We start from the raw sequence: 69,763 nt of genomic DNA, 5'->3' as shown, positions 1-69,763 counted from the left end.
ATTAAATTCATTAATTTTAATATTACCCTTTATATCTCTATAATTAATTTATGTCCCTTCTATTTTTAATATATTAAATGATAAATATTTTTAGAAGTTTATATTTTTATTTTAAAAAAATAAGATTGTTAAGTGTATTTAATAAGGTTTTTTTATAAGTAAAATTTTGTCTAAAAATATTTTATAATTTGAAACGGAAGAAGTAGATTCTAACTTGCAATGAGTGTAAAAGTTTTTAGAAGTCACGTTGTGATTAGAACATGAATAATGATAAAACTAACATCTGAAAATGATTGTAGAATAAGTGCAATTTAAATAAATGAATCTATAATATGATACATGAACAAATATTTACTACTTTCCTAACAAAACATCTCACTCTTTTCTATGCCATTAAAAATATCTTAGAGGACTAATTTTTGATAATGAACGCAGCACATTTCCACGTGGATTAGAATAATTTCTGCACCAATAAAAGCGGCGTCAATTCAAGATGGAAAGTTGGGCTGAAAATCTGAGCAAGATGAAGAGCTTTAAGCACTCCACACTAAACTGCGACCATAGCTCCATTCTATACAGACCTATACATACTATCACGGCTTGACGAAGTGACTAAAAAAATTCACAGGTGGAGAAGATGATTAAGAGCTGGTTCATTCTCCAGCTGGGCTAAAGAGTCAATATTGGGTTAGCGCTGGTCAAATTTCGAAAATTATTTAATTACACAATTACTATATTAGCTCACACATATAAGGAAAGGGGGTAAAACAGCCGATATGAGGACAAAGGGGGGAAAACAAAGTGACATATTCTATTTTAATTATTTATGTGCCTGTGAACCAAGTCGCACTATTATTAGTGTGCATGTGGGTAGAAAAGGAACACACACACACACACACACACACACACACACACACACACACACACACATATATATATATATTTAGCTCACTCGTTCAATTAATGATTTAAAATCTTCAATGACTATATTTTTGAGATTAATTAATATTTACATAATTAAAGAATATAGTTTTAAACAAATTGAATATGAAATAGTTAAAATATATGTTATTTTAAAAGTAAGGCATGCTATTGAAATAACTTGAACAGCATTTAAGATGTTCCCTCGGCTGATTTATCCAAAAGAAAAAGTAAGACATGCTATGTAAAATAATACATTTTGGCATTGGGTACGCATTTATTTACATAAACGACTAAAAAATAGATAAACAATGTGAGATTAGGCACAGTGGGACCGAGCTTGGACGCCTATATTAGTTAATTTAAAAAGGAAAAAAAAATGTGATGCCTTACCCTCCATCTGAATTAGGAAAAAAAGTGGAGAGAAAAGAAAATAAAAAAATAAAAAATTAAAAAATATTATTATTTTTTATGTTTGGATGAGTGTGGAAGAAAATAAAGAGAGAAAAAAATGAGTAAATATTACAATAACTATAATACTTTTATATTAAAATATATTATGTTTCATGTAATTTTTTTTACATGAATAAATTAAAGCAGAAATAAACTTAAAATAAACATAATCAAATTGATTTAAAATGAGATTAGTTGCTAAAAAATGCATTTTCATGTTATTATGTTATAAAATCTAATCATTTAGTAAAATATGTTATTTTTACATCTATTTATTTATATAACAGTAGAACCGCAAGTAACATTTAATGACAACATGTGTCCTTAATCATATTTTATTTTATTTATTTTTTAATTTTATAAAATATGAAAAACTATCTTACCTTCAAACATTATCCCATTATCTCAACTTTTTAAAAAATTAAAGCCGCAAACAACATTTGATGACGACACCTATCCCTGACTCTATTTTACTTTATTTATTTTTTAATTTTAAATTTTAAATTTTTAAAATAGATAAAATTATCTTATCTCCAAACATCTCTCCATTATCTCAATTTTTTATTTACATATTCATAATTTTAAAAATATAATTTTAAATAATATATAAAATTTAAAATTCTAATTTTAAAATTAATGAAAAAATTATTCCAACTTTCTATTAACTTATTTATTTACACTTTCAAGTTTTTAATTTAAAAAGAAATGATGTACTGCAAGCAGCATCTAATAGTGTCATTGATTCTAATTTTCTTTGTGTATTTTTCACTATCTCAACTTTTTATTAACTTACTCATAACTTCACATTTAATTTAAAAATAATAAATGAAGTTCATGCCTTCGATTGTATAAAAAATAAAATTTAAATTTTAATAATAAGTAAAATATTTTTATCCAATTTTTAAAAAATATTTTTTTGGAAAAGAAATCAAAAACTTTGGAAAAATGGAAAAATAAAATCCGACCCAAGAGTCTTTTGGTAACCCATCTCATGTCTTCACCCCACTATATTTTTTCCACTTTTTTTGCCTTACTATAATTCAAATTCAAAGTTAAACCTCGTAATTCCTAAAATCTTTTTTCCATTATAACTTTTGTACTCACATTTCTTCTTCCTTTTTTTTCAAAGTGCTTACTCACATTCACACAAATTCTTGCTAAATTATCATCTCATTAGTGTTTAATAAAGGACTTAGGGAGTTGTTCTTGATTGCTTCGACAGTGATGAGAAATAATTCAAATAAAAGTCTTACAATAAAAGTTCTAAATCTATTTAAACCTTGATAGTTAGCTCTATTCTTCTGTCTAGTAATATCTTATCTCTTATTTATTATAATTAAGCTATTTTGATTAAATACATTGTAATATTCTTTTCTTTTGTATATTTTTATAACTGAATTATTGTGATTGTTTTATTTTTAAAACAAGTGTGAGAAAATTAGGCGATGCCCCTTTTATTTTTATTATTGAATGTTATTTTATCACAAGTTTTTATTATATGTGTAGGTAAAAAGAATGTAATGCTTTGAAGAAAATATATTTTACATGCTTCAAATTGTATAGGTGTAATTTAATTTTGAATGACATTTGGCATATCTCATCATGATATGTGATTTTATATACACTAATTAATCGATTCTCATCCTCTTAATTGTCTGGTGTATTTCATAAGAAGCAAAGCCAATATTAAAATTAAAATAATAACTTTATAGAACATATAAAAATAATTGAATGTATTTTAATAAGTAAAAATTCAAGATTTTTAAATTATTTGTTGACGACCGTGATATTTTGTTTTTTATATTCATTCCTTTTTATATCAAGTTCTTTTTAAACAAATAAAATATACTAATCATTCACAAAATTTAGTAAAAAAATAAATATAAAATTAATTTTTGGTGTAAATTAATTTGAACAATTTTTAATTTTTTTAAAATAATACAAGATTAATTATTGGCTTATCATTTTTAAACTTATTTTAAAGAGTTCTTTAAATTTAATTGATCTTAATTGTATCATAATTATAATTACAAAAAGTATACTTAAAAATATTACGTGCATCACAAATTATTTTATTTAAAAGTTAATAAACAACATTATTGTGATATTTATAAATTTTAGTTTAGAATTAGCTTGTTCTTTGTAAATATTAACAGCTAGCACTAGAAAATTTATTTTCACCGAATAAAATCTTATATTATAAATAATTATTAAATATTATTATTTATTTAAATTTTTTATTTTTTTACATTTCGTGTATCGCACAGGCCACATACTAATTTAAAAAATAAAAAAAATGCATCAATCTCAAAATCATATTATATTGTAATTCTTCTTTTCACATCATATCGACCTCAATAAGACTTATAACTAATGTTATGAAAATCAGATTGGACTAGCCAATTCGAACGGTTAAATCAAGAATCAATCCAAAGTCCATTTCGGTTACAACATAAAACTGTTATATCTAAAAATAAGTTGAACTAGTTTTTAACTTGTCAAAACTAGTGAAAAAACTAATTGAATCGGTTATATTGTTTTTAAAATTTTCAATTCATATATGTACCTAGTAAGCATTAATAAATGAAGAAAAATAAAGAAATATGCATAGAAATATATATATATATATATACACTTTAAAGTTATAAATTATAAAGTGTGAAACAAGTGTGTGTGTGTGTGTGGGGAATAAAATGATGGAATATAGATCAATATTATCTTTTTTATTTCACATTATTTTGTTGGAAAAATATAATTATTTATTCTTATAGTTTTATTAGCTTTTGCTTTTAGTTACCGCAGTTTTTTCAGTGCATGTTTTTGCAAGATTATATGATATTTATTACTCAAATTCTTATAATTTCAGTGTTTTTAATCCATATAAAAATTGAAAACATTGAAAAAAAATTGTAAGGATTAAAAGCAAATTTTGATAAAACTATAGAGATCAATAATAATTTTTTTATATTTTTGTTTAAATTTAAAAATTCATAATTATTATTATATATGATGATTTCTTTTTATTTCAAGCATGTGTTATTTCAAATATATCAATTTATTAATGATCGGTTGAATCATGATTCATATCAAAATGACACGATCTGATTATTAAATCATGAACTAATATTTTAATCAATTTAATGATCAATTTAATTTTCTTAACATTGCTTATATCCTCTGTTCTTATTGTTTTTTTTTTTTTTAACTCACTTCAACCTTGAAGGAAAGTGTTCAACGATTGTGGGGAGGGTCTGATGCAATGATAGCGGAGAGGGTCTGAAGAGTGGAGAGGCCTAAAACAAAACCTCCCTACAAGGAGAAAAGTTGTGAGGACTTCTCCTCACCCCCACCCCCTAGAACGTTTTGTTCCTCGTTCAAGTAAAGAATTATTTTTATCTCAATATTTTTTTCTTTATTCAAATAAAGCATTAGTGCTATAAACTTTGGCATCAGAAAAAAGGAAATTAACATTAGGGTAAAAATATATTTTACTTTTTAACTATTCACTCTTAAACATATGATATTTTAAACTTTCATGCAGTATATTTTGCTGCGAATAATGTAATCATGTAGATTTTGAATTCGCCACCTTGGCATCACAAATGTGAAAATTGATAATAAAAAATAGTGTCTTATAATTAAAAAAAATACAATAATTTATTGGCTAATTCAGATTGTTCAATCAGATGAAGTATCTTTTCTTTTTTTTCTCTCTTCTTTTCCCCCATCTTCACCCTTCATTAATTTTATAATTAAAAAATTATTTAATAAGATAATATGAATGGTGAAGATTGAAAAAATGAAGTAAAAATGAGAGAGAGAGAGAGAAATGATGAGTGCCCTCTCCTGTTCAATCCCATTACAGCCATAGTAGAGATAGAGAGTATAATGACAATTGATGGTTATTTAGATTTCCACTCCCATAGAAAAACATGTTTGGTTAAGATTTAACACACGTAATAAGGACCATGATCACCCAAAAAAAAATGGCAATGATCAGTATTCACAGGGTTTGCTATGAATCTTCATCATCATATATTTTCACTTCTTTATTCCAAAAATACCCTCTTCTTTCTTTCGTACTCCCAATCGTCACCCCTCTTCCCCTTTTATCTTTCTCACTTAAACCTTCCAGATCACCCACCTGCGTCCGCGCCGATCGTGCTTCTTCCTTCCGAGCACGGCCCCCCGCAACTAATGTGCAAATCAATTATATTCTGATGTTCCCTCCGTTGTCACATAACTCATAGCTACGTTAATTTTTAACGCATCCACGATGGCTTTTGCTGGGGGCATATGCCTCTAAGTTTAAGTCATTATGGCAACAAGCTATACAAGTATCTAGTAGATTATTTATTGTTATCTACTAAAATATATATATATATATATATATTCCAGCAGTTTTTCAATCAGTTTAACATTCATTCGTTTTTGTAAAAGTGGAGCCTCTTTTCGCCGCATTAATTCACACAGCATCTTTTTACATGATTCAGATGGTTCATTCTTTCTACCCCACCCACGAAAGTTATACAAGACAAGTGAATTTTCCAAGTCGTGCTCCTAGGAATACGTGGAAAGAAAATGGAGCCTGGTCATATTGTAATCTGCTGGCAAGCTGGGTGGGAAGTTTGAAACTCCTTCGCCACGCGATGCGATCATAAATTTGCCCCCACCTCCGAACATGTTACATGCCTACACTGTCCAGAATCAAGATACTAATTAAAATATCAATCATTACTTCTATTGACAAAACAAAAAAAAAAAAAGAATTTATAAAAGCGACCAAGAATTCGATTGTAGTCGGATTGCATTTATTTGTCAATATAGGGTCACACTAACACCACACTAATGAAAAGCCACCCATTTCATAATATTGGTGTGTCACCGTTCTCATTGACATGAAATTAAGGGAAATTACACCAGCAGACAATATTGTCATCCCACAAGCAACTCCAACTCTCAGGAATTCCATTAATTCCACAAGTGATGGATCTTCTATGCCCCTGACTAAGGAAGGAATGCATATATATTCTGAAATGACTCGATTTCCTCAGTTTGGTCTAGTAGTGCTTTTCAAGTTTTCATTTTAAGGGTCATTGCTAAGCCAGTCAGGCCTCCATCTCTCCCTCTAAGAATATGTTCAAATGAGTTTGGCACTGGAGTATGTCATGCTGTGATGTAGCATCAACTGGAAACTGACAATGACACAACACTTTAGAATCGCGCATACAGGGAACCATGGCGTGAATAGACAGGAAGACAACGATAATCCATGCATGCCTGTATGAACTCAAGAGGTTGAGAAAACTTCACTGCCACAAAAATAATAATCATCATCATCATCATCTTCTTATAGTGACGTCATTGAAGTGATAATGACGATTGACGTTTAAACTTGTGAGTACGCTCAAAGAGCATAACCTGCAGAAACCTGCCTTCAAGGCTGGCTTGAGTAACTAAGATTTGATCTAAGGGGTGTGAGCAAATTGTACCAGCTCAGATCATCTGTCACACTACAAAGCCTACTAGATGTTAAAAAATGCAGTTAACTATTTATCAAATTTTATCCCCAGTATAGCCGTTATAGAGCATAAGGATTTCAAGCAACACACGGCTAAAGACACAAATCAGTTCTAAGAAATCCATCCTGGTTTTGGACACCAGAAAGAAGCCAATCAGTCACCACTTGCACAGCCCCTACAGCCACAATGAACACACTCACCAACCTTCTTCCTACTAGGTACTCGGCAAAAGCAAGTAGTGTGATCCCGTGGTTGCATGCACCTCAGGCAACAGACACTCATAACCAGGCCGCAATATTGACAACAATAAAAGTAACTTAAGATTTTAAATATAATTTCCAAACGCGATAAAAAAAAAAAGATTATTTATCAAAATGAATTCACCATTATCAATATATTTAGAGATTACATGTTTGAAAATAGTGTGAATGAGATAAAATAGATTATTTTATTATTTCTCTGTATGCTTTCATTAATCAATACCAGAAACAGAAATATGATAAAGCTACACTTATTTTCAGCAAAATCATTGTATCCTGAAAATCATGCCATGGGAAAATTTTTAACTACAAGATGTCCACGCTGTTGATCGTTAAGCATCACCTGAGCACATAGCTCGCGATTGTTGACTGAATACTATGGAGTTCCGTGTACAAATCCAATACAAACTTATTTGCAATAAATTTGTAGATAAGAAATGGCAATTATAAGGATTAAACTGAAAGAACACATATTATGAGAGGTACCTTCTTCCATTTTGCAGTTAGATTGCGGTCAGCATATCCTTGCTCTATACAGAATTCATACTATTCCTGAGAAATTTCCTTCCCACGGTAGAGGTCAAATAAGTAGCGGCTCTTCTGATGAGAAATCTTGAATATAAACCACAATGCCTCACATTTTCTTTTTCCGTCATTTGGATCATTCTCAGCTTTAAGAAAATTAAAGGGTATTATAAAATTGCTAGTTTCATGACATCCCGCAAGGAAGCTTATTAATATTTGTCAAGGCATGCAAAAATTATACGAGACTCACCTTCTCTCATCTTTGCTTGAAGTTCATTTCATTTTCTTATTGGTCAAATGAAAACATGAAATCAGAGGATTGATTGCCTTACTTTCCACCAGGCAATTAACAATGTAATATCAGTTAATAAGTAAACAATATAAATGTTAGAAAAGCGATCAACTTGATACTTCACATACAATTGTCATAGGGCAAAGACATAATATTTTACCAAAAAAATTATTCTTAACATCATTAGCTCATCGAAGAGGAATCATATTGCCTGCAATGATACAAGTTTGCTCAGTAACAGTATCAGCAAAGGAACTCTTAGAGAATTCTGGCGCAACTGATTAATTTCAGTTATCAACGAGAAAACAGTAACAGCAAAAATGAAATAAGGATTTTTTTCATAGGCCGGGCTAATAATTCCCTAGGCTCAAATGTCAGTATGTTACTATCAATAACTCCAAACTAATCTTATATTATCCCGATAAACAACATACGAATTAATAATTATCTTGCTCCTACCAATAAAATAATTAATATCTTAATCTTCCCAGCGGCACCAGTGCACTACCTTGTCGGCCACCTCATGCTAGACCAAGTTAACTCTCCTTGATGGTATCATCTGGGGATAAAATAGTGCAGTTCAGTACTGTTTCAGATGATGTCTGATTCTTGCTCCTTCCTCAGCAATAATTGCCATTTCCTTCATTCCCCCAATACAAAGAATGTGCCATACATTCCAAAGATTGGTTATAATTAAGACGTTAATCATGGAAACATAGTAGCCCAAGAATCAAGATAACTAACTTGATTTTGTGACAGCATATACTAGAGCTGTCAACTAAAAACACGTAGTCTAAGCGACCAGCGTCAAATTCGCTTGACGTCCGAATATGGGGAAAAATAAATGGAAAGAAATGCAAGCTTATGAAAGAATGAAAATAAATTATTGAATTATAACAACATAATGAATAGCCAAAATCTATAATCCAATCGACATTTTGCTTTGAAGAAATGAAGCTTAAATAACCATAGACGTCAAGAACAAACAAGTAGTTTGAGAATTTGAGGAGACAAGAGAAGCTTAAAAAGAGCCAATCAAAAAAAGAAGCCTTTCCCTCTCCTCATCGTGAGTAAGAGTCTCCTCAGTCATACCCGACATCCTTACTAGTGCCTTGTGCCTTTTTGCCACCTTGGTGTGGAGGTTGGGATTCCCTTTCCCTTTCCTCGCCATGAGCAAGAGTTTCTTCAGTCACACCCGACATCCTTGCCTATGAGTATCCACCCAAACCACGGCTCCCTCGAACCTTAGCTCTGATACCACGTTGTCATGGCCTTGGAACTCCCTTTCCTTGAACCGTGCCGGCCTTGACTTGATCCCTCTCTTGATCTTTGCTAAGTCAGCCGAACCCACAAGTAGGGAAAGAGAGACTAAGAGAGCTAGATGCACAAGTAAAGAGTAGAGAACTTGAGTGAATGAACTTGAGAGCTTTATTGCTTTGCTTGAATTGCTAAAAATGAGGGGTAAGGGGGTATTTATAGGCCTCCCCCTTTCTCTAAAAAATTTTCACCTCCTTAATGGACGGTTGGGATTGATTCTATCCTACGGTGTACATTCTTTCTCTAAAAATGTCTACAAGAAATATCTTGATATTTACAAGGAGAATTTTAAAATGTACAAGAGAAGGATATCCCTAGAATAATCTAGATACCTCAAGTGCTTTCTATACTATTCTAGAGATATCTAGATCTTTTGAGACCATACCAGCATGTTCTAGAAGACTCCAGTGCCTTCTTGATTGTCCTGGATCGTTCCGAAAGCTTCTAGAATATTTTAACCTCATGAGGGTTTTAACTTCGTCACAGCCCGTTGCAATTCAAAGCACAACATTCTATTCCAGGCTATTTTTGGGCTAGTGGATTTGAGTTATGGGCTTCGAGGCCTTAATTCTTTTTGGTAGCGAAATAAAAAACTTTTATTTTGTCTTTCATGCATTGCGAAACATGAAACTTTTAGACTGTATTTGGTTTAAAGGAAGACAAAAGAAGGAAAGGAGAGAAAAGATTTTCATATCACCTTGTCTGGTTTTATTAGAGGAGAGGAGAGGGAAGGGCAAATATTAACTAATTTATTATTATATCATTATATGTAAGTTTTATATTCTTTAATTATTTATTGTGAAAAATAATTTTAGACCTTAACCCAAATTGTATAGTTAAGATGATTTTACACCTTAATTATCATGTCAATTCTAAACAATTTTTTTTTATTTTAGAATTGAATTATTTTGTGTTAATTCTCAATTTAATTTTAATATTTTAATTTTTCATTAAAATAAGAAAAATGGCTTATTCTGATAATCAAACATCAATATATCATCAAAATAGAAAATTGAAAAGGAATCACCAACCATAGTACTTGAGGCTTTGAGGGACGTGGGAAATGATGGAATAGATAATTGGAAGCGGGTACAGGAAAGTTGAAGGTGCTCGTAGTGATTACTATCCAGTGCATAAAAAATAGAGTTGCAGATACAAAGAATGAGGAAGAAGAGGGCACACGACTGATGCAGATAGTGAGACGCGACTAGCTTGGATATATAGAAAGAAGGCTCAGACAAATGCAAAAAGAAAGGCAAATTAGTCATAAATTTTGGCTTCCCTAAAAAAAAAAACCCCTAATGGGAAGAACTCCCCTCCCCTTCAAAATTTTTTAACCAAACGAAGGAGGGACTCCTTCACTCCAAAACCTCCCAACCAAACATGCTCTTATCAAAGTAAAAGGCATCCGACCAATAAACTAATGGAGTATAGAGCTCCTTTGTATAAAATACTTTTGATAAAGATTTAACATATTAAAATATAAGAAACTTTAATAAAACTAATATTTCATTAATGATATTTTTTAAATATTACTCTTCTCATTATATTATCTCTTTTTAACATTTTTTATAAATGAAATATTAAATAAAGTGTAAGAGTTTATATTTTTGTTTTGAAAAATAAAATTGTAAAGTGTATTTAATAAGCTTTATTTATATATATAATTTTGTTTAAAAATATTTTATAATTTGAGGTGAATGTTGACTATGGTATCCTCTCCCCATATACTTTATATGGATATTGATGACATGGTATCCAATTGCTAAGCTGTTGGCGCACTCTTAATTGACCATTTTTATATGCAATCCATTTTATAAACTCGTGTGTCAACATCTGTTTTTTTTCTTTTTTTTTTTGCGAATAACACCTATCATTTTCAATTTAGATTTTTTAATACCTAAGTTGTGTACGATTAACACATCATTACATATAAATGAGTATGGATGATTACATGCTTTTTAAATGATGATATATTTTGGCAACTTAGATTTGTGCGTAAATGTATAGTAGCATTTGACCAACATATAGTGTGGACGGATCTTATGCTTTTGGCAAAAGCAATGAATCATAACTAAATTAATGAGAGCCACCTGCCTGCAATCCTGTACCTCCTTTTTTTTCCCCATGAATGCATCGCGTGTTTGTAGTCTTACATTTTAAAATATAATTACGTTAAAATCCCTGATAAAAGAATTAATTATTCCAAAATCCATTAATAATTGAATTAAAATTAATAGTGGTATGATAAAAAAGAGAATGATAGCATGTAATTCCTTATTTTTTAAGATCCCGTAAATAAATTCAAAAAGAGCTGCGACTTGTGTTTAGTAAACAAAATAAGAGAGAATGATAGTATGATAAAGGTAGGCGACTTTGAAACTTATGAATTTGGACTATTGGATTGGCGCAAATGAATTCACGCTTCCCCTTTTCCACCGCATTACTTGTTCTTCTTCAAATCAATTAAATATATGTTGTCAACTAAAAACGAAAGATCCTTCATTTCTTGTGTTATAAGCCAGCCTCATCCAAAATTTTCGTAGTTATTTTCTTTCTTTCTTTCTTTTTTTTTTTCTAGTTACCCAAGATGGAGGACAGCATGCAACCATGAGATTAATCTTTCAAAAATCTGAATACCATTTAATGAGTTTTTCTCTCTCAAGAGCACTACTATCTTCTTTGTAAAAGTGATACAAAGATGAAAAGAACCAAAATAACGAACAAAAAGAGCAAGTGAAGAAAGGGAGAAGTGACCCCTGCAAGCAAGCATCAAATCGATACAGAAAAAAGGAGACCGCAATTGGCACCCGCCGGTAGGCTAACATGGCTACCAGGAAGCAGGAACATCGGAATACCTTCGCGTGCGTTTGGATACGAATTTTAATCGATTTTTTGAATTAAAAATCAATTTTTCAATCACATTACCCAAATACTCAATTTTGAATAATTGATTTTTGGGCCAAAAATTGATTATTCCTGAAAGCTGAAAATCGACGCTTTTGCGAAAAAGCTTATCAAAAATGTTAAAAAAAATTACAAAGACAAGCTCAAAAAAAATTATAAAAAAAATATATAATTTAATAAAAATAAAATCAAACTCTCTTCTTTTTTTTTAATAAAATTTAAACTTTGTATCTTTAAAAAATTAATATTTTATATTTAAAAATTAAATTTTATAGTAATTTATATAGTTAAAAATTAATTCTGATTAAATTTAAAATTAATTTTAAAAAAACAGTATCCAAACACATTACGTTATAACATAATTAATTATGATTAAAATCTATTACTTAATCAATTATTTTCATAATCTATTATACCAACTGTCCAAACGGGCCCTTCTCCATTGTTCAGATTATGTGCAGAAGACACCTAAAAAATAATTTTATATTCATCATCGTTTAAATTTAAAAAAAATCAAAACTTAAAACAAAAACAAAAAAATTATATATATTCCTGACCTATTTCCTCTTCCATTAACCAGAAAATGTAATCCCCACCGCCCCCAGCGAACTCTTTTATGACTTCCATCTTATGAAAGAAGACACTCGATTGCGTATGCACATGATTAAGAATCTGGGTTAGAACGCTATGAGATAATGAGATGGATGTATGAATCCCAACGGAACCCGCTCTTTATTTCTGGACATGCATCAGGAAGAGAATCCAAACTATTTACGACTCTGTAACAAGTTGTGACTCAGAAATCTGAAGGTGATTACAAGATCCTCTTCCTAGTGGCAATGCTCATGAGTGCATGGGCTCCACTTCAAGAACCAGGGTACGTAGATGGGGACACTGGACGCTCTGTGCCAAAAATTTCGATAAATGTGAGCCATGCGAGCGTACCAAACGACACCGTCATTTCATTTATTTCCTCTCGTGGCCACATCGTCTTTTGTTCAACTTTGAACAAAACAAACAGAAAAGACAAAACACTTAGCCACGTACTCGAAGATATCTCATTTACCGTATTTGCCAGGCCAGCTAGTGTAGGCACTTGCGCCCGATAGCTAGTGTCGGCATCACGAGCTTCTTGTTTATTCTCTCTCAACTATTTCCCCCGTCAGAAGGCAAGTTACAAGACCTTGAACCTCTTCCCACTTTTTCAAGTCTTGATACGCCGAGTGTTTAAAAATAGTACTATACAAACTTGCCCGGCCAAACAGTACGAAATTTTTGGATCTTGGGAATTTTTGTTCCTTTAGATTCGCGAACATCAAGTTGTAGCCATATAACATGAACTTCCTTCGCCTTAAAAGGCATACTATGCCGTGATATAATCAAAACTAATATGCAACACAGGCTTACATATAAGTGACATCTCGATACATGGGGCCAAGAACAAGAGAAACCATATCAATAATGCCACGATCAGCGAAGAGTAGTTTCTTCAAAACAACTCAAATTCCACGTGTTCCCCTGTTGCTTTACACTCAAAATACTTGCCCTGTGAGGTAATGTCTGGAACTCCAAAATCACAAAACTCTGGAAGCTCTGGCGGGACAGAACATCGAATTAATGCCCAATTAAGGCCCTCAAAAAAGGGATGCTGTTTAATCTCAGCAGCTCCTTTTTCTGAACCCAAACGGTTTTCAGGTTCTTTAACCAGCAATCCTCTTATGAGATCCCTGGCTTGGAAACTAACAAATGGACCGTCAGGAAATCTGAGACTTTGCAACACCACATTAGCTAATGTTTCTTCATTATTAGAACCTTTAAAGGGTGTTCTACCATATAAAAGTTCATAAAGAAAAACTCCAAAGGTCCACCAATCAACTGCAGCTCCATGTCCCTCCCCTTTGATGATCTCAGGTGCCAAGTATTCATGGGTACCAACAAAAGAATTTGACCTTGCATCAGTAGGCTCGGCCACAAGCTGTGGCAATGATCTGATCTGGGCAGCAAGATCAGCTTTTAATTTCCTTGTTTTTGCAGCGGCAGGTAAGAATCTAGGGCTGAAGCATGAAACTTGACAGGATGGTTCAATGCAAAATGGCTCAATGCAACTAGATTGTGCACAAGGACCAGAAATCCTTGCTGGATCTGCATCTAAAGATGATTTCAGAAGCGTTGGGCAGACATCACACCTCAGTGACAGGTCAAAATCTGTAAGCATTATGTGTCCATCTTCTCGAACAAGAATGTTTTCAGGTTTCAAATCCCGGTAAACAATTCCAAGCATGTGCAAGTACTCTAATGCAAGAAGGACCTCAGCAACGTAAAACCTACACACATAAAAGTTGGATTATTAGTACAGAAGAACAGTTCAAATGATAATAAATTTTAGAACATTAGATTCCAATTATCGATTTCACATAAAGAATAAGGATCCAGGTCCATCTATAATAACAGAAAATGGCTGATCAGTAGAAGCAGATCTGTGCACGTACACCTATTCTTAGAAGATATCCAATTCAATATTTCAACGTTTAAACAACCCTTTTGTTTGACCATAGAAGCAGTGTTTGCAATCAAAGGAATAGGCCATAGTGGAATTAAATATTGCAGCATTTAAAATTAAGGGTGGAGTGGCAATGCGATGTTGGTGGGTTTTTAAGGAGGTTTGGCCACACAAGCCTGCAGGACAAGCATGGCCCTGATTTTTTTTTTTTTTTTTTGGCCTGGCCTCTTGGCCAATTGGTTGTGTGCAACCAAAGCATTGCCAAAGAAAAGATGCAAAAGCAGAAAAACAAAGAATGTTGCCAAACAATACATTAAGGAAACAGCTGTAACATGATATCTTAGAAAGTCAAGCAGCAACCAACGAGTTGCTGGGAGGATTTCATCATCTAACTTTTTCTCCCAATCAAATTTACTTAAGGAATAAAGTTTCTATTTAAAAAAAAAAAAGACTGGATGATTAACCAAGCAATGATAATTCCAATTAGATACAAACAAATTATAGACAATAATACATGACTTCAGCATCCATACAGCCACTCAACCAGGAATGAAGCATAAATTAGCTAAACTTATGCAACATTCAACAATTCACATTTGATATAGAACAGCAAAGACCTCGGTACTATACGGAAGATACAAGTCAAAACTCTATTTCCTGCAATGTACTAATGAATTATAGCCATAAAGATTGGCAAAAGCATATTTCTAAAGCTAAGGAATTTTTACCAGACTCGTTGTACTTCGTACCAAGAGTTTATTTAGGGTATCATATAACACCATTGGAGTTTAGCATGTGGGAGGTTGACACAAAATTTGATGGACCATAAAGAAAATGTTGATTCAGTCTTTAGTATCATACCTAGCTGCTGACTCAGTAAAACTTCTACCAGGCTGCTTCTGCCGTAGAACATGAAGATCTCCGCCTGGGCAATATTCCATGACCAGACATGACAAATTATCTGATGTGAATTGAGCATAGAGCGTGGGTAGAAAAGGATGATCAAGAATCCTTAATATGTCCCTTTCAGTTTGAGCCCTAGAAATCTTCTTCCTTCTTGCCAAAAATTCGTTGTCCATGACCTTGATAGCAAACAAGCAATTTGTGCCAATTAGTTCAGCAAGATATACAGTTCCAATGTCTCCACAACCAAGTTTCTTCAAAAGATTGAACTGCCTCAGGCCCAAGACTCCATGCTGCATATGAGCTTGACGAATGGCTGCCCACCTAACATCCTTTGACATGTGGGGCCTATTGCCACAACTAGCCCCGCTCACATTGCTTTCATCACTGGTACTTGTACCACTACTGTACTCTTGACTACTCTTTGAACTTTGTGAGAATTCAAGTTGCTCTTTCAATCTGGAATTCTTTTTCACTTTTGCTACAGTTTTGCTTCTATTACAGTTAGTGGATGTGGGAGCAGACTTTTTTGCACCATAATGCACATCAGTTGAACTTACTGCACCCCCAGGATTGGTGCAGTCTGATGCTACACTATCCTGGCTCTTTTCTTTACTTGTACTCTCTAAAGTGCACCGACATCTCTCACAGACCAGAGGAGTTGTTCCAGGAACAAATTTATTATTCATTTCATTTGATGTGGGGTCATTTAGAGCAGAACCAGAATCCTTCTTTGGCTTCTTCTTGTTCAAATTCTTGTTCCTTATGACTGATTTGACTGTACGTGGCGCATTGGGGGTTCCTCTTACTCTATTTCCACTTACTAAAGTAGATGTTGATGAGGAAGAAACAGCTTGCAGCCTCACTTTTCGCCCAACTTTTGAGGCAGATGCTTTATTTCCTAATTTTTTTGGTGCAGAATCACGCTCAGGCAAATCTACTTTACTTCCATCAGCATTAGAAAGAGATGAAGAATCTGCAGATGTTTGTTTTCCTGTTTGAACAGAACCTAATTGCTGAGATTGAAACCCACTTTTACTTGACGAACTTACCAAATCACTTTCCATTGATGAAGTCGCTGTATCATTTTCTTTAGTTGCAATTACAGTTTTTGGATAAGAATGAACACTAGCACAGGAAGATTTGACATTGGCAGCTTGATGAGACTGGCATGTTTTGTCCAATGAGGCAGCTTTGCTCTCTTCTGATGATACTGATATTTCAATTCCACTCCCTTTACTGTCAACAGAGGTTGACCCATGTTGAGTGCCTTCACCTACAACTGAATTGTACAAGGCCTTGATCTTCCCAACCTCAGATACCCTGGGAGAATTTGTTGACTTAGATAATCGCTTCATAGCAGCCATTTCTGATGCCTTAGATATGCATAGGTCTCTTAATGCCTGCTTCAAAGTTGCAGGCTCAGAAGTACCAACTCGAGGAGACCGAGAAACACCAACTGTTATTGGCTTTTTCAAGGTATTTTTCATCTTAGGGCTTGTACCATCTTGTAAAAGGCCTGAATCCCTCAATGAAGTCTTAAGGGTAACTGATTTGAAAAGCTTATTAATATCATTCTCCAGATTGTCCTTGTACCCCAATTGTAGCATTGGAAGCTTCTGATTTTTCTCGCCCATGCTAAATTCAGAATTTGTCCGATAAATCCTTGCAGATTTACCTGAATTTAGCTCTTCCTCTGCTTCAACTATTTCACAGGTGCCAGAGGATGAGCCCATTACAAGGTGAATTGTACAACTTGATTATGGTGTAGCACAGCGGATCAAGTAGGTTGACCTTCAATGTTCAATTCTATACTGATTGATTTTACATGCAATAAATCAGACACCATAAACTTATGGCAGATGAAAGAAAAAGCACTCAAACTTACAGAACCCAAACCATTCTTTGGTCACTTCAAATTTAAAGACCGAGCAGCATGCGCGCTCTTCATGCCTGTGGGACATTCAAACCCTGAAACAGGGGCCAAAATTTCAGTTCGTCTGAAAACCAAAAGAAAACATGCTCTGGAAATGAAAAAGGAGGAGAAAGAGAGCAGAAGGCCAGAGGAAATGAAAAGTAGGCATCATCATAAGAGCAAGAGAAATTGAAAAAACCAATCACGCCATCAAACATGGATACCTCGCTTGCAGAAAAATGTCACAAAAAGAATACAAGCATCAAATTGCAAAAGAAACAATCAAATACTGTGTCAACTTTATCTATCACGTTTCCATTGACCCAGTGGTCTGAAGTTAATTTGAAAATTATGAAAATAATTCATTTCATAAAAATACATAAACTCAAGGGTCGAGACATTAGATAAAGTAGAAGAAGAAAAACTCGGGCAATTATTAGAATTAAATAAAACGATATTCTAGTTAGAGTTGCGCATCCAATCTAAGTTACAAATTTCTCATCGACATATTTACAAGCTGCAGTTTGTACCAGGCATTATGATTTTTCCTCGACGTTTCTTCAGGTAAAATAAAGCCAGGCACAGTAAACACTGCTCAAGATGACGAAAATAAAGTCCTTAAAAGTGGAAATTATTTGCTCATTTTACTTTCAAACCGTCCACAATTTGTTGAATCAATAGATCAGATAAAATGTGAAGGAAAATGAAGTTCCATTCCCTTGTTCCTAGCAAGACATCATCCAGCTAAGGAGATGGAAGAGAAAGCATGGGACTTTAGGATTGATTTGTCTCCCACAAAAGTATGCACGCGATAAATTAAACCCGGGAAGGGGGAAGCAGAGAAAAATATACCCACATCACATGCGGGAATGTAATCAGAAGTCCAGTATCATCAGCCCAACCGGACCTTGTTTGTCCAAACAACAACCACGGTTTCGTATGTTGGAATTCAAAATAAAACATAACGAAAGTTCTTTCACACAAGAAAAAGTAGAAGTATCAGTTGACAGATTCAGAAAACGCGTCGTCCAGATGAAGAGCACTCACTAACGAATCAGAGTGCGTGCACAGAGAGACAGAGGAAGCATAAAATAAGGCGAATACAATGCGATCGGAAACAAAAAGCAGTACCTGAAAAGGCTAAGAGGTAGGGGCACATTGACACAGGTTCAAGCGAACAAATCCGTAGGGAAAGAAACCCAAGCAGGGAAATGGAGAAACCCTAGACAGAGCTAGGAAGAGATGGAGAGGAAAACTGAGATAGATAGAGAGGGAGAGAGAAGGAGATGCGCAATGTATGTTACTGTTTCTGCTTTCGGTACTGGGCACTGATTATCTTGAAGGAACAATGGCCCCACCGTATATGCTGCGTTTCACTGTCCCGAAGGGATCAATTCAAAAGTCCTGCAATATGATATTAAATTATTAGTATTAAATAAAATATAGGAATATATAAATATGCAAGAGCAATGAGCATCCCAGGAAATTAAAATATCTCAGCAATTTCAAATTTTAATTGTAAATAATCCGTCGTATTATGATGTATGCCGTACTTTTTCATTCCTTGGCGGGGGTGGGACTTGACAGCTACCGATGCTATTTTCCCTTCAATTATATGTCCCCATTTGAAATGGGGCGATCTGAGATTTGGGTTCGTATAAAGAAGTAGTATAACAATAAAAAAAAATACAAATACTTTACATATAGTATCCAATGTTCTGTGTTTGGTAAAACAGTCTTTTTTATCATCGTGTTCATCTATGGAACTATACTCTCAGAGGGGGGGATCGTGAGCTATACTACACAAAAATAGCCCACAAAAATTTAAAAAAAAAAAAAGCTACGGTAAACTGGTAAAGTAATTAATCAGTGTTGTAAAAGCAAGCGTGACCGACGGTTGAAATGGGTGGCCTTCAATCTCATAATAACGTCGGCCCTGGAAACTTAGCTTTAGAATTCAGCTGCCAACTCTCATTAGATGCATGATTGGAGCCTAGAACGTGGCAGGAGGGGATTGGACGAATTGCGGTGACTGCGAGCCTACATTCTCGTTGGAAGCCATTATTGGGATGGATCACAACAGTGAAACGCAAAGGGAGGAGACAACTTGAACATCCAACAACCAATCGGCACCCCTTTACTTGCCATAGATTTGCCCGTACCATTTAATGGAATGGATGGAGCTTTATAGCATGAGACTCTGAGTAGCATGCCGTGACAGCCCAATATCCAAAAACAAGAAGCGAAAATGAAGTGTCTCTGCTCTAAAATTAAGGGAACCGATAGAAATATTTTCAGTCTCTAATGAGGGGTTGCATCGTAATTTTGTTTTCAGGATTAAGAAAACCACTAAAAAAATAAAAGGTAGATCGTGTCACGAAGAAGCAATTGACGAGATGGCCAGGCCTGCGGTTAGACTTAAATGAAAAGTCAAGTTGAGTGGAATTAGCGACTAATCTTAAATCATACCTAATGACGTGCCGAGTTGACCTAACCTACGTGGAAAAAATGCCTTAACAGATCTGTACGCCCATAATTGGGTCCCGCATTTCTATCTATTAGTCATCATTTATTCATGGGAGATCATAGGATGAGACAAGACAGGATAAACACATACAATTATATATAGAAATTGGCAACGAAAAGGGTCGAAAAGCAGTGAATGAGAGCGAAAGCAAAAGATGTGAAAGGGGAGGGAAATTGGAGGAATAGTTGCGGTGTGGTGACGTTTCTAGGGTGTGGTGCACAGTGCGGACAAGAGGGTCCTTGTGCCTCCTCGTGTCTCGCTCTGAACGATAGCGAAGTTTTGAAAAAGGATTCAGGTTATGTGAAAATGTCAGGTTTAATTTATAACAGCGACCCACCTTTCTCACCTTTCACTTTCATCTCTTCCCTTATTTATTGCCCCATCCTCTCTGATTCATAAACAATTCATTCCTGCGCTGCTCACTCATTGCTCTCCATCGATGTCAGCCTCATTATTTTAATCAATGAAATTGGAGAGGCCCGCCATGGCTGGCTGTTGAATTCAATACCGTCTGCTATCACCCTACGTAATCAGGTTCAGATATGCACCGCCACTCAAACCTTGGTTGCACTTTTACTTCCTTATTATTATGTGCTGTGTTGTTTAAGAAAAGAATTGTGGTTGCTATCTTTTCGTGTTCGTCAATACTGAGACCAAAATCACATCGTCGTCCTATTATGCGCGTCGAGGAAAGGCGAGACTATGGCATGAAAAACAGGGGATGGCGAGGGAGGCAGGCGCGTGTGAATTATTGATTTCATTAATAATAGTTGGGCCCAAATGAATCATCTTGAATAGTACTGAGTTTGCAGCATAATTAGAGAGAACTGACGCGTGAGCAGACAAGTGCAGCAGTGATTCATTTCGCTTCGTTTTGTTTGCTAGCTTGGGAAGTGTGGTGTCCTTTTTCTACTACAATTCCCAACCATGAATATGGACTCCATTCTTCATTATCTCAAAGGGCATATCTGTCCCGATAACTTAGCTGAATTAATTGACCCAGGGTCCTCAATTAATGCCCTATTTTTTTCAGAGGAAAAAAAAATCTTGAGACCCACCATTATTCTGAGAGAACAAGCTTCCTGGGCGGCATAAACTTTTACAAGTGAAATAAGAACTGGGGTGAGCTAACAATATTTTTCATTTGTTTGGCAGAGAAAGAACGGGAAGCACCATTTAGTCATTTGCACGTGATGTGGGGGACTGGACAGGCGTCCTGGAAAGAGATGGCTGGTTAGGGACTTGTCTTCACTTAGAGGGGCCAATCTAAATGAAACAAGCATTCACGGCTAGGCCTAGCTTCCCTCAGTGGCAATCTCGCTTATCCACTTTTTTGATAACCATCCTTTCTTTATTATTATCAACAAAATCGAAAAATTGATAATAAAAAATTGAATCATTTCCTTCAATCACACACTTAAAAAAGTAAATAGATGTACAGATATACTTGCTCACTGGGTTTCAGACAAATTTTAATCTTATTATTTATGATCACCCACTTCCAAAATACAGATCTCTTATAAAATTTGACATGATTTGATTTTGTTTAATCTTTACATGAGTTTCTTGTGTCCTTATATATTAAAAAAAAAAAGCAACCATCATAAAAGGTTTCCTTCCAAATTCTCGCCTTTGCTTGACAGCATTGTTTTACCTAAATAGCTCTAAATACTAACTTAACAGGCAATTTTTCAAACACTTGAGGGGTACAAAAAGTTAAGCTGGCTGAGACGTGCAATCTAATGCCGTGATTCATTGGTTGTCAGCCGTCAATGCTCAGTTTCTCTCTTCAGTGGCAGCCCAAACTCAATTATGGGCTTGCTTGTCGCATTTGCTTTTGTTGGGCTAATTGAAGAGCGAAGACTCATCAAGTTAACAAAACTCAACCATACCCCAAGAAAAAGGTTAAAAAAAAAAACGACACCAAACAGGGGAGTAAAAAAATTAAAAATTTGAAACGCAATCCATTTCTGAAATACCGAACCATTTTTTTACTTGTGCAAATACGGAACTCTGCACATAATTATTCCCGACCATTTCCCCAGCTAGGCGGTATTTTTGGATAAAATAACTACAGGAGCTTAAATTTGTTATAGCAAATCTTAAACAATTACAGATAGATGACCATTATTTTTTGATCAACCAATCAGCTGGAACAGAACAATATTAATTGTTTTTAAATTTCGTTTTGGACTCCTCCATCATGATTCAAAAGATTGCCATTTCAATTTTTTGAAATGATGAAATCTAATTTATTATTTTAATTGCATCGACAACTTACAATTTGACTTAATTTATTTATTTTATTTTTTTTACAATAATGGGCTCCCATTCTGCCATAGATGAAATCCAGTGCACACAACACACTACGACACTATTCACTTTTTTTTTTTTAGCGAAAAGATTTGTATTCCATTCCACGTCAAAATAATTGCAAAGCGGCAGTTGGCTTACTACAATAAAAACTCATGCCATGCACCAAAAAAAAAAAAACTCATGCGGTGCTGCCCATCCAAACAAACACACTGTTCATATTTTTTTAACAATACAACTTGTCGTAAGATTTTAAAATATATAGATCGAGTCAAAGACTAAAACGCCTCTACCCAACTGAAATTTCACCAAACAAAACGTACATCAGTTAACATTCACAAAAATAAAAACTGTTTAAGCAGACCGGTACAGTAACCTGGCTCTGGCCAAAAAAAAAAGTATAGTAACCTGGCAATTTTTCCTTCTTAAATGATGCTCCTTTCGTGTCAGATTATAAAATATTTTTAAATAAAATTTTATATTTCAATAAAGCTTACTCCTTTCATCTCATATCTTAAATTATAAAATATTTTTAAATAAGATCTTATATATTAATAAATCTTATTAAATACACTTAACAACTTTATATTTTCAAAATAAAAATATAAACCTTTAAAAATACTCATCACTTAATATATTAAAAAAATAAAAATTAATTATACAGAAAAAGAATAATATTAAAAGTAATATAAAACTTTAATTTATTCAAAATGTCTTACATTTTTTAAATAAAAAAACTCTTTTAAAAATACTCTAATTTGAAACAGAAGTAGTATTAAATACATTTAACAATCTCTTTTTTTAAAAAAAATATAAACTTCTAAAAATATACTTCATTTAATAACCTTTAATCTACACTAAATTAACATGTAAAAAAAAAGAGAAATGATAATAATAATTAAAATAAATTTATTTAATAAAACTTTAATCTTCACAAAATATTTTATAAGGTAAATTTTTTCTGAAAATATTTTATAATGTAAGACAGGGAGTATTACCTTTTGTGCCTTGATTTTTTTTTATACTTCAATATACTTGTTATGCTGCAAAATACGTTATGCCAAGTGCCTAACCTTCCAATGCAAGGATTTCCCCATTCACATTGAATTTGCCGCAGAGGGAGGGTGGGGGGGGGGGGAAATCAACCAAAACGTACAAGAAGAAATAGCCATCCTTCATGTCTAAAACAAATTACGATTTCACATAAGGGCTTGCACGCTAAATTCTTTCACTACAAAGATAACGGATCTGAATGATTCTATATCAAAATTTAAGCAAATTAGGATCTCTGGAAGGATGTCTCGAAGAAAAGAAGTCGAACGGACCACTAATTAATCAAAGAGACTGAAGCCCATGTCCTGCATCACAACATGACGATCCAAGAATCAGAAAACAATTGAAGTGTATAAAAGCGACCTAGAAGAAGAGCACAGCTAAGCTAAATACTCACATCATCGGATTCTTCTTTCTCCTCGACCTTTTCTTCCTTCTTTGGCTCGGCTGCCGCTGGAGCCGCAGCTCCACCAGGTGCGGCAGCCATTGCAACTGCAGCACCATCGCCACAAGGTACAGAGGCCAACTTTTCCCTACCGCTGGCGATCAACTCTGTTATGTCTTTACCCTTGACTTCGGACAGAAGAAGTTCAATCCTGTCATCGTCAACCTCCACTCCGACTGCGCGTTCACAAATTATTAAAAATAATGAGAACCCTCGTTGTCAATGAATCTTCAGTATTCAAGTAACTAGACATTATATATAGTAATATATCATATAATATAACCACCTACATTGCAAATGCAAACACGACGCGAAAATGTTTCGATTTTACAATCCAAAAGCATCGTGTATTAGAAAGTATAATGAAATCCGCATTTTCACAAATCCTATAGAGAAGAAGAATGGTACCAGAGCCAAGTATGCCCTTGAGATCAGCAGAGGACGGACTGGTGTTCCCCCCCAAAACAGCGAGCAAATAAGCGGCGATCACCTTCATTTTCTGAAAAATCACGAATGCAAGATCACAAATAGGGCACCGTTACATCAGGCATGCTCTTCGTAAAGGAGGGAGGGAAAGCCTACCTGGCGCAGTGGAGATCGGATCCGAAGAGGGCGATGAAAAGAACAGACGGCGACTTCAAAGGCTGACCAGCAGCAGAAGAGCTAGTTTCATAAATAGCAGCATCCTTGCTAGGGTTTCTTTTTACTGACCGCATCTACTTTTCGCGGGCCAATAAATGGAGCCCCGATCTGATTTGGGCCTCCTCCTTCTTTGCAGCGGAAAAGTGAATTCCGCCGTCTTTGGGCCAAATAAGATAACTCACCCGCAGTCCCACACCAAAGTGGCACACGGAATTCCGCTGATCGTGCATTGCTTCTTCTTGTCTTGTCAAGCCCGTTAAACTACTAACTTGCGCGAAAGCCTGAGGTACTGATGTTTAGGATAACAATGGTTAGGTCGCAAAACTTGAACTTAATGATAATTAGGTATCCGAGAGAAATTAAAAAATAAATTGCACATAACGATTTGACAGTTACAAATATAAAGGGCCCTTTATATCAGTACAAGCATCCTTGTGCAAATATAAGTGTCTCTTATTCCCCATTGCACCGATATCGCTTCCTTATTCCTATATTTTCCTGGCTATATAGGTGCACGTTCCTTTATACCAATATAGTGCCTTATTCAATGTAGTTTATTCTAAGTCTCGGTATGCCTCTTTATTTTGGAACAGTGATCCTTATGTGGATGTAAATCCTCTTATTCCTAAACAATCTCCTTACATGGGTATAAAACTTCTTACTCAAGTATAGCTCTTTATTTCCATATAGTGTCTCATAAATCATTGTCTTTTAAGAACATTTATTTCAATATGATTAGGTTATTTCAAAATAGTAAACATTGTGCAAAATCATTTATTGTTATTAATTATATCGGTAAGATGGTCGTTATTTTGGTATGAACATTAAGAAACTTATTATGTCCTACATATTCAATTCTGTATCATTCGAGTCTCATTTTGTGTTCGTTCCATTAACTTTTTATAAAGATTATATTAACTCTACAATCTTTCTAAAATCCTTTCAAACAAAACTTAAGATAAGATTAAGCTCTTATTGATTATTTTATTATTCTTTATACTTGTACAGTGCTAGCTTTATCGATATAATCCTCACCTACTTTTTGTCAGAGCATTGAATGCATGTAGTCATTATCATCCTTACTTGCCATTGGAGTGAAACTTAGCTGAAAAGCATCGTGTCATTGTCTACTTTCTCAAGAAAGCTAGAAGGAGAGGAGATGATGTAACAGCCCTCCGCTCATCCCGCCTACCCGAGGTCTTTTGCGGCGCTAGACAGTCTTCCCCCAAACCCCACAACAGGGCGATCCCATCCCTTACGGTGAGCATCAGGAGACAAAGGCTTCCCCGCAGTAGTGTACGGATTATTCCCCTTGCGGAGAGCCTCCCCAGGTTCGATCCTCCAACCTCTCCTACATAACAAAGTTGAGGCTGAACCTGATATCATTGAGTCACTTGAAATGTCTAGCAGCCATTCTTATGTATCTAACAAATCATTTGTGAAGTTCAAGTCTAAATAAACACATATATGAAGACAATGCACTAACAAAAGCAAGAGTTGACATGCATTCGTGTTCATCTAACAATAGTAATTTATTATTAAACTTATTTTGTTTATTCCTATTTTGCATACACAAAATAAATGACTTTAAACTCGGGGATTTAGGGGGGCTAATCACTACTGTTGTAAGGGGGTGATTTAAACGTATGCAGAAATACATAATTATACTTTGGCAACCAAGAGCCCTTCTTAATCTTGGCAGCTCAAGTGGACGAATCTCAAATGTAGTCTGGAGATTGAACGTAGACTCAAATAGTTAGAATTAAACCAGAATAATTGATTTATGCAAGCTTCTTTACCCTTCTCTCAATACCTTTTGTTGACACTATTCCTTCTTTATCTTTTATTTTGTATTAACTAGTCAAGTTTTTATTTAGCTAAATTCACCCTTCCTTGGCAGAGTTTCAGAATCCCCGGTATATGTTCAAAACATGCTTTTATCTATTCTACTTATGTAAGAATGCTATACTATACGGGTCTTTAAAGCCATACTCGTATTTTATTTATATCTAACTGAACATGCAATCAATAAGATAAGTATTTTTTAATATATTTATTTCAAGTAGAACTGGATTCTTTTTTATTTTATTATCATATTGCATACAACTATCTCTTTGTCTGCGCCTTTTTCTATAAGCAAACTGGTCAAGTCGTAAATCGTTAAGCTTTACCATTATCAAAAGAAAGAAAGTCAGGTTTTGTTGACGGATGGGCCTCACATTTGGGCTCAAATCGGTCCATTATTGCACCTCATGATTTGTTTTCCGTTTCTTTCCTTTTTTGAAGTCGGGTAACGAAGATGAACATGAACGTGATTGATTGGCCGCTCAATTACCGTCTCAATGCTAAACCGCTGGGGGAGGGGGCCGACTTTTGTAATGTGGGAATTCGCCTACGTGGTCAATTTCAGAAACGTGGCAAGCACAGATACATGGGTCTTTCCTCATAAAGATGTCGAGTTGTGAGCTGGCACGACACGTGGCATTCATATACAATCCTTGGGCTGCTTCTGCTAACCAGTAAGAACACCCCCTCCGCCTCGCTTCCCTCCCTCCCTCTCCCTCCCTCCCTTCCTCTCTCGGCTCGCACTTCCCTCCCTTTCTTCCCTTTCCACTGCACTGAAATACTTCCTCTCTCTTTTTGAGCGGTTTCTCTCTGTTTGTGCCCATGGAATCAGAGAAGCGCTTTCCAAGCAGCTCTGCTTCTTCGCCCGCGTGGCCGGAGAGGCTGGTTAGTGAGGCGGATCGGCTGGTGAGGACAGAGATTGAAGCGGCGGAGACCCTCGCTGACTTGGCCCGGTTGGCGATGCTCGAGACTGCCCCTGACTCCGGTGAGAAACGGTGGAAGAAAGGCAAACAAGGCAAGAGGCGGCTAGCGCGCGAGTCACCGACCGATGACTCGTTGTTGAACGGGCTCGACTCAGTCTCAAAGTGTCCGGATCTCTCTCGGGTCAGTTTTATTGGCCCCGTGTTAGTTCTTCTCGCGTTTGATCCTTTTATTTTTATTTCCTTTAAATAAACCACACATTCGGAGTAAAAAATTGTGGTCCCAATTCCGTGATTTAAGTAAACATAGATATAATATATTTTTAAGTTTTGAATATTGGTAAACAATTACGAACAAAGAATAGTATTTACTAGTCATTAATTTGGAAAGAAACCAGTCAAATCACTGTGACTGTAGATAATTCAGTTTCCCGAAATTGATAAAACCTGAAGAACTGAGCAATGATTCTGCCGCTGTTCCGAACGAATTTAGAGACAGACAATCATGTGTTTCATTTTTCGCCATATAATGTAGATATACGCATCGGCAAAGAGGAATTCTATTTGGGTACAAGCCATGGACTCATCATTCATCCTCGTCCAAGAAATTTAGCCTTTAGCTTGGACGTTAGGAGATACTTCAGTATATAAATTATTTCTAGATGGATGCATTCTCCAATTTTGGAGTTGAAGTTTATAATTTGGCGGTACTCCTAATCCTCTTTCTAGTGGACAACTCATGATTAAATGTCACTACCCTCTTTTGCTCCGTCAGCTTTACTATCACACCCTAAAAACACATTTTTCTTAGCTACTAAGCTGGCGAATTTGTTTTCATTAAAAAAAAAAGAAAAGAAAAGAAAGAAAAAAGATCACTTCACGGGCGCAGTTTAGTTTTATCATAATTTCATTGCCTCTGCTTTGTATAGTTTTAGTATCCTATAGTGAACCGGCATGACTAAGAAATTTTAAATGAAAGTAACTAAACTTTCCAAAAATTTTCAAGTTGAGTTTTTTTTATCCCCTTCTTTTGCTTCTGGAAATTTTCAGGAGATGCTGTCTGTGGTGTTGTTAATGGAGCATCAACAGCTGATTTGACGCAATCAAGAAATTAATTCGTCTTCTCGTTTTTTATTTCCTCATTTCAGTTTCATTAGTTATCAATCACGTCCTGATTTTAAAGATAAGATATTAACTTCTGGAAACATGGTACGCCTTAAGTCGAACAAATATAAGAAATGTGGCATCATCACGTTCTGTACCATTTCATGTAAGAAGAATTTAGATATATTTGAATTGAATTTATGGCAGAACCAAGCTGTTGAAGGTCATCAGCCACATCAACAAATATCTACAAGTGAACCAAAAAGGATTCAACAGGATGTCTGCTCAGGACAAGTGAAGATGGAGGAGGATGCTGATTTAACTAAGACAAGCATCTTATGCAGAAGTTACTCTTTGGTTGGCTGCAGCAAGTCAAGGCGTAATTTAACTGAGGTACAAGAGGCTTCAAATATATTTGATTACATTATTGACCATCACTCATAATGGTAACAGAACTCTTATGGGCAAACTATTCAGGAAGAAAAGGAGGCACGGAGGATACGCAGGGTATTGGCAAACAGAGAGTCAGCTAGGCAGACAATTCGTCGTAGGCAGGTAGTAGAAATGGAAAAAAATTATATCCTGATGGAATTGACTCTTAAATGCCCAAAATAATTTGGAAAGAAAAAAAAAAGTTAAGCTAGAATCTCCAAACTTGACCTTATAACTTGTGCCTGACTGCTCAATATGGTTTGTTTGTCCACCAGTTTACATCTGTTTGTGCTTTTTAATAATCACTCCGCTTTTTTATTTCTTTTATTTTTCTTCTTCTTCTTCTTTTTTGCTTGTGGCAAGTGAGGGAGGATATTGAGATCAGCTATTTCATTCTTCATCCCCGTATTGGGTATTGCTTATACACTGCCTATTAAATTGATGCGGTGATACTGTGAAATGTCCCTTTGGCAAGTGAATGTGTTATTGGCCTATGGCCAAAAAAATGTGTTAATGATCCCTGAATTTCACATAATATGCTATCTGTTGTAACGTGCTTCAATTATGTAGAACAACCCCATTCTCTATTTTACTTTCTACAAATCGTGGCTATGTTTTTAATGTTTCATTTTTCAAAAGACAAATGCTTTAACCTTTTATTTATCAATATTTAATAATCTCATATCTATATATGTGAAGGCCATTGCAAACCTGATTACCATGGTACTTCTATAACTTGACCGAATTCCAGTACATATATACTTCTGAATTTTTATGAGAAGAAGAAAACCTCATGTAATTCTGAACAATGTAACTGTTCAGGCAAATTGCTTTTCCTACCCAAAATATTTAGCAGGTTTTTTATGAATATTTTTCCAGGCACTTTGTGAGGAGTTAACCAGAAAAGCTGCCAATTTAGCAGTGGAGAATGAAAACCTGAAGAGGGTATAGGACTATCATTTATCTGTTATTTTATCAAACAGCCAATTACGTCTATCTGTCACTCTGCTATCTTCGATATTTTTGTTTCATTAGATCTGAATGTATTTTCCTCTTTGATGTTTATTTAACCATCAACCCTTTCACATTTGGCATCATTTCTGGCAAAAAGGAGAAGGAGTTGGCTTTGAAAGAGTATCAATCTTTGGAGAACACAAATAAGCACTTGAAGGCACAAGTAAGATTTTTACATGCTACTTTCATGCATACAAGCAATAACTCTTGTTCATAGAATGAAAAAATAATAATAATAATAATAACGATTTTTTTCCCACGTGCAGATAGCCAAGTCTGCAAGTACCATGGTGGAGAGAACTCCTGAGGAGCATGACTTGCCTGTATCTGAGATAACATCTTCCTCGAGTAATGGTCCATGGTTCCTTTGTGGCCATTTCCCAGTAACACAGTTATTTTGGCCTTCTGTCATCCAGTCTTCAAATTCTGTTCAATTTCAGCATACGCCTCATAGTTCCACTCCCATACCATCAAATATTTCTTTACCGTTGTCTTCTGAGACTGACTTATGTCACAAACAAAATAACCTTATACAGGACAATGAAATACAAAATCCATTATACCTGTTTCCGTGTCCTTGGTTCTTCCCACCTCCAGAGTCTGGACATGGACAAGCGCCACCCTCCCTTGGCCTTAAAGATAAACAAGATAAGTATCCTGTAGGTAAACCATGTAGGATTAGTTCATCTACGAATACAACGGCAAATAAGGACAACCAAGCTACTTTACCTTTCAAAATCAAAACAGAAGCTTCTGGCTTAACAGAAGCCAGACCTATTGATGATCCAAATCACGCCAGTCCTAAGTTTTCTTTGGATGGAGATCAGCAGCGAAGAGGATGTCACATGATGGAAGGATATCATGGACATTCCCTTGGTATTTGTCACCCTACTGCTGTCAAGGAAGAACATTGCCTTCAGTTACATCCTGCTCGCGATGCTGAGGTATCTTCAACAGCTTCTTATACTGCAAATTCTTTGCTGGAAAAGAAACAAGAACAAGTGGATGCAATTGCTGCAGCTGAGGCCAGGAAGAGGAGAAAGGAGCTTACAAAGCTAAAAAGCATTCACAGTCGCCAATGTCGGTTGCAATGTTGACTAATAAGTCAACTTAATTAAAAGATTTAAGGGGAATCAATGATATATCCGTTACCAGCGCTTCTGCGATTGCTTATCACTTGATAAAAGAAGTCATTTGAAATTGAGCAGAACACCTGGGCGAAACAGGGGAGGCCAGTGAAGGAAGAGATGCAAAGTTCAAAACGTTTTTGACAGCGTTAAAGGTTTGAGATTATCTACTTCCATTGTGGTTTCCTATTTTCTTTTTTTAGGAAGGTTGCCAGAAATTTCGGCGATCATTTTTTTTTTAAATTTTCGGTAGATAATGCTTTGAGGATAATTCAGGCATTTCAATAAACAAACAGCACATGCAGGAGGATGGACAGGATACGGATTTTTTTTGTTAATCCCGTCATTGAGATTTCTTTCAGCGGCAAACAAATTCTTGAGAATGTAGAGCTCGAAATACACTCGTACAGTTAGCCAGGTGTACTAATGTATATGCACATTATTTGTTCTACAAAATAATATATGTGAATATTCTATTATAATTCGAAGCACAGATATTTACGTGGTTATGGCTGTTTGATTCTATTTTGGGACAATGCTGATTATTTGATGTGCTCTGAAGGTTATTGGTTTCCCTTTGTACGACAACCCCCCTCTCTAATGACTTGAAATGGAATTACAAGATAAGCACTCAAAGCAGAAGTGATCCTAGTTCTGCCTCTAACATCTGGATTTTTAATTTTTGGGTTTCAGTTATCGAATGGTATGCTATGGAGTTGGAGTTGGCATTTGTCATCCTAGTCTTGGGCCTCAGCCAATGTTCAAGTTGCTTGGATTGTTTCATTTTCATTTTTTCATGCGCTGATCTTATCTTAGAATGTATAATGGTTAATGGCTTGAAAAACAATGTAGGGATCACCAGTCAAACCTTCGCCCGAAACAAACCCCCCCCCCAAAAAAAACCCGAAAAAAAAAAGAAGAAGAAGTGAAAAAAAAGAAAGAAGTTAAAGCCAATTGCAAAACTGGACCTCGTTGTATCCTGATGAAAACGAAAAACGAAATTCTTCGAAAGTTAGTTTTTTGAGGTTATGAAGGCGGGGTGGAAGAAGCTTAAGTTCCACGGGGTGGAGAAGGCGGCCTATATACAATAATAGGACTTCTAACGTTGTGTCTAGAGTCACTCCATTCGAGCAATGCGTAATATATCCGCGTCTCCTTTGGCATTGGAGGCCCGTACATCACGACCTTGAATATCTTCGTTTGGTGCAACTGAGAAAACTGCAACGTATCTGGTATAACTCGCACAGAAAGACCCCTAGGTGCCGTGACTTTAGCCTTGTACGTTGAATTCCCATATCCCACATTAGTCACCGTTCGATGAAACACTGCCGAGATGCTAGAATTATGAGCCATGAGGTGGATATGCATGGTGGGGTAGTTGATTCCATCGCTGCCAGGCTGAGGCTTAACGGTGGAGCAATTGACCCTTTTGCTTCCAACTAGCAGACCAATGACGGTGTTGTTGTAACCGCGTTTGCATAAGAAAGAAACATAAGAGTCTATTCCAATGTCGTACACCAGTCCAGGATGCACGGCTCCTGTTGGATTAATCTGTCCTGAGCCAGCTCCCAGCTCCACCAGCTTGTCTCGACCAATTTTCATTGGGGTGGCTGAATCGTAGAGATGAAAGTTATAGGTTAGAAAGTGAAGAAGTCGATAATGGCCGCTTGGATGGAAGAGAAATTTATACTAATGGAGATTCTTATTCTCACCGGTGGTCATGAGGGCAGATTTGATAGCAGCAGGAGTCCAGTCTGGGTGGAAGGACTTGACATAAGCAGCAGCTGCAGTGACATGTGGGCAAGACATAGATGTTCCCGATAGTATGTTGAAGACGTTGTGCCTCATGTCTTCCGGGTACCCTGTTATCGTTGTCAGTTTGGAATAAGCGGCCAATATGTCCACTCCCGGAGCAACTAAGTCAGGCTGTGCACAGAGAACGTAGAAACTTACAGTTGTTAAACCAGAGGAAGCAAGATATACATGTACATTTATAAATATACCCCCCACACACACACACACATATGGAGAGAGAGAGAGAGAGAGATCACCTTGAGGATGTGAGGGCTGAGAATATGAGGACCTCTGGATGAGAAGGAAGCAAGAAAAGGAGCTGGGACTCTTCTAGTTGTTGTCTTGTGTATAATAGCTCGAGGATTCCTGAATTTGTTTAATCTTATTCAGACTTGAAGTTCCAGTATAATCAGTTTAGCTAATGGCCTAAAAAGTGCTAGTGAATGAAACATACTTGGTGGAATTGATGTAAAGCTCAATGGTTTTGCCCGCACTAAAGGCCTCCACAAAGGTCCCTGGAATAAGCGTGGTGATGGAGACATCTGTTGGCTCCGGTATATCCATAATGGTCCCTACGCCTCCTAGTTCTTCGATGACGTAGTCTTGGCCTCCCATTCCCTCAAGGCAGTACACAATCCTCCCCTTCACTTTTTCCTCGCTTAGAGTTCCATATTCACAAGCACTGCATCATAATTTCAAAATCAGCACATATCACATCATCTCTTAAGGGAAGCGAACTGCTTTTAACAGCATGTCTGGGTTTTAGGTTAAGAGTACGTACCTGGCATTTCCAAAGCTATCTCTGCTGGTGTTGCTAGCAAGGGCTCCACTAGTCAAAGGGTACATCTTCTTCCCAGGTGAAAAGGTATTAATGGACAGTCCCTACCAACCCAATAAAACAACCAATTGAATAGGTTTTTTGCATGAAATTTAAGAATTAAGATCCCTGAAAGTGATTTTTAAATACTCAAGCGACCATTGCGCTTTGAATAATAGCGGATAGAGAGACGCTTACTGTAACTTTCTTGCCATTGCCTAGGGCTACCTCTGCAGTGAACTGCCTATCAGTAACAGAAGCACCCACCGTGAGAATCCATGGAGCGACGTTCTCGACAGTCATAGTGTAAGGACCGTCATTCCCGGCGGAGCAAGAAGTAAGAATCCCTCTTCCCATTGCATGAAATGATCCGATGGCTATTGGGTCCTTGAAGAACTCCCTGGATGCGCCGCCTACAGACACCGATATGAAGTTGACCCCGTCGGCGATGGCGTCATCAAAGCCGGCCAAAATGTCCATGTCGCTGCATCCTATGCTCCAGCAAACTTTGTACACGGCGATGCGAGCAGATGGGACGCCACCACGTGCGGTGCCTTTCCCTAAGTCATAGAGACTAGCTCCGGTCACCGGCACACCTGCCGCTGTGGCTGCAGTGTGGGTGCCATGGCCTTGATCATCCACTGGACTAAGATTCGCATCATAAGGACCTTCACCGAGATTGTAGTATTTCGCTCCGATGACCTTGCTGGGCATCAAAAGATAAAAAATCAATTTTGCAAGAAGTCAAATACTACCAGGAATTTAAATCTGATTGTGCGGTAGAAGGGAAGAAAAGTAAATATAGAAGTTTTGCTATCTATATGTGATTTATAACTTTTTTTTTTTGCCCCAATTTGATCATCATGTTATGTCAGACAATCTAAATCTCTTTCTCATACACACGTTAGTCGGTGCACTTTCATGATTAAGAAGGTAAATTGTGATTCCTGTTTTTCTTAGATGTTTTAATAGTGATAAAAATAATATTTGTTTTGGTGAAGGGTTGGAAGAAGGAATATATATACTTGTTGCAGCCTGTGAAGTTAACTCCTGTGACGCATTTGCCCTTCCATCTGCGTGGAGGAGGTCCGTAGCCTTGGTCGTTGAAACTTGGGCAATCCATCCATATACCTGCTCACATGTTCTTGATATATAATCATCTACATTCAATCTGAATCAATTGTTATACAACTCTACCGCAAAACACTTACCTGTATCCAACATGCCCACGATGATATGGCTCTCGATGTTGGAGCGTCTCTTTACTTGGAGGGGCATTCCCACAAAATCCCATGACCATGTAGTGTGTAGTTTTCGCACTGTGTTTAGAAACACAGACACTACACCTTCCTTCTCTGCATTAATAATACCACAGATGCAGAATATATGCATACTCTAAAGTGAAAAGGAGAAAATAAAAAAGATAGAACTTGTGTCTTCAACTATTTTGGAATACCTTGGAGTTTCTCTGCTTCGTGCGGCAATAGCCGTGCTGCGAACCCGTTGAAGCTCTTACTATAGCTGTGTATTTTGGAGACTCTGGCTAACTGATGGCTGTAGAATGTGAGCGCACAACAAATCGACGTTCATAATTAATATATGCTTTTTTACTGGAAAAGGGGAAAGAAAACGTGTGCTTGGAAAGCCCGTTTAGTCCGAGATTATTACTCTCCAATTGCAGCCTCCAGCAAGTTGTGATGTTGGGATTCTACGGCATGGGTTCTAGTAGCATCCTCTGGCAGGTGTCCCATGTACACAATGTATGGCTGTTTTGTTTATCACAAATTTCATATTATTTAAACTATATTATGTATTTACACATGCTTCGCTCAAGAAAAATGCGACAGATTGCAGTGACCATTCAGTACGTAACTGAGGTTGTTGGGCATACCTTTCTTTCATATTGGCTTGATCCTTGGATCAGTATTGGCAGAAAACAGAGAGAGAACAAGAGCTGTCGCCAATTACGTAATATCATCGTTTGGTAATGACAGAATCTACTGTGAAATAACATGGATGTTTGTTGCTGTAGGGTAAGCTGATGGAGAAGGAAGAGCTTTTTTATGCAAATTTATAAATATAGGTATTCTACAACGGCACTGACCGCAGATCATGCAGTGAAGGGTAAATTAGAAGACTAGAAGAGCAAATAAACACGGTCTAATATTGAGAATCTGGAGGCTTAAGTTTCGGATCTTCAAGGCCTAGATCAAAAGGCCACATCCAGTGTTGCGTATTTAACGGCCACAGATAGAAAAAGGTGTAACTATTTAGTTAGTTATTTACAGAATCTTACAAATATATACGACTGAATCTCTAAAACTTGCTTGCTTCTCGTCAGTCCCTCAGTACAAGCTCCAGAGATTAAAGAGCAGTCATTCTAAAACTCCCGGGGCTTAAATTGTAAATTTCTTAGTAGAGTAAATAGTTAACAAGTGTATCTTTCTAAAACAAAAGAGAAAAATACGTTATCTGGAAAATAATGGGAAACGCTTTGCTTGCAACAGACACGCAGAAAGCTCGAATGGTTTCTGTTGAAACATATGGATGTGATTAGTGTAAACCACCAAGTTAGATGGCATCCCCAAATCCATGTAAAAGGACCACATATCATTGTGTATGTAGGGAAATTAATTGTAATCCGTCCATAGTCCCATTGTTTGGGATTTGTATTCCACTCTTAAGAGATGAATTGTCTTTGTAAATCGTTTCAGAAGAATTATGTTGTTGTAATGTTCAATAATCATCATTTTTATGAATGTTCATTTTCTTCTCCAAGATTCATTTTTTTACAAGTCTTAAACAGTTTCAAACACAAAATGCAGACATGAAGCTGAGACGTGTGGAAGTTGTTGAGAAGAGCATCTTTTGGAGGAAATCTACCCTGCCAGAGTGGGAGATGTTGGATCATCACAAATATTGTTGCATCCCACAATTATTCCCCGTTTCAAATATCATGGCTCCCTGGATTGTTCAACAGGGAAACCAAAACAACAAAGGTGGAAGAATCTTGGAGTCCTCTGTTTTGTGGTTCAACTCAATAAAAGGTCTATAAAACGCGAATTTCCACAAGCAAACTGCATCAATTTTTTCTTTTCTTTTTTGTTTTTGGTCGTGTTACTTTCCGCGGTTAGGTACCCGCGACTTCCCTACCAAATAGATAGATGCGTTTATGTGGGTGCTAGTGTGGTTGAATTGTGATTTGTTCCTTTATGTTTCTAACCTTGTCCATCTATATGAACCACTTCTGTTCTGCGTTTCTTAAACAGAGGAAAGCAACTTTCTTTGAACAAATGCGAAAGCCCACATCACAAATACCAATATAGTGATTAAGGACTGGATCATCGAGGGTTCACGCAAATGGGTGGGCACCTGCTAGAAGTAAAATTCGGAAAGGAATGAAGAGGGGGATGATGTTAATTTAGAAACTTAATGCCTAACATGTCATAAATTATATTCACCTTCAGTCCACGGCCTCTCATCGATCTAATCATATAGAGGATTACCATATAATTACGACAATTTAAAGAACAAGGCACGATCCGTTTCTTTCATGTTGAGGGAATTAATCACGACTCTACTAAATGGTTTCGAAGTCCAAATGGTTTCTATCCATGAACTTGCATTACCCTCACAACATGATATGTCTGTGAAGTGATCTTACAGATCAGGGGCATTAAGCTGCATACTGATCAGAATGCTTTCGCAAAATAGTCTTCTTTCATTAAAAAACGAAAAGATAAGAAAAATTAAAGGAGAATCTCGCCACAAAAATATTGATCCATTGACCTGTAAGTAGTAGAATCATCTTAACTCTTAAGCTTATGTGGAACAATTCATTTTTTTTTTTAGGGGTGAAAGAAAGACATGAAAAAGGAAAAGATGCATTCCAGAAAGCATGTTCCTTTTGAAAAAAAGAAAAAAAAAATCAATTCGCACAGTATACCACATTAGCACCCAACGTAAGGAACAATTAAACTATTGGAAGGGCCATATTATTAATATTACAGACAAACAGAAGAACCGATGAATATGACAGCAAAATAACATAGACTTGCTCATTACTATTGAAGTTGTTGAAGGGCATTAGTGGTGAGCAAGTTGTTATAAACGGCATGCCACCCAGCTTGCGTTGGGTGCACCAAGTCCCAAAAGAAAGCGGACTTAGGATCCTCACACACTGTGTATTTCTTGGCCATGGTCTTGTCGTCCACGCTTCCGCAGGAGTATTGGCTGCTCACCCCAACGCAGCAAGGCTTGAACTGGTTCTGTATGTTATGGGTGGAGGGGTGGTTCAGTACCGACATGAAACTGTCGAAAAGGTCAAGAACGACAAAGCTGGAATTGTCGTTGGCTTCTTCCTTCAGTTTCGCCAGCCCTTGGCCCAAGAGGGTGTTGTGAAGGGTGGCGAAGGTGTTGAAGGTGGAGTTGCACTGCTGGAATGACGATGAAGCTGTTGTCTGCGGGAGGCACCCGAGGGGTTGCAGACCGCTCACTGCAATTTTCTTCACTCCCAATCCATGGATTCGAGCTACATTTTTCACCGTCTGGTTCACCACCGACGCAATAAACGCCGGCGCCCCCTATTTACGTACATACAAAACATGCAAACGTATCAGTTATACTCGTATTAGTGTATATATACGACGTCAATTCTGAGACTTGTATAATATCAAGCCTGACGTCTGTGTTGGTTTCTTATACCTAAAATCTTTTGACTTGTATCGTTTGGGGCTACATGCTCATAACTAAGGGCCTTGTTTCCTTCCAGGCGGTGGAACCCACCGAACAGCGAAGCGAATCCAAAAATTTAGAAAGAGAGACGTGATAGTGAAATTTGAAAACATGCAGCTTGAAAGGACACAGGTGTCTCTGCAACTATAATAAGTCCAATATGCACGAACTGGTCACGAGTTTTCTTTATCGTGTAACTGCCATATTTTTCTGAAGATGGAAATTGAGGATTTTCTGACAATATAAAGTGTGAAAGCGACTAAATTTGTTGTGCTATGCTCTTAAGGACGCGGAAAAATTTACCTCGGCAGTGCCATTCGTGGCGAGATAAAAACTGTAGTCGTTGCCGGCGACGGAGACCAGAGCGACGGAGTTGCAGAGGTCAGCGAAGGTGTACACTTTGTCTCTGATGAGCTCTTCGAAGAAATCGATCTGGACAGTCATATTTGGGTTTGGAGAAGAGGTATTGAAAACACCCGTGCCACCATACGCAAAGTTCATCCCGTATTTCACATATTGGGGCATCAGATTTCTCAGTCTGTAAGGTGCCGGCGATCTCACCCCAAAATACTTAGCTGCGCATATTCCACTCATTAATTACATTAATCATTAATATTCTTCAAAGTGCTAGATTATCAGACTTTTCTTTTCGAAAAGTAGTGCATTTATATTTTTCAATCAAGCGATAAGGACGACAATGCCTAGTGCTTTTACAAGCTGCAAAGAATTAGCTAGAACCGCTGGCAATAAAAGTTTATGGGGATAAGGGAAGAAATAAAAATAAACAATATGTCCCAGAAATAGAGCTGCTTTATTAGTGAGACAGGTTAGATTCTAAACTAGCGCTAACTTCTTAGTGACGTACTTTGTGTGTGTTAATCCCTTAAATTTGTCGGAAGGAGGAGAGGCAGGCAGAAAAGAAGGTAATTCTAATAATTTGACGTGGAAAAGAGAGAAAGGTGGCAGTGCCACTGAGGAGATTCAGACGGATAATTTAAAAAGAGAAAGGAAAAGAGGCAGGCCAGCAAATAAATGAACCCCACCTTTCAATTTTATGCTTAAACATATTATATATATATATATATATATATATATTGTCACTGAATTTTCTACCAAAGCAGCCAGCCCAACCGCGGCCATACTTTTCTGACAAAGGTAAAGGCACAGAAAGACTCAGAAAAAGCATACACGAAGTGAGAAGGACGAGGCACATACCGAGAAAATCAGTGAGGACTCTGCCGTCGGAGAAACGGCCAGCGGGTTTACCGGGAAAAGTAATTCCATATGGCTGTTTCCAGGAACCGGCCACATCTCTCCTGACGTTGCCGGTATCCGCATATGAGTCCCCAAAGACGAACAGTTTCGTCGGATTCTGCAGATTTCGAGCTTCCGCATCCAATCCCAAGTGTCCTGTGCATATATCAGAGTCGAAAGTATCAACTTTTTTCAGTGAGAGAACAAGTATACATACGTGGATGTCATGTCATGCACTCGTAATGGAAGAATTCAAGGAAGTATCCAGTATTTACCAGAGATCAGAAGAAAGAGCAGGAGAAGAGGGAGGGACATGGGACGGTGAAGTGAGGCCATGGCCATATAGAGTAGAGGTGGAAGAGCTGGAGTATGATAAGCTGGTGATGGAGCTCGAAAAAACCAGATGGAGAGAATGTAGAGGGCACAGTTTGGCAGGCCTACTACGACAGAGCCTTGCTTTTTATAGGTGAAAATTCTGTGACATGGCCTTTATTCAAACCGCGTACAGCTCCTCTTAGATTGGGTCAATTTCTTTTTCATAGCAACTGGCTCATGTAAGCGTATGGTAAATAATAATCTTTCTAAGCCTGTTTATTAAATTAAATTACTTAATATTTACTATAAACTCAAAGTCTATCACGCATTAAAAAAATTAAACCAATGCTAAAACTAACTCGGGAATCCATTAATTGTGTTTACTTAGTGATTTCTTTGTTTCCCCATTATATTTATACATTACTTCTTCAATTTTTTCTCTATGATTTCACGTCATTTTACTGTACGCATGCTTCTTGCCGAATTTAATTTCAACTAGAAATAAAACATCAGTTACAAATAACCTAATAAATAATGTTAGTTACGTCAGATCATTGGCAAAAAAATGTTAGTTACATGAGTTTTTTTGTGGTTTTTTTTTTTTTGGGTGTGTGTTTGGACTAGTTACGCGAGGAGTTGACATTGGTATGATTCATTGATCGACCTTTAAAAGTGCAGAACTAATCTACGACAACTTGATTGTTAAGTTTGTTTAATTTATTGAACAATTTAATGCATACTATTAATCCAGATATTTTCTTGTTGTATAAAGAGAATTTATGGTTTTATTAGTTATGAATAGAATGATAGCTTATTATCATTTTATTATATATACTATCATTGATATTTTTCAATAATATTTGTGTATATATAATATAAAATTAAAAATCTACATTATTTATAAATAATAAAAAATACTCCCACCGTCCCAAATTATTATCTCAAGCATTATTAGGTTCGGTCAAAAAAATCCCAAGCATTATGGAAAGTTTTTTTGAAAAACATAATAGAGTTTGCTGGCAATTCAGTTGCATGTTTGGTTACCAATAAATTGCTAAGAAGCTCATTAAGGCTCAGCTTAAAACACAAGAATTAAGTAGTAAATCATTCTCATTCCTCTCTAATTATGATAATCAAAGTGGGTCAAATTGATATATATATATATATATATATATTATACATTCAGATGGATTGGAATCTCTCTCCTTTGATCCTTTCTGAATCCTGGCGAAGACTATGAGATAATGCAGGTCAATTCAAATTATACACAGATCGTCTTTTTAATTATTTGCTGGAACGCCTTCAATCTTGGATCCAGTCGAAATTGCAAAATTCCCAGGAGAAATAATCTTTCTTTTTTGGGGCAACCAAAGAAATACTCAATTTAATAACGCATTTAATCAAGAGCTTAGTGCTACATTTCTGACCAAGAATGGGAGATTTCGTTGGTCAATTTAGATTATCATACAAAATTGGTCTATAATTATCATCAGATGAAATGCTGTATTTATCAGAATACCTATCGCAAAATTCAAACGAACAGATAATCGTCATTTTATAATAACGCGTCATTGTCACGTGGTGCATATTGAAGACAAACTGGAAAATAAAAATTAAGGGGTAGGTTATTTTTCGACATATACGTACACAACATATATTATTCATATAAACTAAGCATACACATGAGAGCGATCGCCGAAAACGAAGGACAAGAAAAAACGTTAAAGGCTTAGAGGCAGGATGATTGACTCAAATAATTGATCTTTAAAAAAAGACTCAAATGAAAAGAGAATTTTTCTAGCCGGAAACATATAACCTGTAAGTCATATTGGTTAATATTGATGGGTTAATATTGGCTTGTTAAAATCTATATCACTTAAAAAAAATTAACACAAAAGAGTAACATTAGCACAAAGATACTAAGACTCAAATTTATAGATTTTTTATTTTTAATTTATATTTGTTATTAAAATTAACTTTGTCCGCTGTGAAATATCTTATATTGTTTTAAATTTATTTATATTTGAATAACATAACAATCTCTTTTAAATATGAGTTCATAGGCTTCTTTTAATTGCTCTAATATCACTTGTTAAAAATAAAAAACGACTGAAAATAGGGCTAAAGTTTATCAGTTCTTTATCTTCATCTTATGTTAGTTATTTAGAAAAGAACAATTTATTCAATTTTAATTTAATATAGGACTTCCCATATTGTTTTAAATTCACTTATATTTGAATAATTTAGCAATAATTATTCAAGAGAACTTTATCTTAAAAAAAATAATTGTATGGAAAGATAAGGGGCTGAAACGGAGCATTCTACAAAAATACAAGATTTCTCATGTCAGGGTAATATATATATATATATATATATATATATAATGGTAACGGTTTAAATGATGATAAATATTCAAGCATGTATAGAATTGAGTAAAACCAGGAACACGCCAGTGCTATAGTTATAAGCCTATGGTTGCTTTTTGATATATGAGAAAAAAGGTGTCGAATTAGATCAGGGAATTACAGGGGCAAAATGATAGAATAGGTAGAATGTGATTGTCAGAACTTGAAGGAATAATAGACAATAGAGCTAGTGTGATTTGTTGTTGTTTTGTGCAAAACAACAAATATCAACCATGTCAAAAACACTTAATTTTAAAGATAACAACAAATTATTGGACTCTTTTAATACAATTTATTTGAATGTAAAGATATAAATAAATTAAAATAAATGAGTGTGCTAATTGACAATAATGTAAAGTACAAAGCCGTAATGGTCACAACATTGAAAAACTAAAAATGATCTTAAAACTACTTGAAATTGTATAATCAATTTAAATGTTAAATTTACACTGAACATATTAATAAATGTTGTTGATTGATCCTTGATTCCTCTTTCTTGTGATCCTGTGTTCCTTTAACAAGTATTAGGTCAAGACTATCACTTCCACAAGATCCAGAGCTCATTAACAAAAGTACTAAGAATCACTTAACACGATTTTGTGAGATTTGTAGCATGTAACACCATATTCGATCAACGGCCTCTTTCGTTTAATCATCTCAAGTCTTGAGGATCATGCCAAACTCAAACGTGGCACTTCTTTCTTAGAAATGGACTAAGCTATGCTTCTTGGCGATGTCATATTATTTGTCTTGGTTTATCTCATTAAGCTGGTGTTTCAACTTTAGAACCAAACAGTCGTTTTTGGAAGGAAGGCAGAAGAATAAGTTTGATGGAAATCAGATAATTATATAAACAACGATGCTTGATCGTTGACCAGGAGTGACTAGCGTGAACATCAGAGGAAAGCCACTCGAGAGGGTCTTGTCGTCAAAAGCACCCAAATTTCAATTCATTATTCACAATTATAATGCACACATATATGAATAATGATGCAACCACATGAGGCACACCATATAAAAATATAAAGCATCAAAATTCAATGCCTCCCAAGAGGGACTTGTCGTGTATTATGCACATTGCATCCTTGGTGTTACTGGTTAGGTTTTTCTTTTGTTTTGTTTTGCTTTGGTCTTGTTTGGTGTTCGCATCCTGCTTCTATATAATAAAATCATTTTTTTTTTAGCCTAAGAAAATTGGATGACAAGAGGCCTTGTCATCACGTGTTCAGATTCAAGCCCCACACACTACAAGATCCTCAAGTAAGTGTGTGTTTAGATTAAAAAATTTATAACTGAAGTTAAGATTCAATTGAGATTAGCAAACTGAGGTTAGAAGAAAAGTCAGTTAATGTAACATAATTTATGTTTGAATACCTTTTTTTTCAAAAGTTAGTTAGATAAATTGAAACTTGTTTGGATGATTTGATTCAAAAGTCAGTTGAGATGTTTAATGACAAAAATAAGTATGATTTTTTTATCTTAAATATTAAATTTTAAATAAGCATGTTTATATTTTTTGACTAACTAATAAGTAAAAAATATTAAACTTAAAATCACAACTAATAAGTAAAATATCTTAAATATTCAATCATGAAAACCTAAAATAAATTAATATTCAATTGATATTTAATTATATCACGAACACGCTGCATCTATCTTGACGATTTGGGTAGATTTGACAAGGATGCCTCACCAATATTGGTATATTCCTCATGGACATCTACACTTTCATCTTCAGATTGCATGAATTGCTCATTAGTAATTAAATTTTTCCTAATAAAGTTATGTATTTTCATTGTTACACAAATAATTTGAACTCGTATTTTATATATAAATTTAGGCATTTTTCATATAATTGCAAACTGATTCTTCCATACTCCAAAAGTTTTTTTTATAGTGCATTTCAAACTTGAATGATAATACTTCCACACTCCAAAAATAAATGTAATGGCTAGGAAATTTAGGAATTTTAAAAAATGTGATAAATAATTTTTTAGCAAAAAAAATTAAAATAAAATGATCAATTGTTCTTGTTGGTATTTTGACTTAAATGTTAGTGAAATTCATAATATATTATATATGCACATGCAATGATTTAGAAAATAATTATGATATTAAAATTATTAATAACATGTTTGGATGATATTTTTATAACTTTATAATTTTAAAATAGATGCAATAAGAAGTTATTGGCTTGATGGAGTCTGTACTTGTCGCCTACATATTGTTGAGTCTCCGCAGCGGTAAGGGAGAAATTTTATTCTGCTCTAAACACTACAAAATTACCAAAATACCCTTTTTAGAAAAATCAGATTTTCTCCCCTATTTCCCATTTCATTCGTGTTCTGCATATAAAAAAAATAGGGAGTAAGAGACAGCTTCAAAAAAACCCTTCTCGATTCTTCTCTTCCGTTCCCAATCGGAGTGATTTTCCAACCATTCTTCCTCCTCCATCATCCTCTATCTCCTTTGTTCTTCTTGTTCGTTTTGTCGACGAGCGCGTGCGCAAAGGAGTTCAGTTTGTCGCTATTAAGTTCATGGATTCTTCTTCTTTCTCCGTCATATTCTGTAGCTGATTCCTCCTAGCTTTTTTTAAAACTAGTCGACGTTGCTGTGTGTGTGGGTGTGCACACAAAGCTTTCATTGTTCTTCCTTCGCATCGCAAATCGTCCACCATAGCTGGTCTCTGTCTGGCTGGTATTTTTTTTTCCTGTTCTCTCATGCTAGATATGCTAAAGGCAGAGCTCGAGTAGATAAAAGACAAGAGAGAGAAAGCATAAAAATTTAAAACGCATTTAATGCTTCCAACGGGTAGCAACGCTAACGCTGAGAACCAAAAGACAGGTTAGTGGGCTTCTTGAATAACGCTCGTTTGCATGCTAACTGAGGTTGAAAATTTATGATAATTCAAACAAGATTTTTTTAACATTTTGCATCTTAACTTCAGTTTGACCCACTCTAACTAAGGTTAGAGTGCAATCCAAACATGCTCTAAGTCTCCTAATGATCGGAATCAGTTTCGGGGCACCATGGTGCTCAGCACCAAAACAGTGCTGTTTGGTAGTGTTTTTTTTTTTTTTTAAACTACAAATTTATTGTAATAATAAATAAATATTATAACATTATTATTTTAATATTTAATAAACAAATAAATATTAAGATGTTAAAATTAAATATGAACAGCTTAACTCATTAAAATATAATTTGAACAGTTCATATATAAATTTTGATCTGAACAATTTAGAATTGTATTGAAAATATTAAAATTGTAAATAAAAATATTTTTTTATTTTATTGATTTGGCACAGTTGTTTATCTATGAGAAATAATATCATTCAAAGCATAGTCAGATATTAAATATAGGTACTTTTTTTAATAAAAATTCAAACATTGATTTATTACAGTATAAGAAATTGGCTCATTTTGCTAGATTCAACTCTTATTTTAAATTATTCAGATCATTTTTTATTTTTTTTAGTACAGTTCTCAATGCTCAGACCAAAATTTTATTCAAACTATTTAGGTTCAATTTTAACATATTAATATTTATTAATTTATTAAATATTAAAATAATAATTTTATAATAATTATTTATTATTATAATAAATTTGTGGTTTAAAAAAAGGAAAAGGAAAAAAAAACACTGCCAAACGGCAGTGATTTGGTGCTGAGCACCATGCCGAAACCGAGTCCCCTAATGATCACAGTCCTAACTTAACTCTCCTAATCTCTTACCTTGTAAAAAAGTCGAGCCTATCAACAAGAGGCATGAGCGATGGAGATTAGGCCATGTTTACGTTTGGGCTTCAGAAATAAAAGATGTAGCTGAGGCATGCCGTTGCGGGGCTTGCCCAAATATGGTTTTGTAAAGTCGTCCACAGACACTCACTCCTTCTATTAAAAAATATAAAATATTTTTAATTAAATATTATTCTTAATAAAATAATTATTTATTTTTAACTAACTCTATATTTTTATATTTATCCTTATTAAACGCCCTACAATAAATATAAAATTATTATCAATATGAGCACTTTTAAAAAAAAGATAATGATTACATCTTAAAAAATTAAAAAAACCTCATATTTTTAAACATATAATTCTTTAAAAAATATCTTATATTTTTAAATAAAGAGAGTACAAGTTTATACTACATACATACTTACCATATCTAACACACTGAGCTTGCCGTGGACCAAATATGACCAAGTATGTGACATCAAAATTCCAATGACCTCCAATGTTACAAGAGTTAAAAGTTCAAACCCCTAGGTGAGGAATGCAACATCTTGAAACTTAAGGACTAGGATGCAAAATATTAAAATGTAAGGATAAGTGGTGCAAAATTTCAAAGATATGAATATGAAATATTAAAATTTATATATCAAAATCTTAATATTTCCCAAAGTGAGGGAATGTATTTGTTCCCTCAGCTTAATGCTCGTTCACAGTACGTAAATCATAAATAAAAAGATCCATATCTTTGTCCAAAGAGCCCTTCCTACCATTTAAATAAGTCACCCTTTGATATTATATTTAAAATTCATCATAATTAACTATCACCATCGTTATAATATATATACAATTTATAAAAAGTTATATTACAAATTTTGAATACTACTAGTTCACCATATTTTGTTAAACACACCAGCGTTGAGCCCCGCGTCTAGTTGATAAAAACTTCAAATGAGAAAGAAGCAATGATAAGTCTTATGCATTACCATACAGGTGATATGACAAACTGCAGTCCTAAAAGAAAAAAAATCTTATTCTGAATAACTGAGACATAGATAACTATTATTAAAAAAAGAAAAAGGAAATTATAATGTTAAATCCTAACATCAAAAACTCAACTGTTATCAAAATTTAGCCTCTCGGTCGCCATGAATGACATCTCCACCGTCCATCCCAAGCAGCATACTGAAAATTCAATCACATAATGATGTGTAGTTCACTCTTTAACCAGCAACATGTTACTTTCTTCATCAACCCGAAGACTCGTTTCTACTTTCTGTGCTTTCATCTTGAAGCACTTGGTATTCTGCATCCACACTCCCATTCTCAATACTTGGCGCAGCAACATGGTCCTTCTCTCTGCACAGGTACCATCAATGGTTCACAACGAAATACACATACAAATAAAAATAAATAAATAAATAAATAAGCACACGAAACCTAATTGCAATTGGATCAAGGTCAAAATAAAATGTGGCATATGGCATATATAGCAGAATCTAAAACAACGAAGTAACTCAGGACATACGTTGTAGAATAAATGACAAGCCCTATAACAACGATTGCGAAGGAGAGGAAGTACAGCCAGTCCACCTGCATTCAGATATAAACATTTCTGTCACATTCCATTTTAGAAATAATAACATCAACTTGAAGAACGTGACTAATTTTGGACATGGTACTTGTAAGTGGTGATTGAATGTTAAACTAAACTCATAATGCCTTGATTGCTCGTTGTGGAAAATAATACCTTCTGGTGATACAAATAGATTTTAAAAACCACTGCCCACATGTCAGATGTAAGAAGAGATAGATTGAACATGGCAGCTCCACTCAACTGCATCGAACAGAAGCATTTTTATCAGAATCAGAGAATCTGTGCAATACTGTTAAGCAAAAAAATCATTTAATGATTTTGCAAGTAAACTCCAAACCAGATTGTTTAACAGCTATGCTATTATAATTAATCATCTTCAAGCAAACATCTCCGTTTCTGCAGAAAAGGAATTATAGCATGCAAGTCCTTAAGAAGGAAACTAACCTTTAAAACAAAAGGAGCAAGTGTGTAAAACAAGAAGCTTGATGCAGTATAGCCCACCAAAGAAAGTACCTAGGAAGGATACGATTGTCTAGTTAAATATGAAGAATTCCTCTATTCCATAGTCAAATATGCTGGCACAATTTTTTTTAATTCATGCTGTGTGCTGTCAATATCAAAAATCTTGCTGTAGTAATTGAAATTCTCTCTTTTTCTCCTCTTAAATGGCAAATTAGTTTACTTCTGGGGGCAGGGGACAACGGGCTTTGGACATTAATGCAGTGAACAAGAATAAAACCTACAACAAAATTATTACTAGGATCTACAATGATATAAGAATTTCAGTTTACTTACTAAATCGGTAGACCATTCAATAGATTCCACATTCTTCAATTCAATTATGGATCTGAAAGTTCATAAAATGAAGGAATACTTTGCGTGCACGAGTTAGAAAATATGACAGATACATGACCATCATTCACAGGCCATTACAAACCAGAAATAAGTTGACAGAGATGAACGATAAGGATACGCTTCAACGACGGTGACTAAGAATCCATAAACACCAATCATGGCAACCACTTCAACACGATCTTTTTTCTTGACACAAAATTCCTACATTTTGTATGAAGAGATCCAAGTGAGTGCATAAAAATTACAAGACGTGATTACAGATTAGATGGAAAGGCCAACTTTACTAATCTCTAGGACACTGGAATCCATATTGCTGCAGACAACTAAACTGAAATAGTCAATATGTGCACCTCACCAACATTGCTCATTGCATAGAAAAGGGTCCCTCCAATGACAAGTACATCACCTAAGATGGGTTTCGTCCCGCCTGAAAGACGGATAATAATGAGCTGCGCTTAATTGGATAATAAACTATTTCATGAATATAGTGGTAAAACTCAAGAGGGAAACTCATATTCGTAATGTAAGAGAATGCAACCTCCTCCAGCAATCCCAGCGTCAGAGAGTAGGACTAAGCCAAGACCTAGCACACATAGGACCGCACCAAAATACTGCCCTATGGAATATCTAGTGCCAATGATGAACCAAGTTAGTATCATGGCCCAAGGTATCGTCCAACAGTCCAGTAAAGTCACACTGGTAATGGATGAATACTGGTACGCTTCATTAACTGCGCATACAAGAATAAAAGACATTAGCATGTTCAGAATTACTTTCGGGTTCATAATTTGCAAGCTCAATGCTGGTTTTGCAATAACAGGGGATATATGAAAGCAACTCACCCAAATAATTCCCTTGAACATCAACAAAACCTAACAGTAAATACCAATACCAAGGAATCTGCAAAGCCCACAAGACGAGGCACAACTTCAGAGTTTAGAATCCCGAAATTTTAATTCATTTTCACCCCAATTGGCCATGCATAAAATCTGGAAAACAGGAGTTCTAATGATTAATAAGTCAGCACAGAGATACCAAGGAGATGAAGATAAGTATACCAGAGTTTTCTGACGCCTGAAAATCAAAATGCTTCCATAAACCAAGGCTAAGGCTAAGTAGTTGAACATACTCTGAGAAAGCGGGGCATTAACACCTACGCAAAATTGATCACCCAGAGAATCCAATATTAGATTTGAAGGTCATACAAAGTCGTTAAAACCTTACAAGCAGCTTAATGGAGATTACCCAGATCGGCTATGAGAGAGGAAGTGAGGCTCATAACTGCCATGATTGCAGAAACAGCTTGACCCAGCGAGAGTAAGCTGAACAGTCGTAGAGTTACATGGGTTCTCCACCACCTTGTCATGGCAAGCCAAACCATTGTCGCTTAACTTAATTCGCTTCAATTTTTGAAAACAGACGCAACTTTCAAAATGGACACTGAATCGAGTAAGACTTTCCGCAATATATTTGCATTAACCTCGGAGTCGGAGACTTGGAGTCATATTAACTAACCACAGGGCTGAAATGCAATTTGTATGCCTCTAATTTTATAAAAATTTCAACTGGGTCCTTGTAATTGAAACACCAGGAGTGATGTCATTGTGGTGTTTCTAAACTGATCCAACCTTTTTTGAGTGGCCAGAAAGAATCAACCAGCCTTGACATTTGATGTCATATAAAACTCAAGACTCCAAGCAATTTGGGAAATTAAACATTATTCATTTGCCTGATACTTCAATTCTCGAATAAAAGAAAAGAAACATTAACTGTTTTTAAAACCAAAAGGATCAAATAAAAAAGTGAATGAAATTAGAAGGATGAAAGCATATTTAACCCTGGTCACGATGATTAGAATAATTGTTTAGAAATAATGAGATATAGCTACCCTTCATTCGTCTGCTTTGAACGGTGGGCGGGACATCACTTCACCATCCTAGCGGTTGAGCCATGAGTCTTGGTGCTCTGCCAATCAAGCGCTCCTTTCTGATCCAAAATTTAGACAAACTAGGAATACCCTGTAAAAAAATTGTCGATCCAAGTACAATAATTGCCTTTACTTTAATCTGTTCCTACACTTTACTACTCCGACTCAAAATATAAAATATTTGTTATCGACCTGTGTTGATTTGTAAGATACTTTACGAAAAAATCAATAGTATTTAGGGGGGGTTGCATAAAAAAAAAGGGATTAAAAAATAGATAAATTGATTTTAATTGAGAGGTAATCTTGAAAAATGATGATAATTTTTTATGTATTTACTACTACAAATCACTGTTAACTATTTTTCTTAATTTTTATAAATATAATAAAAAATGTCTTAGATTAAAAGAGGACTAAAGGAGTACTGCAATACTTGTCGCGCGCACGTGCACGTATTCGAAGGCAACTGCGGATGCAAAATTTATGCACTAATTAAATAATTTTTATCATATATAAATTGACGATTCCCGCCCAATCATGTTCCTCTTCGAAGTATTTTTGTCATGATATCGCTGTGGATTAAAATGAACAGAATGAGAAGGAGGGGTTTGGTTCGTTGAATGCAATTTTGGGCAGAAGTGGATCCTTGACACCGCAGCTGAGAAGGGGTAAAGAGGCCCATTTGGATTGAAACGGGTCGTGGGTGAGGAGTGAGAGAGAGGGCATGGAATGGAGGGATCGTGAACAAAAAAGAGATTGGGACAGGAAACGACGCATTCCATGAACAAGTTCAGTAGAAAGAATCAACAGGAGTTGGTCCGATTGGTAAGCGATTCGGTTTCACTTAAGTAAGGTCTTGAGTTTGAGCCTTGTGTATGCAAAAAATTCTTGTTAGAAGACTCACTCACCATGTCAAGTGCGTGACGCGGGTTAGATCCAGATGTAGTCGAGGCAAAGTTTCGATAAATCGGGTGGGCTATCAAAAAAAAAAGTTTAAAAGAAAGAAGGGGCCCATGGCTATGAAGATCAATTTAGAGAAAGCTTATGATTACATCAAATGGAAATTTTTACATCAAGTTCTTATTGAAACAAGAATGGACTCTAACTTCATAAGTCTAAATATGAATTATATTACTTCCATCTCATTTAATGTTCTGTGGAATAGTGAAAATTTTGATTATTTTTTTTCCTTAAAAGTGGATTCTATCAAGGAGACCCTTATATCACCCTTCTTATTTGTTTTGTGTATGGATAGGCTTTCTCATATTATACGTGATTCAATGGAACAAGGAAATTGGAAGCTTATTAATGTCATAAAGGAGGTCTCTTCAATCTCCCACCTCACGTTTGCTAATGATTTACTACTTTTTAGTGAAGCATTTGAGAAGTAAGCTAAAGAAATGATGGAATGTTTGAATATTTTTGCTAGAGCCTCAGGAGCAAAAGCTAACAAAAGCAAGTCGTCTATTTGTTTCTCCCTTAATATGCTTTTAAGTCTGAAAGGTAGGATCAAAGTTGAAATAACTTAGAGAAGTGATAACTCAAAAACAGTTGAAAACTATTAAAAGTTAACAACAGAGCAGAATACTGCGATGTGTGCACTGTAACAGCCCTCCTGGGTCACCACTGCCTCTCCAGGGTCTTTTCCCAGGCGCTGGACAACACACATGTCACCACATGATTGCCGGCTTTCCCACTGGTAGTACAGTGGTTATTCCTCACCCCACCCTCACGGGGGTCTTTTGGAACCTCCCCAGACTCGAACCTCCAACCTCTACCACCTTAATGAAGTTGAGGCGAAGTCTGGTACCATTGAGTCAAGTTGACCCAATGGTACCAGACTTCGCCTCAACTTCGTTAAGGTGGTAGAGGTTGGAGGTTCGAGTCTGGGGAGGTTCCAAAAGACCCCCGTGAGGGTGGGGTGAGGAATAACCACTGTACCACCAGTGGGAAAGCCGGCAATCATGTGGTGACATGTGTGTTGTCCAGCGCCTGGGAAAAGACCCTGGAGAGGCAGTGGTGACCCAGGAGGGCTGTTATATGTAACAGCCCTCCTGGGTCACCACTGCCTCTCCAGGGTCTTTTCCCAGGCGCTGGACAACACACATGTCACCACATGATTGCCGGCTTTCCCACTGGTGGTACAGTGGTTATTCCTCACCCCACCCTCACGGGGGTCTTTTGGAACCTCCCCAGACTCGAACCTCCAACCTCTACCACCTTAACGAAGTTGAGGCGAAGTCTGGTACCATTGAGTCACTTGACTCAATGGTACCAGACTTCGCCTCAACTTCGTTAAGGTGGTAGAGGTTGGAGGTTCGAGTCTGGGGAGGTTCCAAAAGACCCCCGTGAGGGTGGGGTGAGGAATAACCACTGTACCACCAGTGGAAAAGCCGGCAATCATGTGGTGACATGTGTGTTGTCCAGCGCCTGGGAAAAGACCCTGGAGAGGCAGTGGTGACCCAGGAGGGCTGTTACATGCACACGCACCATAATGGCTCTTTCTCTGTGTCACACGCTGCAGCGTGTTGCACGTTTTTTATAGCAACTCAAGACAACTTCTGACATGCCCTATTTCTCCATCTAACATCCAATTGAGATGATTTAGATGTTTACGGAGAGCTCTTTTTATAAACTAGCTAATGGCATGAGTTTAACTTTCAAATTACATCACACAAAAAAATTGGATACTCAAATACATTTTCAACCATTTTCACAACTTGAGGGTGTCCAAAGCTCCATACAAGTATCACATGCCATTTTTAACATCTAGACCATGCTCAATAGACAATATCAAATTTTCACTCACCAACCTCTTATTACCAAAAATAGAAAGGGAAGGCATTAGCATTGCATTTCACAATAAATATTTAATATCATGACTAAATCAATTGTACTATACTTGTATTAGTATTTTGATTGTATCAACATTTAAAATTTATCATAAATAATATCCCAAGTCCCAAAATACATTCCATGCATCATAAACAATAATATAGTGTAAATGTAAATAAAATGTATCTTAATTAGCAATATACTTAATCATTACAAAATAATTAAAGATGAAAGGCTATACAATAGGAACCCTAGATTCTTAAGCCTTTGGAAGCTTTTTCCTTTTCACAATAAGGCTAGAGTCTATGAAATATTGAAATAGAGAGGTAAGTCTAGCCACTCAATAACTAACATACACCTACCATATGCAATTGTATATTAACTGATTTAAACACATAAAGTAAGTTGATTACTAAAAAATATTCAATTACACAAGATACAAGTTATAATTCTACAATTCACTTCACTTTCACATATCTTATCTCAAATTACATGGTACATTACCACAAAACACATAGACATGTGACAATGACATAAATCATTAATCTCATGCATATTGCCATAACACAAATAACTCTTTAACAATGGCACGCTCGCTACTATGACTTGCTACAAACTTAACAACTATGCTACATGTTGGATAGACACATATTCATAATCAATTCCACCTTATACCTTCCTTATATATTTTGACTAAAATTGTGCATTGTAATATCAAATAGGGCTCCATCCATATGATTGAACTATCCGAGCTCACCAATTGTGAGGTGTAACCTGGTCAAATATTACAAAACTCACTCTTAAACCACGGCTTCCCCCACTCTCAAATATTTAGTGTTGTATACCTTAAATTAGCCTCCTCGATAAACAGGTTAAGATAGCTAAGTTCTAATTTCTCGACAAACTATGGGATAGACTCTCTACAAACAGTGAGATAAGGCTTAGCCTTCATGTACCGGAAGGCAACCATAAATACCATACAAATTTTATACTCCTCTCCCCAAGCGAATGCCTGCCAATGATCATGCAATTTATAATGCTCATACATTTCACAATTTCATATGTTATATGACAATACATTGAGCTCACGCTATGACACTATCCAAGTGAGCATTCATATTATTTTCACAAAACTTTTCAACTTAAACTTTTAATCCTATAACACATTTCAAATCCTATTTTAACCACATATATAGTATTCACATGACAATATAACCATGCAATCATCGCATCGCACATTACGCACTTTTTGATCCAATTACATGTCATAATTTGAAAATCAACTGAGTCCAACTACACATTTTAGTCACATCAAAGATAACACAATATCATAGAGTTTATAGCATGCTTTCACATTTACAAATTCAATTGTATAAGTAAATAAATCCATTCTTACATTACAATACAATTAATAAATAACTACTTATGATAAGATTTCCCTGACCATCTCAAACTTTTAAGAGGTCAAAAATTTATCACTCAATAACTTGCTTTCAAGCTTGCTGTTCAATCTAAACATAGTGCCTGGACAATTAATCTATAATTAATCAAGTCCAACTCATTAAAAATTGTCAAATACATACTTCCAAGCTCTCACTTTCCACTTTTAAAATAGTCAATACTCTCATTTCTTACATTCAAGCTTACCCATTAAGTATATTAACTCTCTTTATCTCCTAGTAGCTTCACTAAACCTTCATGTTGCCATTAATGGCTTATTAACCTTTATAATTTCATATTTAATGCCTATTTTTGGACATTAATGGCTCCCAACTATCATTAATGTCAGAACTCATAATTTCTAGATTTAAATACTCAAAACAACTTTTATTAACTCCATTTAATTTAATGAGTTTAGACCCATAATCTATATGGACCAAAATTATCATTCCAACTCAAACCCTGACTTTAATCTTCCTTAAAATGGAAGAGAAAGGGAGGAAAGGGGTGTAGGACATTAACCTCAATGATTAGGAGCTTCAAATATTCTCATGTCCTCCCTAAAATCATGCACTATAAGAGCTCTCTTCATTCTCCTCATTTCTATGTTCTAACTATTCTAATTTCTTAACAGTTTGCATCTCCTTCTTTTGCAGAATTCATATTGTGTGTTGCAGCGCTTATCCCTATGCGCCACGGTATGTGATACAAAGGAGACTGTTTCATGTACTTTGGCTCTGTATGCCGCAGCACACCACACACACTTCGTGACATTTGGCACATAAACTTTTCTATTATTTTTCTCCACTTTTTAATGCCCAAATGACTCAATTTCACTTTAGACCTAATTTATACTTGAAATCTCAACTAAAAATACTCATTAATCTCTTTTGATTTCACACCACATAAATCCTACTTAATTACCCTTAATTAGGTTAATTATTAGGGGATGAATTTGCAGGATGTTACACAAGAGGAGCTGGAAAGCAAAGTTAAAGATTGAACTACTTACGATGTAGAGGAGTACATCAGATTATCAATAATTATACTAATGAAGGTTATACAGAAGCTTATATCTGTTATGCCTCCAATAACCACTGTGGGAGATGATGTTATGACATGGAACAGAAACTTTTAAGTATATGATACAACATTTAAAGCTATCTAGAAATAGAAAGGAGCTGAAAGGAAAAGGTTCTTTATATGGCAAACATTCCATAATCGGCTACCTTTCAATGCATGGAAGAGTAAGTGGTCTCAAAGCATTACGAATTGCAATTGGTGTTAGACTAAAGTGGAGGATATTCTTTACATTGTTAAAGATTGTACTCATGCCCAACAAATCTGGAAGAGATTAGTGCCGCAAAGGTACCACTTTCTTTTCTTTTCCATATCTTCAAAGGACTGGATGACTGCTAATTTGAAGAAGAAAGTTTGGTAGGACAGTAACTCTAACTAGGATTTGCTATAAGAAGTTATAATCTAGAAATTATGGAAATGGCGGAATAGTAGTGTATTTGATTCAAAATTCTAAAAGCCAAAGGACCCATTTTCTATTATCATGGCCACTTGAACTTTGTTGAACGTGGCAAGGATGATCTAAACTCCAGCAATAACTTCCCACAGTCAACTCTTGGTTACCACCTCTAGATGGGTAGGTCAAATTTAATGTTGATAGGGCAAGAACATCACCGGTTGGAGTAGTTGGATGTGGAGGGGGTGCTCAGAGACCATACAGGCCATTGGATTGTGGGCTTTTGCCATTAATCAAGATCTTGTAGTGCTTATGAAGTAGAGGAGTAGGCAATCCTTAGAAATCTACGTCTGGTTTGGGATTTTGGTTTTAAAAAGGTTCCTATCGAGTCAGATTACAAGAACTTGGTGGACAATATTGATAGCAAACTCACATGAAAACATAGGCAGCTTGGTGTTCATCGAAATCGTTACAATGCTAAAATGGAATAGAGAAGTTTAGATACATTTTGCAAAAAGAGAACAATCTGGTGGAAGAGCACCGATGCCAGGCTCCCGAAGGCCACCAATTCTGTGCTAACAACTGTGGCTTTTTTGACAGCTCGGCCACTATGAATCTTTGTTCCAAGTGCTACAGGAATTTCCATTTGAAGGAGTAACAGGAAGCGTCTACCAAATCCACCATCAAAACAACCCTTTCCTTCACTGCTTCTCTGCTGTCCCCTGGCTCATCTCCGTTATCGGCCGTAGTCTCCCCCGCTCCTACACCAACGTTGAAATTGCTGAAAGTTTCAGCCGATGTGTTGAGCTCAGCCATTGCATCCTTCAGGCCAGAAGTGGCGGCCGCGCAACCGAACCGATGTGCTACATGCCGGAATCGAGTCAGGTTGATCGGCTTCAAGTGCAAGTGTGGTGTCACTTTTTGTGGGACCCACAGGAATTTGGAGAAGCAGGGGTGTGGCTTCGATTTCAAGAGGGTGGGTCGAGAGGAAATCACTCTGGCAAATCCTTTGATCAAAGTTGAGAAACTCGAAAGGATTTAATGCGCACCGTAGGATGTCGGGGGCCAGGGCGATCTAGGATAAGATATGCGAACAAAATGATCAGCACCGTCCACAGCGAACTTCTGTCATGATCATTGGAAGCTGGATAGGAGGATTAATAATTTCTTGAGACGAGATTTTAAGTTCCCGTCTTCTAAAGAAACTAGGAGGGTTGAAAGAGTCGAGGGAGAATTTATGGCTTTGCTTTGTGAGAGAAAGAAAAATTGCCTTTTCTTGTTTTGATTGGAATTGAGATGTCGGGTCCAGCAAGTGGGTGGTTGAATTGTGAAGCATTTAGAGTTGATCTGTCTAACGCCAATTCGGTGCGGATCAGGAGTGATTGTATTTTCAAGTATGAGTGTGGATGTCACCTTATCGTCTTCCTCGTTTGCGCTTGTCATCATTTTAAATGGACGAGTGAGTGTGTCACTTGTACTGAGCAAGATGGATAGATAGTCAGAAGTCAACCACCCCGGATTAACACAGAAGCATATTTTAATTCCACGCGAAGCAAAGCTAATTACTCATTGTAATTACGATGCTATATTGCTCAGCCAGGTTAGAATAGAAATCGTATCATATAACAATTTTATTTAACCATCCCTTATAATTATTCACTCTAGCAACGCGATTTGCATTGAAAATGATGACGATCAACAGTAGTACATAACTTTCTTATAATTTTGAAAATAAATCAGGCGAGAAGTCAGGCTGTCAGTGATTGAGCGATTGGAAACCATGGTGGACAAGCGGACATGAACGCGGGGGGTTTAGCTGGCTGCAGGATGGAGGAAAAATCGAAAGAGTCCTTGTCCCTGGGATTGTTGTCTACGCGTCTTCATATGCTTGGATGATGGATGAATTCTCGTTAATAAATCACCATGACATCCTAAGAGATACACGTGTCTCTCTAGTTGGTGTTCTCGGCCGGCTTTTGTAATGCTGGATTCTTTTGATAAATTATTGCTCTTCCATTAGCTATTCATTTCATTTTAAATTATAAAATATTTTAAAATAAAATTACACATATTAAAAAAATTTATCAAATATATTTTATAATTTTATTTTTTAAATATAAATATAATTTTTTAAAAATATCTTTCATTTAATATCTAATTAGTGAAAACTATTAAAGAAATAATATAATAAAAATGATAATATTAAAAAATATTATTAATAAAATTTTATTTTTGTTAATGTATCTTATACTTTATAACAGTAAATTTTTTTAAAAAATATTTTATAATTTAAAATGGACAGAATAGTAAGTACCTCAACTAATTGAATCTATCTTATACAATTTTGACTCTTGATTATAGGTGCATCTAATGTAGTAAACAGTTTTTTTTTTTTTAATTCTTTGCCGCGATGTACCAGTGTCAGCCTTCGTTTAAAATAAAGTGAAGAAAACTTATTAGGTGGTCATAATTTAGCCACCTGTATACTCCTTTCTCTTATTGGATTTGAGTCGATGCTTGAAAACATAAACTAACTAAAAAAAATATTTTTCCGAGGCAATTCCGAATGCCAATGCTAAAAATAACGTGTAAAATAGAATATGATAAATTTATTTGCATACTTTTAAATTTTCATAACAAATTATGCTGTTCACAAGCGGAAGCAAGTTTAGTGAAACCATATGCCAAAAACAGAATCCATCAAATTGGACTTTATACTCTGGAAAAAAATGTTGATATTAAATGCTTCATCAATTTTAACATATAAAGTATTTTTAATCAAATTACACATATTAATAAAATTTAATTGGAGTAGTTTTTAATTGAAATCTCATTAAATTAAAGTAGTTGCCCACAGGCCTTGGTCAGAATGGGCTAACACTTGGATCCAAGCTCAGAGGAAAGTAAACCTTCAAATTTATGCACAACTCGCTGTCAAGGGCCCAAGGCCCTGTTTCATCAGCTACTCAATTGGAGGATTTGTAGATGTATGAGGAACCAAGGAGCTAGCATGATATGATCAGGTCATTTAGTAAGGTCACTCATGTCTTTTTTTTTTTTAAAAAAATCATTTTCTCATTAATTGGAAGTTTAGTTTCCGTGTTTAGTTTGATGGAAAGAGAAGCAGAAATACTTAATCAGAGTTCATCACGAGCGGGGTTCCGACATGCTTTGGAGCTGCTTAAGCTACTTATCCAAACACTGTCAGCTTCAAACGCATCAGTGTCGTTGTTGCGGTGCCATGACCAATGCGCATGCGTCCCGTTCAGGATCCTTAACCTTCCATGCCCAAAGCTCGGCTCCCGATACAACGACAGAGGGCTCGATGGACTCTTGAACCTGTGCATCTCAAAATGCGCACGCATATCAAATCACCAAACCAAAACTACATGTTTACATTTATTCAGAAAATGTTACGCATAGCAAGCTCACGTTAACGCAAGTCCCTCCCGGTTTCCTCCGTCCCCAATCGTCACATACATGGGACCGCACGGATTAGCCTTCTTGTTATAAATTCGAGTCTGCAATCGATCCCAAATATTAGAAATTAAAGGAGAAGAAACTCAAAAAAAAAAAAAAAAAAAAAATTAAAGGGGGATGACTTACAAAGCGTTCGTACGCATGAACATGGCCGGCAAAAACCAAGTCAACTCGGGCGTTATAAAGAAGGTCTTCCATGGCCTGTCTCATGCTCTCGCCTTCACCTTGATGAGCCGTATTAGTGTTATACCAGGGTGCGTGAAGGAGAGCGATGAGCCAAGGGGTCTTGATCCGATCAACAAGGGCTAAGTCAGCTTGAAGCCACTTGTTCTGGTCAGATTCAACATGGAAGTCGGTGTAAGAACCCAGCATGAGAATGTGAGCACCGGCAGTCTCAAAAGCGTAGTACAGATTAGAGGTGGAGCCACTTTCCTTGAAAGGCATGGGCCAACGAGCATTGAAGGCCGTGAAGCTATCAGGGTAAGTGGTGGGAAAGGACTCGATCTCGTGGTTGCCCTCCGTCACCATCCATGGCCGTCGACTGGCATAGGGCTCCACAAAACGACCAAAAGAGTCCCACAGTGGTTGATGGGTATCCGCATACGACAGATCTCCCGGTAACAGAAATACGTCGTAGTCTCTGCTATCTGCGTGTTTTAAAGTCGATGCTGTCCATTCTGTTTGACCCAAGTCACCTACACATCCACGCACATCAAATATGAATTTAATTACGTATTATTAAAATCATCTCTAGCATTTTATTTCCGCTGTCGTTTAACGCCAGGAGCCTGGTTCCAGCGGATCCAAGCTCTATACCCGGATCACGAGCTGGTTATAAGAACTTTGATATGGAAATCGATGTTGAGCAATTTATAAAGAGTTTTGCCTTTAATTATTATCCTCTATATGTGGCCTAGGATTGTTGCCGCATGTTTGCCAAATTTCCTACAAATTAATAATCAAGTACTGAACACAGAAACCACACCTTTGCGTTGGGTTCAAGCATTAGCCAAAACCACTCTCCAAGGTTTCTCTATTTAGTTGTTTAATTCCACCTGAGGCATAATAAACACAAAATCGAACCCAAAATGAAAAGTAATGAGCGCGACAACTTACCAAGGACTACAAATTCGATAGGGAAGTCAGCCGGAGGAGTCTTGAGGGAAAATTCAGGGCCAGACCCTCCGCAGCGATAGAAGTAAGTGGTGCTGGGCTCAAGAGGTCCGATTTTGACGTGGTGGATCTTACCGGAACTGTACAGAAAATATTGGTACGAAGTGTGATGCCCCCTTGCCTTCTCGCTGTATTCCCCGGACACTCTGCCGTACTCCACCGTCGACGGTGCGTGCTTGTCCTCTGTAATCCACGTAACCCCCACGTGGTTTCGCCCCACCAGCGAAATGTGCACCTTTGTAATCCAACACCAATCGGTCGAGGATTCAAGACATGCTTATGAATGACGCAAATATTATTAAGTGCTCGATTAACAATTAAGGAACCTGTTGAGGGTGAGATTCGGAGCGGTCGTGAGCAGTGAAGATGACAGGGCGAGGAGGCTGACGAGAGAACTCATTCAGCTCGTTTGATAGTGTGGGCCGAGGAAGCAGTGACAAACCTAGGACGTGAATCAGTAGAAGGGACACCAGAAATGATGACTTACATTTCCCCATTTTGGGGGCTTTTCTTGTTGATTGCTTCAATATGCTGCTGTGAATGAATGGTGCTTTGGGCTTGGGATTTCTGAAGATAGAGGAGGAATTATATAAAGGAGTGGCAGACATGAAGAGAGAGAGAGAAAGAGAATACATTTTTTTATTTTCGACTAATGAAAAGGACAATTTGAAATCGATTCTGGCCGGGGGAGTTTGCAATGGCTTCAAGCAAGTCTCAGAGAAATGTTGGATAATCCTTCCGCAACAGCCACACGGAAGTCTCGACTTTGCTTCCTCTCGATTGGTTAATGCTTTGACTTGTCTCTGTTGGTTTTTCTTGGACACGCATGAACGCCAACAAAATTCTCCTCTTTCCATTATGTCAATTGTCGCCGGGGAAAACAAGATCCTTTCTATCCATATTCATGAAAATTTTGATGATGACTCGAAAAAAATATCTCTCGAGTCTTGATAGCATACAAACTCGCGCGCTTATAATTAATGTGTGTGTAAAATGCAATATATTCTTTTATTTTTTTGCCAGCATTGATCATGATCATGTTTAAATCGAAGTGTTTGATGACAGAAAAATATAGTAACTAGATACGCGAATTTATGTGTGGCGTAAAATTTGAAAAATGAGCTGTGTCGTGTGTTATCCACGAGCAGTACATCTTTTAGGATGTTATATATACTGATTAGGTGTAAATTTATTTTTTACAAATCGAGTACTTTTTCCCATTATTGGTTATCTTAAGTACTAGTACTAGCATACAGATGTGGATTTTAAGTTGACTGGGTTGTTTATTTGCTTAATCTGCTCTGCGACGCGTCAGATTATCCTACTCTTCCAGTTAACTAGGAATTTCAAAACTATCTTATTCGCGTGGCACGTAAATATCAGAATATCTTTTGGAATATGCCTTAAAAAAAAAAAACCCCCCCCCCCCTCTTGTAAGCGTCGCTGTCTTCCATGCCCTGTAAGTCTGTAACGTCGGTCGATCCGTCTTCGCACCGTTTCTTACTTAAAAAAAAATATATATGTTTTTTTTATTTATTAAAATAAAAATTTATAATTTTTTTAATAAATATATTCATAATCAATCTAAATGCTACATGTTTAATCTAGATGGGCTCTTTTAATATTAATTTTTTATAATTTTTATAAATTGATTTTTTAAATGCATTTGAGACAGTTTAAATTTAATTTTATAATTTTTATTTTGATAAATAATATATTAAAAATATAGTTGGAACATTTTAAAAATATTTTTTAAAAGATTAAAAGTTAAAAATTTTACATTGTTCGGAGTAAATTTAGATAGTCAATTTATAAAAATTATTAATTTTTTAATATTAAATTAATCATTTAAATTAAATCTATCATAAAAAATATTATATAATTTTTTTAATAAATATAGAATAAAAATAAAAGTATAAACTCTAAAAATGGTCAAAATTTCATTATCCTGATAAGATAGCTCATTTCAAATTGAATGTGTCGATGCTAGGATTTAGGAATAATATTAGGCCTCATTTGATGTGATTGAATAATTTTTAATGAAATCGAAATTGAAATTAAAATTAGAATTGAAATAGAATTGAATTACAAAAATATATTTGATATGTTAGAAAAATTAGATGAAATCCTTACATTACTTTTGTTTGGTACATAAGACGTGAAAATGAAATCATACTTAAAAGACAAAAATACCCCTATATAAAAATTAAAATAAAACATAATAAAAGCTTAATTGTGTTTCAATTTCCTTATGTATTTTATATGTTAATGAAATATTATATAGATGATAGATATTATATATAAGTAAGATATTTTACAAAAAATATTTTGATTTCCTCATATGTTTACTATATAAATAAAATATTAATTTTCACATTTTAATTTCCAGATTGCATCAATCGTCATCTGTCGTTCTTCTTGTCGTTGATCTTCCCACTGCTCTCTCATCTTTGCTCGATTTGCCACGTCTAATGGTCATTTCTGGGTGTGGTTAGGGTTATATATTTTTAGGGCAAAATTGTCTTTCTAAAATTTTTATGAGTGTAAAAGTGTCTTAAAAGTCATAATTCTATGAAATTACCCGATTCCATAGCTTTAAACAAAGAATCTAATTCAGCCAATTTTTATGGAATCAGTATTCTTAAAAATTATGATTTATATATACTAAACATTATTTTATTCAGATTTTTATTTTAATTTTATTTTCATCTCTACAATTTCAATCTATCAAACATGGCCTTAAAGAATTACCCAGCTCGGGTACGATACGAATCTCCCTCTGATTCAAGTCTTTAAATACATGTCTCTACTTTAAACACTTCTTTGCATTAAACTAAACTTAAATTATTGTTCTAAATTTTTAAACGAACTTACTTGGACCCAAAGAAATTCTAACCCAAATAATTAAGCAAGTTCAATGGCGCGCTCTCTCTCTCTCATGCGTGCACTCGTGCACTGCAAATTTATAAAAAATAAATTATACTAATTTTTATTATTGATTTTCGTATTAGTTGATCTACCTGTTTGGGAAGATGTTATAATTGATTATGGGGCCTAGATAATCAATTTTTAGAAAAAATTCTCAAATAGAAAAAAAATTAATAATTGATTATTAAGTCAGAATCACATTTCAAAATGAACTCTGAAAGATTATTTATAGAGTTAATTTTACTGTTAAATAATACTCCCCCTATTAAAAAATGTAAGATATTTTTAATCAAATTTTATCCTAATAAAGTAGTTACCTACTTTTAAACTAACTACATCTTTTCATTTTTACCCCTATTAAACACCTTATAATAAATATAAAGTCATTATTAATAAAGATACTTTTTTTTTAAAAAAGTAATGGTTATATCTCAAAAGACTAAAAATATTTTATATTTTTTAACATTTAACTTTTTAAACAATACTTTATATTTTTTAACGGAGGAAGTATATTTTAGTTTTTAAATAAAATTTAACAAATTTAAGAATATAAAATATAACTTTATCAATAATTTAATTTTGAAAAGTAATATATAAAAAAATTTCATTATAATATAATTAATTTTAATTAAAATTAATTATATTAATTAATTATTTTATAATTAATTATACTCAATTGAAATAAAAAAAGTTTAATGAAAACGAAAACTCGTGTGGTATCTGATTTCGGGTCAGAAATCCAGGCATGTATCAAACTGGGTCAGGGAGTCTAATATTTTTGGACTTCGGCCCATTATGCAGCGCATCGTTTTGAATCTTAGTTTGTGTATGCGACTGCCGCCATCCCAACTTCGCGGCGTAGCGTCGAGCGGTACTGTAGCTGAGAGAGGACAATGACGATTGAATGGGAAACCCTCCGAGATCGTAGGTGATATTAATTATTGTCTTCTTCTTGTCGAGCCTTCAACATAGCTTATACATACTTCTCCATGCATGCTCAAGTGGGACCAGTGGTAGGCTCCGTTGGAATAGCCATGGACTTTAATCACATTTAGCGCCCGCATATTCTCGACTCCAACAAAATGAAGAAGCCACCTCTTATGTCATGTCTCTCACCAAATCTAACCCTTTCATTGGTCCCGCTAAGGTATCTTCTTATTTCCCTCTTCTGATTTTGTTGGTTTTCGTTAAAGGGAAACTATCCAGTTTAAACTCGGTGCCGTGAAGATTCCATTTAGTTTCTGGTAAATTCTTCCGCTGAAGTAAGTGTTAATGCTTGATTTTATGTTGGTGTTTTGAGTTTATGAGGGTGATGTTTGAACCGATTATATTTTGTTAATTTATTGATGATCATTTTTTTCAAAGGTGATAGTTAGTTGATAGAATGATTGGAGAGAGAACCCTGCAATTATTTTGGAGAGAACCCTAGTTTGCCAAATTTATGCGAGAACGATGATCTACTGGCTTTTGAACTGTAGCACTCATGAACTACTATTAACAGATTTCGGGCTCCATGTCACGGTTGATGTGCGGAACTGGGATTTCCTTGGTGCCCTTGCGAGTCTGTGTGAAGAGTTGCGGGTCGATCTTGCGTGTTCTATATTATAGATGAGAACTCAACTCTTCATACTTCGCTTGCTATTCTTGGAATCATACAGTCTCTTCACCATCTAGGCAATTATGTGCAATAATCAAGCTGATAACAACAGTTACACAATTTTCTTTGGAGTTATGTAAATGAATCCAACGTATATGTTAATTTTATGAGGGAAGAAGAAGAAATGATCTTTTTTTTTTTTAATTAAAAGCAGTTCCTCAGCCATGACTAGCTGATTTAAATTGACTTCCATTGCCTGGAGTAAAAAAGGGGATCCTGTTATGTTGATAGTCAAACTTCAACATTTTTTTTCTTCATTGGACAGTAAAGAAACACGGGACCTTTTGCTTTATTTTCGGTCTTATGGCTTGTGCCTAACATGTATCCACCCGATATGAAAGTTATATTTGAGGACAGTGCAAGTATGCAACAGTAAATTTAAAAGTGAGATGGAACTGTTTGCTTTTGATTATCTAAAATCTATCGAGGAAGAGTTTTACAGCCCTGATCATTGCCTACAGAACTTCAATCATAGCCTATGTCGTCGACTGCATTGAAGCCCATTCACTAACCAATCGAGATAAGTACTGTTTCCAGTTGAAATCTCGTGCACAAACATAATGCCCTGCTATCTGCCATTATTTCATCCATTAAATGGTTATAATAACTTTTCCCGCGGTATTGAAAGGCATCTTTGTCCCTTTTCATGCATCCGAAAACGCGAGTAATTTCCTTTTACTACCATAATAACTATGTTTCTAAGTGTTGGTGTTTTTGTCTGGGATAACACTTTTTGCTGTGATTTGAAGTTAAATCTTCTAGCTGTAACCATTGAATGGTTCTCCATGGATGATGGATAAAAGGTATATGATCGCTCCAAAGACTTCCTGAAGGAGAATGATTTTAACCTCCTTAGACATAGCTTTTGAAAAATCTTCCATGATGTATTTATACAGAAGCTTTGACAACTTCTCATGTTCCTAAAATCTCTGAGCTGAGATAAAGATTGTGCAGTAATGTAAGCGCTTCTTCATTTTTGATATAACATCTGGCTAAGATAAGCGGTGATATTTCCTCTGGGTGATCATTTCTGCAGGTAAAAATATATTGCCCTCATCTTTTTAGTATCCCGGGCATCGTGGAAACAATCTTGTGCTTAAAAAAGAACTCTTCATCGCTAGAGTTAACTACAGGTTTTGCAGATACAAAGTAAACCATATTTTTGTTGTGGTTAGCTTTAAATATTGGCTGAAGAACTAAGCATTGCAATTCCTTGTCCTGAAACTGTCCACTTCCTTCAAATAATACGAGAGGTAAATATGACATACGAATGGAAGTGTATTGCTGCATTAGAACGGGTCTAACTTTTTGCAGCCTATGCAGGACCTTTAAGAAAGGGGTGTCATTCTTTGGTTGACAGAAAATGTTTCTAATTTTGTGATTATATTATAGCATGAATAACATTGACCAAATCTGAACATGACAATTAGTGGGCCTAATCTCTGGAAAAGCTACATTTTTGGGTGACGAAAGGACTCTCTCAAGTCCCAACTCTCAAGCTTCCGGTGATCAGAATGTGAAAAATTTCCACGATGAAGCTAACTAACTATCATCGGACAAGTGTTTAAACAGAACAGAGTTGGATAGGAGGTAGCATTACCTTGCTGTAGCAGTTATGAAGCCCTAAGAAAATGATCAGAGCCTAAGCTCACGTGTAGAGTTGAAAGCACTTACGCAGCGTAATAATGGAAGGAAAAAAATCATCATTAACGCTGCAGGAATCGGTATTATGGGGAATCATTAAACATGACCTCAGAAAAAGGAGTGATGGGGGAGACTTTAAAGGCCTACTACAATATTGATGAAGCCATGAATGTCCTTGGAGTAGCTAAATACCTCCATGCCTTTTCAGCTTTTTTTTTTTTTTTGTTGAGTTCTACTCAACTCATTACCAGTGGGTCACTCGTGGATCTTTCTATTGCCAGTGGAATCACACGCCCACCCCATGATGAAGAGATACTACTTCTACAGGATTGAAATTTCAAAGCCCTTCACGTGTGTTGGTCCTTGATCGCTTCCTCTGCTTCTCACCAAGTCTATGCAATCATCTCCTTTCCTCGCTTTCTTTTTTTCGCTCGTTGAAAATAAAGATGGGTCGTCATTACCACACTGCATAATTGTAATTATAGGCGTGGTATATGATGATAGGTATTCATGAGTGCCAGTCTTGCAAGAACTCTCGAACACTGTCATGCACATTTATGGACGAATTTAAACCCCTTAACCTCCCTCGTGTGGCATGACTCATGAAAACTCGAATTTTTCATTAAAATATTCCATGGGGGGTGACTCGGCACCGCAGGGGAAAAGTAAAAAATGGTCGTGGATTGCCGGAGGGAAGGAACTGGAACCATTATTGTTGGGGCTTGCCATCATTGTTTGGGTCTGACCAGATTTATTCATTTCATTCACGCATTTACGCCATTTATTGCGAATCTTGTATGCTCGTGGCTTTCGGACATAACCTTTTGCCCCCCTACGCTTCTCTACTTCCTTTGACCGCATCTTTATCATTTTGTTGACCAGCCAGATCTCGTGCTGGGACACTGGCTTGGTTTAAACATCGGATAGCACCCTCGTTCCTTTACAACTTTTCTTGAGCTTGCCCGTCTCGCATCACTCTGTTAGACTGATTTGGGGTCAACTAACACGTTGGTCTTAAAATTTAAATCTTGCATTAGTTTTCCTCCTCAAAAGACTTTATGATTGATAGGTCATAGGTATATAATACTTTTTGAATAATTATTGACGCATGAAGTGAATAGGCTAAACTTAAATGTAAACCAGCATTATCTCATATCACATGTCACTCCCTCTCTCTGTTCCCCCACAAAGCATTATACTTGTCAAGTAAAGAATCTCGATCTCAGACAAACTTACAATTTATCCCATGACAATGCATCTCATGCACAATCTCCTTTTTCGTGCTTTTTGTTTTTTGCTTTTTGCGGGAACCCTTTAAATGATTTCACACTTGGCTTGCCATAAACGTACCCTCGTTAAATCGCGTGGTGGTGGAGCATCTTTCAATTGTTGGATATGGATATTGATTTGGTCATCTCAAAAAGAAAGAAAGGAAAAAAAAAAAAAACTCGTGAGTATGTCAAGAGAACATAGGGGTGGGGGGTGCTTATAGTTGCAGTAATGACTAATTAAAGACACAATCTCAAGGGAAACAGAGTTAGATGGCAAGGGCAGGGACGAATCCAAAAGTTAGTGGCAGTCTGAGATCTCCTCCCAACCAAAGGAAGAATGAGATTAGCGCAAAGGAGAATGAATGATTACGAGCAGCAGTTCCCAACACATAAAATTAGAATTTTGCTGGAAAAAAAAGAAGAAGAAGAAAGAAAGAAAGCATAATAAGTAAAAACAAAAGAGAAGTAATCGATTCGATGGTAAGGTGGGGGTGGTTTGGTTTAGAACCCAATCCAAACCATCATTGCGAATCTTGGGGACGACCTAGCCCACCATCATTTTACAAGCTCCTAGCTGAACAATCCCCCATTATTGTCCCTCTCTTCTCCCACCTGCACTTCCCATTATGCCCCTCCCCCTCTTCTACCTCTCCATCCTCCCTCGCCTGCACAGTACTACTACTAGCAGACACCAACTGCAACAACAAGAAGCATGACAGATACAAAAAACCTATCATCATTCACATGACGCCATAGCCATAACCATAATCATAGAACCCAACACATGAAATCTTTGAGCCTCTCACCCGGCCGCCTTCCCTGCTTACCCATGCATGATTGTTCTGTCAGAAAGAGGAGAGAACCACGTCTTCTTTTGTCTCTCCCTCCCTCCCTCCTCTGCCTTTTCCTCTATAAATTAACGCCTCAATGTGCCCCTTGTCCCTCACTTTTACTTCCACGAACTTCTCCTTGTTCAAGAATCCAGATTGCTTCCTCCACCAGCTTCTTCTCGCCCGACTTCTTTCAAAAGGTCTTCTTTTTCAAAAAGGTATATAGAGAAAGGCAGGGGCCCCACTCCCCCCCCCCCTTACATGCTTTCTTATGCCTGCTTGATTCCACGAGAGATGCACTTTGTGTTGTACATCAAGACCTATCTCAATTCTTTTGGCTTCTTCGAGTTTGGTTTAGCTTTTGTTCAGATATCTGAGGTCCAATCATCTTCAATTCTCTCTGTTTGGCTTCTTCTAACTTTTGTGCGGGAATCGCATGTAGGGGTTCTCCTAGTTTGGTGTCTCGGTTTACTCCACCTGATTCTGTGCGACAAACTTTTGCCTTTTTAATATTTTCTCGGCCGATTCTTTTCCATTTTCTTTAAGCATTATTGCGTAATTTTCTATTTAGTTCAAAATCCACGGTCAATTGTTTTTTTGTCTTTTGTAGCTCCACGGCAGCCTATGCTTCATTTTCTTCCATTTTTTTAAACGAGTTCGCATT

The 69,763-nt window shown here is 35.9% G+C and overlaps 8 protein-coding genes, 1 long non-coding RNA gene and 1 pseudogene across 20 annotated transcripts in view; 4 read left to right on the top strand and 6 right to left on the bottom strand.

Annotated features, from left to right (window-relative positions):
* Nucleotides 1–13,469: 13,469 nt before the first annotated feature.
* Nucleotides 13,470–18,846, bottom strand: LOC129306049 (serine/threonine-protein kinase D6PK-like). 2 transcript variants are annotated; one of them, XM_054946365.1, is made up of 4 exons: nt 18,647–18,846; nt 17,489–17,571; nt 15,559–17,394; nt 13,470–14,521 (listed from the first exon to the last, which is right to left on the bottom strand). In XM_054946365.1, the coding sequence occupies exons 3-4, from the start codon at nt 17,334–17,336 to the stop codon at nt 13,687–13,689; spliced, it is 2,613 nt and encodes an 870-aa protein (XP_054802340.1). In that variant the 5' UTR covers nt 17,337–17,394; nt 17,489–17,571; nt 18,647–18,846; the 3' UTR covers nt 13,470–13,686. The 2 variants fall into 2 exon arrangements, with proteins under 2 accessions (XP_054802340.1, XP_054802339.1); XM_054946364.1 differs by having other exon boundaries at nt 15,559–17,571.
* Nucleotides 18,847–23,508: 4,662 nt separating this feature from the next.
* On the bottom strand, nt 23,509–24,565 carry LOC129307136 (60S acidic ribosomal protein P2A-like). The gene is made up of 4 exons (XM_054948016.1): nt 24,436–24,565; nt 24,262–24,352; nt 23,806–24,029; nt 23,509–23,713 (listed from the first exon to the last, which is right to left on the bottom strand). Exons 2-4 carry the CDS (start codon nt 24,347–24,349, stop codon nt 23,687–23,689), a joined length of 339 nt encoding a protein of 112 aa, XP_054803991.1. The 5' UTR covers nt 24,350–24,352; nt 24,436–24,565; the 3' UTR covers nt 23,509–23,686.
* Nucleotides 24,566–27,033: 2,468 nt separating this feature from the next.
* On the top strand, nt 27,034–33,180 carry LOC129305693 (uncharacterized). Of its 10 annotated transcripts, none has more exons than XR_008592008.1 (8): nt 27,034–27,444; nt 28,572–28,757; nt 28,842–28,919; nt 29,676–29,741; nt 29,908–29,973; nt 30,077–31,092; nt 31,243–31,355; nt 31,631–33,180. XR_008592008.1 is itself a non-coding variant. In XM_054945677.1 (7 exons), exons 2-7 carry the CDS (start codon nt 28,467–28,469, stop codon nt 30,905–30,907), a joined length of 1,230 nt encoding a protein of 409 aa, XP_054801652.1. In that variant the 5' UTR covers nt 27,304–27,444; nt 28,311–28,466; the 3' UTR covers nt 30,908–31,446. The 10 variants fall into 10 exon arrangements, 3 of the variants coding, with proteins under 3 accessions (XP_054801650.1, XP_054801651.1, XP_054801652.1); XR_008592009.1 differs by having other exon boundaries at nt 31,234–31,355; XR_008592012.1 differs by lacking the exon at nt 31,243–31,355.
* Nucleotides 31,878–35,580, bottom strand: LOC129305692 (subtilisin-like protease SBT4.15). Its single transcript, XM_054945671.1, has 11 exons — nt 35,440–35,580; nt 35,217–35,314; nt 35,005–35,102; nt 34,760–34,903; nt 34,574–34,679; nt 33,747–34,254; nt 33,513–33,613; nt 33,186–33,413; nt 32,989–33,097; nt 32,650–32,863; nt 31,878–32,547 (listed from the first exon to the last, which is right to left on the bottom strand). Exons 1-11 carry the CDS (start codon nt 35,560–35,562, stop codon nt 31,988–31,990), a joined length of 2,289 nt encoding a protein of 762 aa, XP_054801646.1. The 5' UTR covers nt 35,563–35,580; the 3' UTR covers nt 31,878–31,987.
* Nucleotides 35,581–37,498: 1,918 nt separating this feature from the next.
* LOC129306875 (GDSL esterase/lipase At5g03610-like) lies at nt 37,499–39,927 on the bottom strand. The gene is made up of 4 exons (XM_054947649.1): nt 39,812–39,927; nt 39,498–39,692; nt 38,586–38,857; nt 37,499–38,131 (listed from the first exon to the last, which is right to left on the bottom strand). The coding sequence occupies exons 1-4, from the start codon at nt 39,876–39,878 to the stop codon at nt 37,613–37,615; spliced, it is 1,053 nt and encodes a 350-aa protein (XP_054803624.1). The 5' UTR covers nt 39,879–39,927; the 3' UTR covers nt 37,499–37,612.
* A 7,010-nt stretch (nt 39,928–46,937) lies between these two features.
* On the bottom strand, nt 46,938–50,008 carry LOC129307108 (uncharacterized). Its single transcript, XM_054947976.1, has 11 exons — nt 49,689–50,008; nt 49,502–49,596; nt 49,286–49,343; nt 48,982–49,173; nt 48,794–48,870; nt 48,562–48,644; nt 48,384–48,435; nt 48,033–48,101; nt 47,742–47,828; nt 47,520–47,584; nt 46,938–47,350 (listed from the first exon to the last, which is right to left on the bottom strand). Exons 1-11 carry the CDS (start codon nt 49,822–49,824, stop codon nt 47,242–47,244), a joined length of 1,023 nt encoding a protein of 340 aa, XP_054803951.1. The 5' UTR covers nt 49,825–50,008; the 3' UTR covers nt 46,938–47,241.
* Nucleotides 50,009–56,292: 6,284 nt separating this feature from the next.
* On the top strand, nt 56,293–57,158 carry LOC129305607 (zinc finger A20 and AN1 domain-containing stress-associated protein 6-like; annotated as a pseudogene).
* LOC129304723 (purple acid phosphatase 22-like) lies at nt 56,511–61,626 on the bottom strand. 2 transcript variants are annotated; one of them, XM_054944485.1, is made up of 6 exons: nt 61,096–61,626; nt 60,713–61,004; nt 59,723–60,291; nt 59,549–59,637; nt 59,250–59,455; nt 56,511–57,593 (listed from the first exon to the last, which is right to left on the bottom strand). In XM_054944485.1, the coding sequence occupies exons 1-5, from the start codon at nt 61,624–61,626 to the stop codon at nt 59,254–59,256; spliced, it is 1,683 nt and encodes a 560-aa protein (XP_054800460.1). In that variant the 3' UTR covers nt 56,511–57,593; nt 59,250–59,253. The 2 variants fall into 2 exon arrangements, with proteins under 2 accessions (XP_054800460.1, XP_054800459.1); XM_054944484.1 differs by lacking the exon at nt 56,511–57,593 and adding an exon at nt 59,010–59,121.
* Nucleotides 61,627–64,547: 2,921 nt separating this feature from the next.
* On the top strand, nt 64,548–65,646 carry LOC129305216 (uncharacterized). Its single transcript, XR_008591922.1, has 2 exons — nt 64,548–64,844; nt 65,199–65,646. It is a non-coding gene; the product is annotated as an uncharacterized LOC129305216 (long non-coding RNA).
* A 2,856-nt stretch (nt 65,647–68,502) lies between these two features.
* Nucleotides 68,503–69,763, top strand: part of LOC129305215 (protein LITTLE ZIPPER 3) — a 2,447-nt gene continuing 1,186 nt past the window's right edge. The window contains exon 1 of the mRNA XM_054945202.1: nt 68,503–69,317. Coding sequence (XP_054801177.1) covers nt 69,197–69,317 — 121 coding nt within the window. The 5' untranslated portion in view covers nt 68,503–69,196. The remainder of the gene's footprint in view (nt 69,318–69,763) is intronic.

The sequence above is a fragment of the Prosopis cineraria genome, unplaced genomic scaffold, assembly GCF_029017545.1.
Source record: "Prosopis cineraria cultivar Desert tree isolate PC_DT_omini unplaced genomic scaffold, ASM2901754v1 PC3, whole genome shotgun sequence".
NCBI lineage: Eukaryota > Viridiplantae > Streptophyta > Magnoliopsida > Fabales > Fabaceae > Prosopis > Prosopis cineraria.
Note: the sequence above shows the minus strand (reverse complement) of the source record. Positions and strands in the feature narration are given on the sequence as shown.

Bases quoted from the DNA above. Each gene is read 5' to 3' on its own strand.
- LOC129306049 (XM_054946364.1), bottom strand. From the start codon at position 17,336: ATGGGCTCATCCTCTGGCACCTGTGAAATAGTTGAAGCAGAGGAAGAG. The intron at 14,522-15,558 runs GTATGATACTAA...TTATGTGTGTAG, and splicing joins TTTACTGAGTCAGCAGCTAG to GTTTTACGTTGCTGAGGTCC.
- LOC129307136 (XM_054948016.1), bottom strand. From the start codon at position 24,349: ATGAAGGTGATCGCCGCTTATTTGCTCGCTGTTTTGGGGGGGAACACC. The intron at 24,030-24,261 runs GTACCATTCTTC...GTGAACGCGCAG, and splicing joins CAAGGGCATACTTGGCTCTG to TCGGAGTGGAGGTTGACGAT. The intron at 23,714-23,805 runs GTGAGTATTTAG...GTTGTGATGCAG, and splicing joins AGAAAGAAGAATCCGATGAT to GACATGGGCTTCAGTCTCTT.
- LOC129305693 (XM_054945675.1), top strand. From the start codon at position 27,163: ATGGAATCAGAGAAGCGCTTTCCAAGCAGCTCTGCTTCTTCGCCCGCG. The intron at 27,445-28,571 runs GTCAGTTTTATT...AATTTATGGCAG, and splicing joins AGTGTCCGGATCTCTCTCGG to AACCAAGCTGTTGAAGGTCA. The intron at 28,758-28,841 runs GTACAAGAGGCT...CAAACTATTCAG, and splicing joins CAAGGCGTAATTTAACTGAG to GAAGAAAAGGAGGCACGGAG.
- LOC129305692 (XM_054945671.1), bottom strand. From the start codon at position 35,562: ATGTTATTTCACAGTAGATTCTGTCATTACCAAACGATGATATTACGT. The intron at 35,315-35,439 runs GTATGCCCAACA...TAAACAAAACAG, and splicing joins CAAGCCAATATGAAAGAAAG to CCATACATTGTGTACATGGG. The intron at 33,098-33,185 runs GTATGTTTCATT...AAACAAATTCAG, and splicing joins CTTTACATCAATTCCACCAA to GAATCCTCGAGCTATTATAC.
- LOC129306875 (XM_054947649.1), bottom strand. From the start codon at position 39,878: ATGGCCATGGCCTCACTTCACCGTCCCATGTCCCTCCCTCTTCTCCTG. The intron at 39,693-39,811 runs GTAAATACTGGA...ATATATGCACAG, and splicing joins GCTCTTTCTTCTGATCTCTG to GACACTTGGGATTGGATGCG. The intron at 38,132-38,585 runs GTAAATTTTTCC...GTACGTAAATAG, and splicing joins CCACGAATGGCACTGCCGAG to GGGGCGCCGGCGTTTATTGC.
- LOC129307108 (XM_054947976.1), bottom strand. From the start codon at position 49,824: ATGGTTTGGCTTGCCATGACAAGGTGGTGGAGAACCCATGTAACTCTA. The intron at 48,102-48,383 runs GTAAGTAAACTG...TATCCTTCCTAG, and splicing joins TTGAATGGTCTACCGATTTA to GTACTTTCTTTGGTGGGCTA. The intron at 47,351-47,519 runs GTATGTCCTGAG...GTACCTGTGCAG, and splicing joins CTTGTCATTTATTCTACAAC to AGAGAAGGACCATGTTGCTG.
- LOC129304723 (XM_054944485.1), bottom strand. From the start codon at position 61,626: ATGGAAAGAGGAGAATTTTGTTGGCGTTCATGCGTGTCCAAGAAAAAC. The intron at 60,292-60,712 runs GTAAGTTGTCGC...GTGGATGTGTAG, and splicing joins TATCGAATTTGTAGTCCTTG to GTGACTTGGGTCAAACAGAA. The intron at 59,638-59,722 runs GTAAGTCATCCC...GATCGATTGCAG, and splicing joins TTCATGCGTACGAACGCTTT to ACTCGAATTTATAACAAGAA.